At 44.4% G+C, this 72089-nt stretch overlaps 1 protein-coding gene across 1 annotated transcript; it reads left to right on the forward strand.

The window, feature by feature from the left end:
* Positions 1 to 14576: 14576 nt before the first annotated feature.
* Positions 14577 to 18514, forward strand: LOC311135533 (microfibrillar-associated protein 3-like). The gene is made up of 3 exons (XM_084169541.1): positions 14577 to 14624; positions 15285 to 15604; positions 15723 to 18514. The coding sequence occupies exons 2-3, from the start codon at positions 15325 to 15327 to the stop codon at positions 16484 to 16486; spliced, it is 1044 nt and encodes a 347-aa protein (XP_084025667.1). The 5' UTR covers positions 14577 to 14624; positions 15285 to 15324; the 3' UTR covers positions 16487 to 18514.
* Positions 18515 to 72089: the final 53575 nt, after the last annotated feature.

A 72089-nucleotide genomic window follows, 5' to 3' on the forward strand; every position in this document is an offset into this window, starting at 1 on the left:
ATGCTAACAATCAGGTAAATAACTATATTTACTATTGGCTGATAAAGATGTTGTTAGAAAGATGAATAGTTCACTTACAACAGTTTAAAAGCCTAAATGTGTCTGGTCATCAAAGTGAGTGATTATCATAGAGCCGTCACAATTATATTTGTTTTAGTATTTTAAAAGGAAAGAGAAGACACAATCAGACGTTGATAATAATGCAGGAAAGTACTACACAGTTTGTAATAATTATTCAGGTGTCCACCAGGTCAATTTCTAGAAGAGGCCTAGTTGTTATTGAAGATTAACTTTATTGCTAAGTGCACAGCAGAACAAAATGATGTTGCATCCCTCTCACAAATGTAATAGAAAAAGGCTTTAAAACGTAATAACATCAGTTAATTATGTACATCACAGGTTAAAAGCAGTTACTAGACATAGTTTGTGTGTATATACACACTATCTGTCTGTCTGTCTGTCTGTCTATATATATATATATATATATATATATATATATATATATATAAAAGTCACTGGTTGTGTGTTGAGGGGGAATTACAGTGAGTTAAGAAGTCTGATTGCAAGTTATCAAATTAAACTTTATTTTTTGGACCCAGGGCCTCAATTCCCTCTTTGTGTGGGGACAGCGCATCTGACGAGCAGCAACAGCCCATCAAGCGACGGAGGATGCTGGGACCAGGAGAACAACAGAGGTTGGCTATAGAGGTAAGTTGTGATGTAATTGTCAGTGTTTCCCCCTAGAACTATTTTCAGGCCTGGTAGTATGTAGCCAAAACCCTGAACAATCAGCACCTTGGTAATCATATACTTGAGTTGGACATAGGCATGTGTCAGTCAGGATCACTTGCATCAAAATAGCTTAATTGCAAATTAAAGCTGATGATGTATCTTTTACAGGTATGTGATACCATCCTGAGTCATGCCAAAGAGAGGTTCTCCTTCACCCAGCACCTCATCAGCGCAACACTATTGCACGGAGAGTTGTTCCCACAACACAGTGTGAAGTTCCCCGATACAGCGCTTGAAACAACCGTGGAGGCGTACCCCATGTTGAACAAGGCCAAGCTCAAAACCGAACTGTCCCTCATCTATGAGAACAGTGAGTTCAAGGCTTGTAGTGGTGCAGTGCCCCTGTACCAGTTCTTCATGGAGAACAACCTTCAGAGCACTTTCACAGAGACTGCCAGCCTCCTCAAGATCCTCATCACCACACCCATGACAACTGCTGAGTCAGAAAGGTGCTTCTCTACACTGAAAAGGATCAAGACCTTCCTGAGAAACAGCATGACACAGGATCGCCTGAACGCTCTGGCCATGCTCTCCATGGAGAAGAAACTTGTCAGGGACATTCCTGACTTTAATCAAAGGGTCATTGAGAGGTTTGCCACTCAGAAGGACAGACGGGCAAAATTCCTGTACAAATAAGATGACAGACACACACACACAGAGCAGCTCTGGCCGCATGTTTCTTTGTATATAGTTGACCTTAGCATAAAAAATCCAGTTATATATGGTACTCTAGAAAGTCTTAATAGTGTCTTTGCTAATATTACTGTATATATGTTGTTTGTATCAATTAATTGTTGCAGTTCTGGAGCACATTAACAATTAGTCACATTTAGTATGATCATAAAATACTGTATGCTATTCTTCCAGTCAAAGGTTTGAGTTCATCCACTTGATATCCATTTCTATATTATACATCCTTTTATACAGTGTAAGATTTCCTATAAACTTTATAATAATTTCATGTTATTGTCCACTTTCCACTCTGTTCTGACAGCATGCCTGTTGCGTTGCCTGTTTACTACCAATGGTGAAAAGTTCACTTTAAATGCAAATGAAAGGCTTGGGTTTGTGTAATATGTTTTTGTGTAAGAATGCCTCAACTTTTTAATATTGGCATTAAATAATTACTGAATGTTTCACTGAGCACTGCTGTCCTGCAGTTTGTGTTAAAATATATCGCGATGGTTACAGGAAAAAAAAAGTATGGCACAGCCCCACCGAGAATATTTTTCACCAGCCGCCACTGCTTATGGCTTGGGGGTAGAAGCTGTTATGAAGCCTTTTGGACCAAAACTTGGCGCTCCGGTTCCGCTTGCCATGCGGTAGAAGAGAGAACAGTCTATGACTAGGGTGACTGGAGTCTTTGGCAATTTTTAGGCCCTTCCTCTGACACCGCCTGATATAGAGGTCCTAGATGGCAGGAAGCTTGGCCCCAGTAATGTACTGGGCAGTACACACTACCCTCTGTAGCGCCTCTGTAGCACCTTGGGTTGGAGGCCGAGCAGTTGCCATACCAGGCGGTGGATCTGAGGACCCATGCCAAATCTTTTCAGTCTCCTGAGGGAGAATAGGCGTTGTCGTGCCCTCTTCACAACTGTCTTGGTGTGTTTGGACCATGATAGTTTGTTGGTGATGTGGACACCAATGAACTTGAAGTGCTCAACCTGCTTCACTACAGCCCCGTCGATGAGAAAGGGGTGTGCTCGGCCCTCCTTTTCCTGTAGTCCACAATCATCTCCTTTGTCTTGATCACGTTGAGGGTGAGGTTGTTGTCAGGTCTCTGACCTCCTCCCTATAGGCTGTGTCATCATTGTCGGTGATCAGGCCTACCACCATTGTGTCGTCAGCAAACTTAATGATGGTGTTGGAGTCATGCTTGGCCACACAGTCATGGGTGAACAGGGAGGACAGAAGGGGACTAAGCACGCACACCTGAGGGGCCCCTGTGTTGAGGATCAGCGTAGCAAATGTGTTGTTGCCTACCCTTACCACCTGGCCTGTCAGGAAGTCCAGGATCCAGTTGCAGAGAGAGGTGTTTAGTCCCAGGGTCCTTAGCTTAGTGATGAGCTTTGAGGGCACTATGGTGTTGAACGCTGAGCTGTAGTCAATGAACAGCATTCTCACGTAGGTGTTCCTTTTGTCCAGGTGGGAAAGGGCAGTGTGGAGTGCAATAGAGATTGCGTCATCTGTGGATCTGTTGGGGCGGTATGCAAATTGGAGTGGGTCTAGGATTTCTGGGATGATGGTGTTGATGTGAGCTATGACCAGCCTTTCAAAGCACTTCATGGCTATTGACGTGAGTGCTACGGGTCGGTAGTCATTTAGGCAGGTTACCTTGGTGTTCTTGGGCACAGGGACTATGGTGGTCTGCTTGAAACATGTAGGTATTACAGACTCGGCCAGGGACAGGTTGAAAATGTCAGTGCTCGGAGTACACGTCCTGGTAATCCGTCTGGCCCTGCGGCCTTGTGAATGTTGACCTGTTTAAAGGTCTTACTCACATCGGCTATGGCGAGTGTGATCACACAGACGTCCGGAACAGCTGATGCTCTCATGCATGCTTCAGTGTTGCTTGCCTCGAAGCGCGCATAGAAGTCGTTTAGCTCATCTGGTAGGCTTGTGTCACTGGGCAGCTCGCGGCTGGGCTTCCCTTTGTAATCCGTTATAGTTTGCAAGCCCTGCCACATCCGACGAACAATAGGTGTAGTAGGATTCAATCATTGTCCTGTATTTACGCTTTGCCTGTTTGATAGTTTGTCTGAGGGCATAGCGGGATTTCTTATAAGCGTCCGGGTTAGAGTCCCTCTCCTTGAAAGCGGCAGCTCTACCCTTTAGCTCAGTGCGGTTGTTGCATGTAATCCATGGCTTCTGGTTGGGGTATGTACGTACGGTCACTGTGGGGACAACGTCATCGATGCACTTATTGATGAAGCCGGTGACATCACTGTTGCGCCTTGATAGGATGCAAGCGAGGGCACTCAGGATGTGCGATGGTGCATTTAAAACTACACCGGTTGAGGCTTTACAAGTAGATACTGGGGAAAGGCCACTATCCCTTAGAAGAGTTAAGCTAGCCCTAGCATACTGGGCAAGACTGAAGGGTAGTAAGGTAGATCATCCTACACTGACAGTATTGGAAGACTGCTGGGAATATGAACAATATCAAAAGAGGGGTTTTGGCCCAGAGATTGGAAAAAGGGTTGATGAATATGGACTCAGAGATATTGTTATAGGGCCATTTGTGACAATAGGAAATGTGCCACCATGGTTTTATACAAGACCAGATGTTGATCTTAGCCTGATAGAAGAAAATAAACAGTGGTGTGAAGAATCTATGCAAGAGACTAACAAATGATTTATCTGTATATTCAACAGAAATGGTTGCGATAATTGTTGGATTGCAATGGATATAGGAGGTGCAACTAAGAAAAGTAGTAATGTGTTTAAGATCTGGAAAGTAAGATTGTAAGGATTTATGGTTAGAAATAATGATGCTGTTGTTGGGGTTACAAATAAATGGTATTGAAATTCAGTTCTGTTGGATTCTGGCTCATACAGGTGTTTATGGAAATTATATAATAGCAAAAAGAGCAGTGAAAAATATTATTGTGGATAATCAGGCGTAGTTGTGTAGAGGGGAAATTGAAACATTGATTTGGAAAAATTGTTTAGATTGCTGGCAGAGACAATGGGATGAAAGTAGTAAGGGCAGACATTTTTATAGTACAAGGAAATCTGTACGGGAGATAGTGTCATGTAATGGGAACAGAAGGGAGGAGGTTATGTTGTATAGGATGAGATTAGGGTATACAGGATTGAATTCATCTTTGAAATTGATAGGGAAACATGGTACTGGAATGTGTAATGGCTGTATGGTAGAGGAAACGGTTTAAATCTATTATTTTGTGAAATGTATGACGTAGAAAGAGAGAGGTTATTTGACAGAGTCAGAGAGGTTGGACGGGAATGGGGAGTGGGTGGTATTTTGGGTGGGGGTGATGGGAGTAGTGAGGTTTGTAGGGAATTATTTATTTAGGGTTATTTCATCTTAAATGTAATGGCAAAATGTAGATTTCTGCCTAAATAGACATACCCAAAAATAACTGCTATTCATGTGTAATTACATGATTCTGATATGCAAAAACTTGGTATATTTGGAAAGAAGACATCTGGGAGATTATGAGGAAATTATCAGAAGATAGATATGAGTTACATAGTTCAGAATAAACAAGATCAAGCACACACAAAATAACCGTTTTTTTGTTGTTATTTTCTTTATTTTGAAAGTCGTCTTTCATTGACAAGCTATAAGTTAATTATTGATGACTAGAGCTGGAAACACATCAGACAGCTTCCACAACATGTGAACAATATCTGTAAAAAAAATCAGATTGATAGACCTAACAACTAGAAATGGGCAGATGTTTTAGTAAGTGGTGTGAGGTGTGGTCACGGGACGTTTCCAAGTGTCTAAACCTAAACCTCTCCAAAGTGGCATATGTCTGTAAATAAGATCATTCCAGTGCTATTACATATTTGTAATCCCTAAATGCTATTTGTTCAGTATAAAAACAAAATTTCTACCATATCAACCTCACTCAAACATTGTGGTGGTGTTATGGGGTATCCAGGGTACATTCAAGTGTCCTTTCAACCTATCCAAAGTGTCTGAATGTGGTAATTGCACTGATTTTGCACACTGGATGTGCCTCTTGCTTTGTCCCACCCAGGTCAACTGCATGTCGCTGGAAAGCTTATCTCATTGGCTACCAGACTGTCAAGGTGCCATAGTAGCCAATCCCCTGTGTAATGAATGTCTACAGCGCGTAAGCAGGCAACATCATATTCTTGATGCGCAAAGATATAGTCACTCGGTGGACATTCGATGTTGCCATTAAGTCATACATTATCAGATAACATTGGCAATAGGCAAGATTTGTTCCTACCAACATAAGGATTAATTTGATATCACCATGTAGCTATAGCTCAAACACAGACCAAATTGAAGCTTACCTTGTTAGATGTAATCCCATGTAGCTCAGTTGGTAGAGCATGGCGCTTGCAACGCCAGGGTTGTGGGTTCGATTCCCACGGGGGACCAGTATGAAAATGTATGCACTCACTAACTGTAAGTTGTTCTGGATAAGAGTGTCTACTAAATTACGTAAATGTAATGTTTGGTGAACACATTGTGTAAAATAAACATTTTGACTCTCGGGGCTGGTGATCAATAACGGTAGGTCACAGGCAGACAAATAAGAAATCCTCATGATCTGTGGAGTCCCGGCTTTTGGTGTGTATCAACGTATTCCGTGTTTATTTTGTTTATGCTTCACAACACTAACCGGAATGTAGGTAGCAGCCACCTTGAAATGAGGTCATCTGCTCGGCCTGCCCTTATAAAGTCGTATGCCCATATATGGTAGTACGTCACACCGAAGATTTGAAGGCCCCGATCAATAGCCAAGATACTCAGCTTTCCGCAGACACCCTGCTTTAGCAGATAGAGGCTACCGTTCTCATACCAGACTGAATTAAATAAAATGAATCAAATAGGGTCCCCAAATATTTAAGAGTACAGTGCCTTTGGAAAGTATTCAGCCCCCTTGAATTTTTCCACATTTTGTTACATTACAGCCTTATTCTTAAATTGATTTAAAAAATTAACGATTATTCTCAGCAATCTAGACATAATACCCCATAATGACAAAGCGAAAACAGGTTTTTAGACATTTTTGCTGATTTATAAAAAAACATAAAAACAAAAATACCTTATTTACATAAGTATTCAGACCCTTTGCTATGAGACTCGAAATTGAGCTCAGGTGCATCCTGTTTCCATTGATCATCCTTGAGATGTTTCTACAACTTGATTGGAGTCCACCTGTGGTAAATTCAATTGATTGGACATGATTTGGAAAGGCACACACCTGTCTATATAAGGTCCCACAGTTGACAGTGCATGTCAGAGCAAAAACCAAGCCATTAGGTTGAAGGAATTGTCCGTAGAGTGTCAAGACAGGATTGTGTCAAGGCACATATCTGGGGAAGGGTACCAAAAAATGTCTGCGGCATAGAAGATCCCAAAGGACATAGTGGCCTCCATCATTCTTAAATGGAAGAAGTTTGGAACCACCAAGACTCTTCCAAGAGCTGGCCACCCGGCCAAACTGAGCAATCGGGGGAGAAAAGCCTTGGTCAGGGAGGTGACCAAGAACCCAATGGTCACTCTGACAGTGCGCTAGAGTTCCTCTGTGGAGATGGGAGAACCTTCCAGAAGGACAACCATCTCTGTAGCACTCCACCAATCAGGCATTTATGGTAGACTGGTCAGACGGAAGCCACTCCTCAGTAAAATACACATGACAGCCCGCTTTGAGTTTGCCAAAAGGCACCTAAAGACACTCAGACCATGAGAAACAAGATTCTCTGGTCTGATAATAATGACGCCGGAGGAGATGGCTGCTGTTTTACGGGCTCCTAACCAATTGTGCTATTATGTGTTTTTTTTTGCCTTATTTGTAACTTATTTTGTATATAATGTTTCTGCCACCGTCTCTGATGAACGAAAATAGCTTCTGGATATCAGGACAGCGATTACACATCTAGTACTGGACAACGTTTTTTCTTTAACGAGTTGGGCGCGAAGGATTTACTTCAGACACCCGACAAAGCCCAAATCCCCATCATTCGCAGGAGAAAGAGATGGAGATATTGGGGACGTTTGTCGGGGTGCCTTGTAAGGATCCGGCGGCGAGTGGGTAATTTTCCTTTACCATCAGTCCTATTAGCCAACGTAAAATCATTGGATAACTAAATAGACGAGCTACGATCACGAATATCCTACCAACGGGACATTAAAAACTGTAATATCTTATGTTTCACCGAGTCGTGGCTGAACGACGACATGGATAACTTACAGCTGGCGGGGTTTACGCTGCATCGGCAAGATAGAACAGCTGTCTCCATTAAGACAAGGGGTGCCGGTCTGTGTATATTTGTAAACAACAGGTGGTGCACGAAATCTAATATTAAGGAAGTCTCTAGGTTTTGCTCGCCTGAGGTAGAGTATCTCACGATAAGCTGTAGACCACACTATTTAGCAAAAGAGTTTTCATCCATATTTCTCGTAGCTGTCTATTTACCACCACAAACCGATGCTGGCACCAAGACTGCACTCAATTAGCTGTATAAGGCCGTAAGCAAACAGGAAAATGCTCATCCAGAGGCGGGGCTCCTAGTGGATGTGGACTTTAATGCAGCAAAACTTAAATCTGTTTTACCTAATTTCTACCAGCATGTTAAATGTGCAACTAGAGGAAAAAAAACTCTAGACCACATTTACTCCACACACAGAGATGCGTACAAAGCTCTCCCTCGCCCTCCATTTGGCAAAACTGACCATAATTATATCCTCCTGATTCCTGCTTACAAGCAAAAACTAAAGCAGGAAGCACCAGTGACTCGGTCAATAAAGAAGTGGTCAGATGACGCAGATGCTAAGCTACAGGACTGTTTTGCTAGCACAGACTGGAATATGTTCTGGGATTCTTCCGATGGCATTGAGGAGTACACCACATCAGTCACTGGTTTCATCAATAAGTGCATCGATGACGTCGTCCCCACAGTGACCGTACGTACAGTGGGGAAAAAAAGTATTTAGTCAGCCACCAATTGTGCAAGTTCTCCCACTTAAAAAGATGAGAGGCCTGTAATTTTCATCATAGGTACACGTCAACTATGACAGACAAAATGAGGGGGAAAAATCCTGAAAATCACATTGTAGGATTTTTAATGAATTTATTTGCAAATTATGGTGGAAAATAAGTATTTGGTCAATAACAAAAGTTTCTCAATACTTTGTTATATACCCTTTGTTGGCAATGACACAGGTCAAACGTTTTCTGTAAGTCTTCACAAGGTTTTCACACACTGTTGCTGGTATTTTGGCCCATTCCTCCATGCAGATCTCCTCTAGAGCAGTGATGTTTTGGGGCTGTCGCTGGGCAACATGGACTTTCAACTCCCTCCAAAGATTTTCTATGGGGTTGAGATCTAGAGACTGGCTAGGCCACTCCAGGACCTTGAAATGCTTCTTACGAAGCCACTCCTTCGTTGCACGGGCAGTGTGTTTGGGATCATTGTCATGCTGAAATACCCAGCCACGTTTCATCTTCAATGCCCTTGCTGATGGAAGGAGGTTTTCACTCAAAATCTCACGATACATGGCCCCATTCATTCTTTCCTTTACACGGATCAGTCGTCCTGGTCCCTTTGCAGAAAAACAGCCCCAAAACATGATGTTTCCACCCCCATGCTTCACAGTAGGTATGGTGTTCTTTGGATGCAACTCAGCATTCTTTGTCCTCCAAACACGACGAGTTGAGTTTTTACCAAAAAGTTCTATTTTGGTTTCATCTGACCATATGACATTCTCCCAATCCTCTTCTGGATCATCCAAATGCACTCTAGCAAACTTCAGACGGGCCTGGACATGTACAGGCTTAAGCAGGGGGACACGTCTGGCACTGCAGGATTTGAGTCCCTGGCGGCGTAGTGTGTTACTGATGGTAGGCTTTGTTACATTGGTCCCAGCTCTCTGCAGGTCATTCACTAGGTCCCCCCTTGTGGTTCTGGGATTTTTGCTCACCGTTCTTGTGATCATTTTGACCCCACGGGATGAGATCTTGCGTGGAGCCCCAGATCGAGGGAGATTATCAGTGGTCTTGTATGTCTTCCATTTCCTAATAATTGCTCCCACAGTTGATTTCTTCAAACCAAGCTGCTTACCTATTGCAGATTCAGTCTTCCCAGCCTGGTGCAGGTCTACAATTTTGTTTCTGGTGTCCTTTGACAGCTCTTTGGTCTTGGCCATAGTGGAGTTTGGAGTGTGACTGTTTGAGGTTGTGGACAGGTGTCTTTTATACTGATAACAAGTTCAAACAGGTGCCATTAATACAGGTAACGAGTGGAGGACAGAGGAGCCTCTTAAAGAAGAAGTTACAGGTCTGTGAGAGCCAGAAATCTTGCTTGTTTGTAGGTGACCAAATACTTATTTTCCACCATAATTTGCAAATAAATTCATAAAAAATCGTACAATGTGATTTTCTGGAGAAAAAAAATCTAAATTTGTCTGTCATAGTTGACGTGTACCTATGATGAAAATTACAGTCCTCTCTCATCTTTTTAAGTGGGAGAACTTGCACAATTGGTGGCTGACAAAATACTTTTTTCCCCACTGTACATACCCCAACCAGAAGCCATGGATTACAGGCAACATCCGCATTAAGCTAAAGGGTAGAGCTGCCGCATTCAAGGATAGGGACTCTAACCCGGACGCTTATAAGAAATCCCGCTATGCCCTCAGACAAACTACCAAACAGGCAAAGTGTCAAAACAAGACTAAGATTGAATCGTACTACACCGGCTCTGACGCTCGTCGGATGTGGCAGGGCCTGCAAACTATTACAGTCTACAAAGGGAAGCACAGCCACGAGCTGCCCAGTGACACGAGCCTACCAGACGAGCTAAATTACTTCTATGCTTGCTTCGAGGCAAGCAACACTGAAGCATGCATGAGAGCATCAGCTGTTCCGGACGACTGTGATCACGCTCTCCGTAGCCTATGTGAGTAAGACCTTTAAACAGGTCAACATTCACAAGGCCGCAGGGCCAGACGGATTACCAGGACGTGTACTCCGAGCATGCACTGACCAACTGGCAAGTGTCTTCACTGACATTTTCAACCTGTCCCTGACTGAGTCTGTAATACAAACATGTTTCAAGCAGACCACCATAGTCCCTGTGCCCAAGAACATAAGGTATCATGCCTAAATGCCTACCGACACATAGCACTCACGTCTGTAGCGATGAAGTGCTTTTAAAGGTTGGTCATGGCTCACATCAACACCATTATCCTATAAACCCTAGACCTACTCCAATTTGCCTACCGCCCCAACAGATCCACAGATGATGCAATCTATATTGCACTCCACACTGCCCTTTCCCACCTGGACAAAAGGAACATCTATGTGAGAATGCTATTCATTGACTACAGCTCAGCACTCAACACCATAGTGCCCTCAAAGCTCATCACTAAGCTAAGGACCCGGGGACTAAACACCTCCCTCTGCAACTGGTTCCTGGACTTCCTGACAGGCCGCCCCCGGGTGGTAAGGGTAGATAACAACACATCTGCCACACTGATCCTCAACACGGGTGCCCCTCAGGGGTGCGTGCTCAGTCCCTTCCTGTACTCCCTGTTCACCCATGACTGCATGGCCAGGCATGACTCCAACACCATCATTAAGTTTTCCGACGACACAAAAGTGGTAGGCCTGATCACCGACAACTATGAGACACCCTATAGGGAGGAGGTCAGAGACCTGGCAGTGTGGTGACAGGATAACAACCTCTCCCTCAACGTGATCAAGACAAAGGAGATGATTGTGGACTACAGGAAAAGGAGGACCGAGCACGCCCCCATTCTCATCGAGTGTAGTGGAGCAGGTTGAGAGCTTCCTTGGTGTCCACATCACCAAGAAACTATCATGGTCCAAACACACCGAGACAGTCGTGAAGAGGACAAAATAAATCAAATTCCCCCTCAGGAGACTGAAAAAATGTGGCATGGGTCCTCAGATCCTCAAAACGTTCTATAGCTGCACCATCAAGAGCATCCTGACTGGTTGCATCACTGCCTGGTAGGGCAACTGCTCGGCCTCCGACCGCAAGGCACTACACAGGGTAGTACGTACGGCCCAGTATATCACTGGGGCCAAGCTTACTGCCATCCAGGACCTCTGTACCAGGCGGTGTCAGAGGAAGGCCCTAAAAATTGTCAAAGACTCCAGCCACTCTAGTCATAGACTGTTCTCTCTGCTACCGTACGGCAAGCGGTACCGGAGCACCAAGCCTAGGTCAAAAAGGCTTCTTAACAGCTTCTACCCCCAAGACATAAGACTCCTGAACAGCTAATCAAATGACTACCCAGACTATTTGCATTGTCCCTCTTTTATGCTGCTGCTGCTCTCTGTTTATTATTTATGCATCATCACTTTAACTCTACCTACATGTACATATTACTTCAATTACCTCGACTAACCTATGCCCCCACACATTGACTCCGGGTTTGGCCGGTGTAGGCCGTCCTTGTAAATAAGAATTTGTTCTTAACTGACTTGCCTAGTTAAACAAAGGTCAAATTAATTTAAAAAATTGTTGGTTTAGGGCTTGTAAGTAAGCATTTCCCTGTAAGGTCTACACCTGTTGTATTCGGCACATGTGACAAATAACATTTGATTTGGTTTGATTAAACCAAGATTGAACTCTTTAGCCTGAATGCCAAGCATCACGTCTGGAGGAAACCTGGCACCATCCCTACGGTGAATCATGGTGGTGGCAGCATCATGCTGTGGGGATGTTTTTTAGCGACAGGGACTGGGAGACTAGTCAGGATCGAGGGAAAGATGAACAGAGCAAAGTACAGAGAGATCCTTGATGAAAACCTGCTCCAGAGCTCTCAGGACCTCAGACTGGGGCGAAGGTTCACTTTCCAACAGGATAATGACCCTAAGCACACAGCCAAGACAACGCAGGAGTGGCTTCGGGACAAGTCTCTGAATGTCCTTGAGTGGCCCAACCAGAGCCCGGACTTAAACCTGATCGAACATGTCTGGAGAGACCTGAAAATAGCTGTTCAGCAACGCTCCCCATCCAACCTGACAGAGCTTGAGAGGATCTGCAGAGAAGAATGGGAGAAACTCCCCAAATACAGGTGTGCCAAGCTTGTAGTGTCATACCCAAGAAGAATCAAGGCTGTAATCGCTGCCAAAGGTGCTTCAACAAAGTATCTCAAGGATGATCAATGTAAACTGGATGCACCTGAGCTCAACTTCGAGTCTCATAGCAAAGGGTCTGAATAATTATGTAAATGTAATATTTCAGTTTTTTATTTTAAATAAATTATCAAAAATTTCAAAAAAACTGTTTTTGCTTTGTCATTATGGGAACTTTTGTGTAGATTGATTAAGTAAAAAAACAATTTAATCAATTTTAGAATAAGGCTGTAAACTAACAGAATGTGGAAAAAGTCAAGGGGTCTGAATACTTTCCGAAGGCATAGGTCGCGACCGGCCTCACACTCCAGTACAGTAGGTGGCGGTGTATGCACCTGTCAGTTGGTTGCGATTCGCCAATAAAACTTAAAGAAGAAGAAGAAGATCACTGTTAGAGAGAGATACGGTGCTGATTGTACAGAGATTGTGACAGCCGGTTAAATGGCGTCATTTGAGGCAAGAACAAGATGTATGTCAGGAGAAGTGCAGTATTATCTTAAGGAGATGTATACTTGGAATACGGAGGAGGAATGGAGTGAAAAAGAGAGGCAGAGGATGTCTAAGAGAGAGAGGGGGGAAGAGGGTGAGCTTGAGTTGGTTAAAAATGGTGGCAAAAAAGGGAGATAGTTTGTTAAAGAAGAATGGTAGAAAGTGTCAGCAGAGTGAGCTGAAGACAGAAGGAGAAATGGAAGTGAATGAGGGCGAAGTATCGGCGGTGGTAGGTGTGGTGAAGTTCTCGGAGCCCGAGGTTTGCACCGAGGGTCAGGATGAAGATGAGTCTGTGACAGTAGAAGTGAAGTTTTTGGAGAAAGTGGACCCTTGCCTTTTGGCTGATCCGTTTGTGGTTTCAGGGTGAGTGAAAACAGTTAGGTGCTGTGGAATCGGTGAGGGTAACCAGAAGTGGTCTTGTGATAATTGTTTGTGTTTCTGCTGGTCAGAGGGAGCAGGCGCTCTGCGTTAAACGAATGGGGACAAGAGATTTGAATTATTTTGCTCTCAAGAAAAGGGCGCCATTGAAAGGAGTGATTACTGGGGTACCAGTAAATGTAAAAGTTGACCAACTGAAGGGGTGGCATGAGTGGTGAAACAGAAGAGTCGTTGTCTGTTCTTTTGTGTTTTGATGTTGAGTCTATGCCCGACAAAGTGATGTTAGAATATATAAGTTTTCCTGTATGAGCTTTTGTGCCGAATACATTACGTTGTTACAGGTGTCATGCTTATGGGCATGTGGCAGCAGTGTGTAGGAGGGAGGTTCCTAGGTGTGAGAAGTGTGCAGAAGGGCATGAGACAAAGGAATGTGTAGCATTGGGGAAAGTAGTGGTATGTGTTAATTGTGGGGGTGCCCATGGGGCTGGGGATCAGAAATGTCCGGTGCGAGAGAGGCAGGTTGAGGTTTCCAGGATTAGAGTAGCGCAGAAGTTGTCATATGCTGAGGCAATGAAGGAAGTAGAGGAATATGGGTAAATGGGGAGGGATCCTGAGAGGAGTGGTGTGAGTAGTAGATCTGTACCAGTACAGAGGGATAGGCCAAACAAGTGATATATGTTTAAGTAATTTGGGATTTTTTGCATTTATAGCAATGGTTATCAACTGTACTGCAGGGATGAAAGTAAGTCGCAGAAAATTGAGGTTGTGGTGGCAGCTGCAGTGAGGTATTTAGGTGTGCGAGACTTGACATCAGAAGAGTTACAGGTGTGTCCCATTCTTTCAGGTTGTTGGCCTGAGGTAGGACTAAATAGATTTAAATAGTGGAGTAGGGGGGTGTTATGTTTTTGTGAGTGTAGCATATTTGTTTATTTATTTGTTTTTTCAAGCAAAGTAAAAGGGAGTTGTATTCCAGTGAAGTAGGTGGCGGTAATGCAACATTTATTGGATGCCAACCGCCGTTAAATCTCATCAAAGAAGAAAAGAGAGCTACGTTGGTCTCTTCAGATTCTGACCACGCCCAGTGCTGAATGCGGAAGTCACCAGTTGCTGCTGTTTTTGTGGATGAAGGTAGATAAAGAACAAAACTAAGGCTATTATTCATTTTATTTTTGTTGGCTACTGTAGTTATGCCTTTTATTGTCGATTTTAAACAAAGATGTTTTGTGGCATCTAGGGTTCTATTATTATTCTCCATCGGGGCATTTTTGCTTACTAACTGAACAACAGATGTAGCTGACATTTGCTAGCTAGCTACCTTCTAACGTACCTTACTACCGGTATCATAGTTGTTGATTACTTTATGCATATTTTCTCCTTTGTTTTCTAATACTGTTTTTAAACATTTATGATCCATCATTGGTTATGATGTAGATCAACTACACTAAGTATACCAAACAAAGGCACTTAAATCTTTTGTCTTGCTCATTCACCTTCTGAATGGCACACATACACAATCCATTTCTTAATTGTCTCAAAGCTTAAAAATCATTCTTTAACCTCTCCTCCCCTCCATCTACACTGATTGAAGTGGATTTAACAAGTGACATCGATAAGGGATCATAGCTTTCACCTGGTCAGTCTATGTCATGGAAAGAGCAGGTGTTCTTAATGTTTTGTATACTCAGTGTATGTATAGATTTTTGGTTGGCTGTGATTGAAATGTTGACTAGCTGCAATAGCATTTACCTCGCCACCTGTTCACCCCTCCCCCCCACTCTTGTTCTACAGGTTTCCTTGATGTGAACTGAAGATAGTACTGCTCTCCAACATGTCACATACCCAAGCACACAGTTACACACTGATTACAAAGTGTGCGTGCACTGTCATCACACTACTCTTTGCCTCTGGACATGCAGAAGAGATCACTAAAGGTGGAACACAGAACCGTTCACTGGTATCCGTGCACCGCCTTGCCAGTTTACCTACTCTCCGGGATATTGTAGTGAAAGAGGGAGCCAGCACGCTGATTGAGTGCAATGTCACTGGAAAGCTAGACGATATTCAGTGGTACAATTCCAAAGGGCACATTCTGGATGAGGAAGAGGGAGGTAATACATACAGCCAACTCTATCAACTTCTAGTTACCTGAAACCTTTACAACGTCTGATGAATTGCTTTACACTGTATTATTAAAAGCACTTTAAACTTTTGATTTCTTTCCGAAAGGTGGGAAATGGCTGATTCAGGACAAGGGCGTTTTAAATATCACAACGGTCAGTTTTGAAGACCGAGGCCGGTACACCTGCATAGCCTCCAGCTCGTCAGGGACCTCCAACTACACCATCACCTTACGGGTGGCCTACACCCACAGCGGCCTGGGCCTGTACTACGTCATCGTGTGCCTCATAGCCTTCACCATCACCATGGTCCTCAATGTCACTCGCCTCTGCATGGTCAGCAGTCACCTGAAGAAGACTGAGAATGCCATCAATGAGTTCTTCTGCACCGAGGGAGCCGAGAAGCTCCAGAAGGCCTACGAGATCGCCAAGCGCATCCCCATCATCACCTCAGCCAAGACAATGGAGTGGGCCAAGGTCACCCAGCTCAAGACAATAGAGTTTGCCCGCCACATGGAGGAGCTGGCCCGCAGTGTGCCACTGCCCCAGACCATCCTCAGCTGCAGGGCCTTTGTGGAGGAGATTATGGAGACAGTGCACCCCTCGGTGGGGGCGACAAGCCTCCAGAAGGCTATAGAGCCAGCCAACACAGAGGGGAGAGGTAAAACCTGTGTGGTCCAGATGTCAGCGGAGCAGCAGGGCCCAGCAGCATACGGCAGAGAGGATGTTGATGGTGCCATTGAAAACATTGAGGTGTCCATCCACCCTATGTCCAAGTGTGAGGATGAGAAGGGTGCTGAAGGGGATGAGGTGTCTGTACCCATGCTGGGGCCGGGCTCCCGCGGGAGTGTGGCTTATGAAAGTAACATTTAGGTGTGCCAGTCTGGTCTTTACAACTAATATTTTCCAGTTAGATGAGAGGTCAAAACCATAGGGCTGCTCAGATGGCAACCACAGATGGTGGGAGTTGAGAGGTATTTTGTGTCTGGTATGCTACTGCCTCTATTTCATAGAGAAAATACACTGGATGAAACCTAAAGATGTTTCAGAGATGAGATAAGCCTTGTGGTTACTTCCCTACCTGATCGCAGTGGTATTTGGTAGCAGTGGTGGGAGGTGATGAGGGGATTGTGATCGATTTTTACATCTTTGTTTACTTCACCACTTGCCTCAGTTTAAAGGAAGATTTGGTTGTTTGCTTGTGTGGTTGTATCTTAACAAATGAGAAAAAAGAAGAAACTCGCACACTGCTCTTGCTGGTATCACTGGTCTTTATTAAGCTTTACGTATCGGCCTTCAAAAAGCTCTGACGAAGGCCTTAAGGCCGATACGTAAAGCTTATTAAAGAGCAGTGATACTAGCAAGAGCAGTGTGCGGGTTTCTTCTTTTTTCTCATCTTATTCAACTGTTACCATGCACCTGCAACGGAGATGGCTCAGATGTGCGAGTGCCTTTTTGAATTTTGTATCTTAACAAATAACATGTTGTAATCTCGGTTTAAAATCACTTGGAATATGGGTTGCACAAGGCAATCTAGCAAATGAAGTAGAATTTGACTTGGGGTAATTCTGCTATCTTTCCAGTTGGTGGGGGTGTTGCACAACTTTTACAGAGCCAACTGTTTGGTCTTTGAGGTGGGACAAAAACAATACTACTTTGTAAGTTTAAAGGTCATATTGGATAACTATAGGGCCAGTTGATACTAAGGTTAAAGAAACATCTCATTATTTCTGTTGAGTCACACCTAATGGCATGTGCTCTACATACATGATTCCTACTTGCCTACCTGTAAAATGGGTTTGTATTCTAGCAATGACTATACATTCTTAAAATAAAATTTGAATACAATTCAGGTTAAATGGCAGTCAGACTGTAACTTACTTTGCTTCAGTGAGGTAAACAGTAATCACTATGGGGACAAACTAGTACAGGGACAGACACCACAGTGTGATGCTCTTCCTACCTCTTCTTTCTTCGGTGTGTGTTTGAGGGCCGATTCATTGAATTTTACCAAAGATGGGTAATACACTAATGCTAATGACTTAATTCCTTCATCAGCCTCAAGTATAGAATAAATCTCAAGTATAGAACAAATTATGAGTTGGCTGAATGAATAGTGCTTCTCTGACATTCTTATCTTACTGAAGGACTTTGAACAAATGCACTTCAACAGCGGAAGATTAGCTCAATTTCTCACTGCTGTTGGTCCAAAGGTGTGTGCTTGTGTGTGTGGGGGTGTGTGATAGTGTGTGGAGGTGTGTGTTTGCGTGTTTACTTGCAGTGATTCATTGGCCCAGTCCAAAATAATTGATTATCGTATAGCTCAGGACTGCCGCATTGCCTTGAATTGCTCTCAGTGAAGGAGACTTGAATAGTTAGATGACATTTGACGGGCTCAGTATTCAGTTGTGAGATTGAAGTAGACAAGGTCTTATGAACTAAAATCTACAGCATGTAACTGAAATGTTTTAAAATGTTTTTTAAGTTTTTTTACTGGTTTACCTTGGCTTTATGAACACACAGCATTCCAAAGTTCATCGTTTTCAATATCCCTTGGAAATACTTTACAGTACTGTCTGTTTCATATCAATAATTTGGCTAAACTGGTTTTAGTTTAGTTCAAATGAAATTTGAAATGAAAAATCATTGTCATGTTCCTCAGATACAACGCCAGTGCCAAACATTGTTTACATGTGAGTTTATGAATATCTGCTTTAAAATTATGTTTTCTTGGACTATAGTGTCTTTGGTGCGTTGGTACTTTGGGCCTTCCTCAGGGTGAAAACATTGGGTGCCAACTCATTATAACCTGCTTTTTAATGTTTGGAATTGTAGACCTTGAAGTCTTACTTGTAGAGCTCACAAATGAAGTGTTTCAAAATAATAAAACAATTTCTGAGATTATTTACTTTCTTTGCAAATCACAGAAACTTCTGAGTAAAGATTAGCTGCCTACGAAGCATCATTGTAATGAACCCCAGCGGTACTTTACCCATGTGTTATTTATTCAGGCACAGAACAATGCAATAATATATAATCTAGTGATTATTCTGTGTACAGGTGGCAGGAATGGAATGAAAATCCTCTGACTTCAGCAGATGAAATGGATAAGAATCTCATATGTTGATATTAACTGCTTAAGTTTTGAGAAAGAGACATGAGTAGAAAAAGCCCTGAAGCAATTTCTTTCCTCCCAATGAACTCTGACATCTGAGCCTTGAACAGCTTCACCAAAACCTTTAAAACTGTTTGGCCTGGACTATTCCAGCTGTCAATCCATTTGAAACAGTCGGTTTTGTGTGTGGTGACTGACCTCACAGCCATTTCTAAAACATTATGCACTTTGCCTACACTACTTTCTGTCTGAAAATTGCTACCAATTCTCCGGATTATATGAGCTATGAACATCAGACAGCATGAAACTGAAATTAACCAAAAAAATGTAAATTGAATCCTGCCATGACTTTTAAAAAACTCTATTTTTTCCCTGCGATGGCTTTTATCTAACTCTTATCTGGAATATACTGTATTTGCAGAAATGGGTCACGATAAAGAGCAGCGTATTAGCACACGACTGAACCAGCCTAATAGAAGCATTATAGTCATATGTACCAGCCAAGAGATAAGACACAACTTGTTATCACACCGGCCTTGTAACTCAGAGTAAGACTAATAGAATGGAAGCCAATCCAGTATTCCAGTAGTTCTCCTCTGTATGGAACCAGAGGGTTGAGTTCCTCACACAATATCTGAAAAACAAAGCAAAATTGGATTTTGTCATCTTAGAGTTTTATCCTGCCTTTGTTCTGTGTGTAAGACAGAGGCAATTAGCAATGATACAATTATGTATTGTTTATTATAGGCTTACTGTTCACAATGTAGGCTACATTGTAAATTTTTTGTACATTGTACTTGAACATTTTTACATTTATTTAGGCTATTTGCCCTTTGTCCAACTGTTGATAGATAAGGGGTCTTATAAATAATATACTTAATATACATAAATAACCATTTGATTGATTATGTCAGCTATCACACCCCAGCCGTCTGGTTGGTTGACTGTACACCCCACCCACCCAGCTGTCTGGTTGGTCAACTAACTAAGCGGCTGGGGTGCATTCGTGCTTCCTTACAGATAACGTTAGCAAGCTACATCATTGAGAATTTATGTGACACAAATATATTTAGGCTGCTTTAATCAAAACACAGAGACCGTCTAGACATGCAAATTACCTGAAAGGTTTCTCGGCTCATCCTAAAATGAGCGAAAAAGGCAAAGTCGTTGTACCGAGGGACGACTTCCTCCTCCACATAACCCTTGAATCTCTTCCAATCGGCTGCTCACTTTTTATTTTCGATACACACATTAAAATCGGTAGTCACTCTGTGACATTAGTACCAGGATCTAAAAAGTCATAGATTATTGCAGAAGTTGCAGCTAAAATCAACATTTTACATGGTTTATCCATCGTTTTACCAGAAAGAGAAGCTAAAACTAATGGAATGGAATGTTCGTGTTAAAAGAAGATCAAAAAAATCTGTTGAAAAGAAACATAATTCGCTGCGAGCGTTCGCAAACGGAAGCCTTGTTGAACGCACCTCTGGTATGGTCACTGTGTTGATTTACTGTATTCAACATAGGGCATCATTTCTCCATGTCAATAGTAACTGCATACAAGAAAACAACAGGGCATAGTAACTAAGCAACCATATTCATCAAACTATCAAAGACATGCTTACAATCTTGTTGGTTGTAGTATAATTTTAATTTTAATTAAGTTACAGTGAGGGGAAAAAAGTATTTGATCCCCTGCTGATTTTGTACGTTTGCCCACTGACAAAGAAATGATCAGTCTATAATTTTAATGGTAGGTTTATTTGAACAGTGAGAGACAGAATAACAACAAAGAAATCCAGAAAAACGCATGTCAAAAATGTTATACATTTATTTGCATTTTTAATGAGGGAAATAAGTATTTGACCCCCTCTCAATCAGAAAGATTTCTGGCTCCCAGGTGTCATTTATACAGGTAACGAGCTGAGATTAGGAGCACACTCTTAAAGGGAGTGCTCCTAATCTCAGCTTGTTACCTGTATAAAAGACGCCCGTTCACAGAAGCAATCAATCAATCAGATTCCAAACTCTCCACCATGGCCAAGACCAAAGAGCTCTCCAAGGATGTCAGGGACAATATTGTAGACCTACACAAGGCTGGAATGGGCTACAAGACCATCGCCAAGCAGCTTGGTGAGAAGGTGACAACAGTTGGTGCGATTATTCGCAAATGGAAGAAACACAAAGAACTGTCAATCTCCCTCGGCCTGGGGCTCCATGCAAGATCTCACCTCGTGGAGTTGCAATGATCATGAGAACAGTGAGGAATCAGCCCAGAACTACACGGGAGGATCTTGTCAATGATCTCAAGGCAGCTGGGACCATAGTCACCAAGAAGTTTTGAGAAAGAGACATGAGTACAATTGCTAACACACTACGCCGTGAAGGACTGAAATCCTGCAGCGCCCGCAAGGTCCCCCTGCTCAAGAAAGCACATATACAGGGCCGTCTGAAGTTTGCCAATGAACATCTGAATGATTCAGAGGAGAACTGGGTGAAAGTGTTGTGGTCAGATGAGACCAAAATCGAGCTCTTTGGCATCAACTCAACTCGCCGTGTTTGGAGGAAAAGTAATGCTGCCAAGAACACCATCCCCGCCGTCAAACATGGAGGTGGAAACATTATGCTTTGGGGGTGTTTTTCTGCTAAGGGGACAGGACAACTTCACCGCATTAAAGGGACGATGGACGGGGCCATGTACCGTCAAATCTTGGGTGAGAACCTCCTTCCCTCAGCCAGGGCATTGAAAATGGGTCGTGGATGGGTATTCCAGCATGAAAATGACCCAAAACACACGGCCAAGGCAACAAAGGAGTGGCTCAAGAAGAAGCACATTAAGGTCTTGGAGTGGCCTAGCCAGTCTCCAGACCTTAATCCCATAGAAAATCTGTGGAGGGAGCTGAAGGTTCGAGTTGCCAAACGTCAGCCTCGAAACCTTAATGACTTGGAGAAGATCTGCAAAGAGGAGTGGAACAAAATCCCTCCTGAGATGTGTGCAAACCTGGTGGCCAACTACAAGAAATGTCTGACCTCTGTGATTGCCAACAAGGGTTTTGCCACCAAGTACGAAGTCATGTTTTGCAGAGGGGTCAAATACTTATTTCCCTCATTAAAATGCAAATAAATTCATAACATTTTTGACATGCGTTTTTTTGGATTTTTTTGTTGTTATTCTGTCTCTCACTGTTCAAATAAACCTACCATTAAAATTATAGACTGATCATGTCTTTGTCAGTGGGCAAACGTACAAAATCAGCAGGGGATCAAATACTTTTTTCCCTCACTGTATAAGGCAAGTGCCTTATGGAAGTGTGTTTCACTAACTATTCTCTGTGATTTATCATAGCCCAATTTGCACAGTTAATTCACTGATATTCTTGTGCCGTTATCTATGTTCCTGTTGTTCCATCTTCTAATAGCTTTAAAAGGGAATTTCACACAACAATAGATAAGATAAGATTCTACTGGTGTTATGATTTTGCTCATAGTAATAACTGGGCTCTCTTAGTTGCAATACGACAATATGCTAGATGAGTTGGTCTGAATGCACTGCTCCACTTTTTAGCTCTGAACTTCAAAGATGAATTGTGCTGTCTTTGTTGATTTATAGAGTGACAGGCTCCCTATGAAATATGCAGTAATGAAACTCATGAAACATTTATTGAACAGTTGCTTCCTCCATCTTGTTGTCGGAGACAGGTAGAAGATGTTCAGTCTGTTATGTGAAAGAGTGACACGTTTCTTAGCCAGTTATAACATTAGCAGTACAGTTCAGTGTTCACTAGTCCCACTTCAAATATATTATATTTCTGCATGCCCCATTTAGGGCACAAATTCAACAACAATAGCACTTAAGGAGTCCACTGTATATCAGAATCGTTTTTAGGTTAGCCAAAGTGTCTGTTTCCCAAAGTCGCGTGGTAATTGCATTATTTGGTTCCATGCCATGCCAAATGACATGCCTAAAAATTCACCCTGTTTGGCCAAAAGCCCAATATATCCACTAACTAAACTGCAAGTCTCTTTCATTCTCTGTATCTGTGAGATTTCCAAGATTTGGTTTTGGTGCTATTGAATTGGGTCTTGGAGTGGCCCCTCCTCTGTTGCATCATGCGCAGTATGTGCGTAGAATGTCTAAGTTATTTCCATCCTCTAACAGTATTTGGAAGCACAGGGCCCTGTTATCCCATCTGCAGTCGCAGTCAATAGCCCATGTCATGCCAAGGAGAATGAGAGGGCTCAGTGTAGCGATTCAGTAAGAAAACTGAAAGCATCTGCTAGGCAACGGAGCATCAAAGCCTTTTCCCATTCCTCTCTACTGCAGCATAATACACAGGAAGAGGACAAAACAAATAAGTCAACAAAAACTCATTCGTTTATGCACCGAACCTTAAGTATTTGTGACTGCACAGAGCAGGAGAGACAGAGAGGAAAACAGAGCAAGATCAAAAGACAACAGCCAGGGAGAATACAGATACAGATCTCTCTCTCTCTCTCTCTCTCTCTCTCTCTCTCTCTCTCTCTCTCTCTCTCTCTCTCTCTCTCTCTCTCTCTCTCTCTCTCTCTCTCTCTCTCTCTCTCTCTCTCTCTCTCTCTCTCTCTCTCTCTCTCTCTCTCTCTCTCTCTCTCTCTCTCTCTCTCTCTCTCTCTCTCTCTCTCTCTCTCTCTCTCTCTCTCTCTCTCTCTCTCTCTCTCTCTGTGTGTGCATGAGTGCACGCGTGCACATGTGCTATGTGCACACGTGAGCGCTCGTGTGTGTTTGTGTGTGAAAATGCAATCACGTACGTGTGCATACATGCACGTAGGAGTGTGTTTATTATGTGAAATAGAGAAAAACACTGTTGCACTTGATCAGTGACTTGAAATGCACTCAGCAGCACCACAGCTGAAGCGTCAGTAGAAGTGGGCAGCACTCCACAACAAGGCAGCAAAGTGAGCCTTCACAGGACTCACACAGAGAAGATGGAGATGAGCGGAACATGAAGACAGGGTTTGAAAATTAAAGAGGCCAGAGAGCAAACAGAAAGCGTGCTTCCTCAAAATCCTTTATGCACATAATTTGAGTTCCTCATTCCTCAAGAGTCCATGTGTAAGTGTACTTGAGTGTGGCAGTGTTCTCTGTCCCTAGAGTGGTACACACTTATGTATGAAGCTGACTGTTAATGTGATGACTTATTGCATGTCTCTTGGTGTCAAGTGTGCATGGTGGGATGCACTTTCTCTGTTGCTTGATGTCAAAACAAGAAGAAAGACTAGGATAATTACATTTTTGTGGAAAATCTCCAAAACTCCACTCAACGTATAGAAACACCAGTCCATCTGTAGCAGATTACTTAGTGGGTTGGCTGATGTCCTTTTACAAAAGGCATTCTCTTTACAAAAGGCACCAATTACCCCCAAATAAGAGTGAGTGGAGAATCAATCGTGGAAATCAAATGGATCTTGGCAAGGATGAGTCCACCATTTCATCTGCCATAACGCTTTGTTTTATCGTTTAGTCCTGGAATTGGATTCAGCTGCAGACAAACACGAGAGTTCAGCAGTACATTCGTCGAGAACGCCTCTGTGCAATGGGTTTTCAGAAAGCACGTCCTCCAGGCTTTTATCCAAGGAAAATCTCCACAAGGAATATCGGCTTGTGTAAACAAAGGCCCCCCTACTTGCCTCGCCTTTAACAACTGTCTAACCCTCATCTGCAAGGAACTCTTTGATGTCTGCTCACTGCAGGTTAAGACAGTAACAACACAGTCTGTGAGCTGTAAACCAATTAGATTTTAGAACAGCTAGGCCAACCCATGATTTGAGATTTGATTAATGGAAAACGTTGGATGAAAACGGATCTTCAAGTTCTTCAAGCAATAGAGTATTATTCAACATTTCAGCTACCATAAGGTTTGAATTGGCGGTTTACCCACCAAAACACAAGTGTGATTTTGCACTTTCTCAGTTAGCATCAAGCCAAATACCACCACCTGTTGCTTTTGGGCAAGGAAATATCACTTTAAACTTTTTATCTTTCAATTGTAATAGATACTTTTGCCATTGCCACACACTGTAGCTCTTCTATTCCTTCCCTTGGTCTGGATCAGCTCTACATCACATCACCCATACGCTAGCACCCTGCCTCATGTGACAACACTTCAACCATCCCACCATGTCTGTGGACACTCACTGACCTGGGAGTTAATGACATGGAACTAATACCAAGTCATTCTCAACATCCTGCAATTTCATTCATCCCATACAGTCCCTATCAGCATGGATGTCCTGGCTATCCGTCCGTGCCTCAGTGGGAAACTGTAATAGTATCAGTGAGTCGGTCACATCCTATTTCCTGTCTCTCTCACTTATCCCTCAGTAGTGTTACTGTGCTTTTGGGTGCAATGTTGAACATGACATTGAAACAGGATGATGAAGGTATTTACATTGCCTTCAGAAAGTATTCATACTTATTCCGTTTATTCCACATTTTGTTTTGTTACAGCCTGAATTCAAAATGGATTAAATAGATGACAAAGTGAAAACATGTTTTTAGAAATTTTAGTAAATGTATTGAAAATTAAATACATAAATATCTCATTTACATAAGTATTCACACCCCTGAGTCAATACTTTGTAGAAGCACCTTTGGCAGCGATTACAGCTGTGAGCCTTTCTGGGTAAGTCTCTAAGAGCTTTTCACACCTGGATTGTCCAACATTTGCCCATTATTATTTTCAAAATTCTTCAAGCGCTGTGAAATTGGTTGTTGATTATTGGTAGACAACCATTTTCAGGCCTTGCCATAGATCAGGTCTTGCCATTTTCAAGTAGATTTAATTCAAAACTGTAACTCGGCCACTCAGGAACGTTCACTGTCTTATTAGTAAGCAACTCCAGTGTAGATTTTTCCTTGTGTTTTAGGTTATTGTCCTGCTGAAAGTTGAATTTATCTCCCAGTGTCTGGTGGAAAGCAGACTGAACCAGGTTTTCCTCTAGGATTTTGCTATTCTGTTAATTTTTTATCCTGAAAACCTCCCCAGTCCTTAACGATTACAAGCATACCCATAACATGATGCAGCCACCACTATGCTTGAAAATATGGAGAGTGGTACTCAGTAATGTGTTGTAATGGATTTGCCACAAACATAACACTTTGTATTCAGAACAAAAATGAACTGCTTTGCCACATGTTTTAGCAGTATGAAAATGTATGCACTCACTAACTGTAAGTCGCTGTGGATAAGAGCGTCTGCTAAATGACTAAAATGTAAAAATGTAAATGTATTACTTTAGTGCCTTGTTGCAAACAAGATTCATGTTTTGGAATATTTGTATTCTGTACAGGCTTCCTTCTTTTCACTCTGTCAATTAGGTTAGCATTGTGGAGAAACTGCAATGTTGTTGATCCATCCTCAGTTTTCTCCTATCGTAGCCATTAAACTCTGTAACCGTTTTAAAGTCACCATTGGCCTCATGGTGATATCCCTGAATGGTTTCCTTCCTCTCCGGCAACATAGTTAGGAAGGACGCCTGTATCTTTGTACTGATTGGGTGTATTGATACACCATCCAAAGTGTAATTAATAACTTCACCATGCTCAAAGGGATATTCAATGTGTGCTTTTTTCGTTTATACCCATTTACCAATAGGTGCCCTTCTTTGTGAGGCATTGGAAAACCTCCCTGGTCTTTGTGGTTGAATCTGTGTTTGAAATTCACTGCTCGACTGAGGGACCTTACAGATAATTGTATGTGTGGGGTACAGAGATGAGGTAGTCATTAAAAAATCATGTTAAACACTATTATTGCGCACAGATTGAGTCCATGCAACTTATTTTGTGACTTGTTAAGCACATTTTTACTCTTGAACTTAATTAGGCTTGACATAACAAAATAGGTTGAATGCTTATTGACTCAAGACATTTCAGATGTTCATTGTTTAATTAATTTGTACACATTTTGAAAAACATAATTCCACTTTTACATTATTGGGTATTGTGTGTAGGCCAGTGACAAAAACATATAAATGTAATCCATTTTAAATTCAGGCTGTAACACAGCAACATGTGGAAAAAGTCAAGGGGTGGGAATACTTTCTGAAGGCACTGTATAATATGCTTTATCAAAACCTTTATGATGTGTTATGTGATATCATTCACCAGCCATGAGTGAGGAGGTTCAGCTTCGTTACATCTCATCTACTGATGTATGAATCACACATTTCAGACAAACATTTGCATTTGGCTTCGTTTGATGTGTTTTGTGAGGAATATGTAAGTGTATCAAAACACATTAGTATCATTATAGCTATGGCAGTGCCACTTCTACCATCATGTTAGACTGTTTACATCTTTAGAGACAGACATTTATACAAAGTCGATGAGATTTCAAAGTTGACCTGCGTAGTGCACCGTTTTTATGTAAATTCCTGTCATGATCTGTTTGCCAGACATCATTGCTTTCTGATCTGCCCTTGTCTCTGAAAGTCACTGGTTTCAACCACCATCACCATCACCACTACCACCAGCACCCTCTCCTCATGAATACCCTCTCCTCATGACTTTAATCATTGTCTATGAGTTAGAAATGACAGGAGATTTCAAGCTGTCCTTGGTGGTACAGGAAGTAGAAGTGATGAAGAGAGAAGGGAGCAGGAAGGGTTGGCACTCTCTAGGCTATACCCCGAGGGGAGCCCTGGGATAGGAAGCAGTGGGTTTCGGATGAGGTGGAAATTCAGCCACCACCCTCTCCATGGGTTTGTGACTGATGTGTCTCAAGTGTGTCAGGGTATACAAGTATTTGAATTTGCTGACTGAGTGATATGTGGCTGAGATTACGAACCTACTATCCCGTGTGTAGTTTATGTGTCACGACTTTGTCCGAAGCTGCCTCCTCTCCTTGTTCGGGCAGGCTTCGGCGTTCGTCGTCACCGGCCTTCTAGCCACTGCCACTCCTCATCTCATCATTCCATTTGTTTCGTCTTGTTTTACACACACCTGGTTCATATCCCCTCATCAGTCCTTGTATAAGTATTCCCTCTGCCCCCCATGTCTTTGTGTGTGATTGTTTCATGTGGGGGTGTCGATAGCTCGGTGGAGCTTCATGTACTGTATCGCCGGGATTTCACCCGTGTGTTTTGTTTTTCTCCAGTGCGGCGTTATACCGCACTGTAGTTGTTTTATGCATTGCTGCGATACCGTGTATTGGCCGAATAAACCATTTATTCTGTGATTTAACCCTCCTGCGCCTGACTCCGTCCAAATCACCCGCTACATTATGTAATGCCACTCATGCCATTCTCTGGTCTGATTAGAAATGTTTGTGATGCAAATACAAGAAATGGGCCTCCTCCCCTGCCAATTAAATATAGTAATGCAGCTGCATTCACTGGTTATACTGTTAAAGCTGCTTTTATGGATGCTGTCCGTCATTGTGTTTTTACAAGTATTTAACAATATAAATGTGATTATGCATCGAAATCAAGTGCATAACTTTCATACTGTATAATGCCCACATCAAACAATGTAAACTCTGCAATGAATCCTCCCACAGTTCGGATTATGGATTATTTGTTTGTAGCATTAGCAATGGTAAAAATCCTTATTGATTTGGGGATTCGGAATGGCACTATTGGGTAATTTGTTTAGAACAAGCAAAGGTTTTATTTGATTTCTTGGAATGGTTTGGGAATACTTATCCCTCAGCTTTAGAGAACCAAGTCAACAGAGTGAAAAGTAAGAAGGAAAATATCAAATAGTATAATTACATAAATACACAAGATATCCATGCCTGTGGAAACACGTGGGAATGTATAGGGCCCAAATTATAATTATATGATTGGATTATTATTTTGTCTCTTGCTTCCGCATTGGGTTTACTTTAGTGTGAAATTGTTGGGATGTAACGCTGTAACGATGTGTCTGATATGGTCTGATGCAACTACAATTCAACAGGATAAATACTTCTGGACAACTGCATGGCTAGAGCTCACTTATCCAGCACTCACACTCAACTGTATACACAAAACACTTCTCATACTTAGTATGCCTATATGCCCTGCTTCCATTCAATTCAATGTGCCAACACCATCCAACTTGTCGGAGTAATTTTCTTCACCTAAACTAGCGCTTCCGTTAAATACATGTTTTATTTGGGTATTACAAGCCCAGTTAAGGCCTGAAGCCTTGCCCCCTAAGCCCCTCTGACTTATGGAAATCCATCCTCCAGATATACTGAAGTTATATGCAAATGAATCCTAATCTCCCGGGAATTGGATGCAGACATTCATTTGTTATTACCCAGAGTGTTCCAATCCTCCAAAGGTGAAAATGGAATTTGACAGTTTGTCTCTAACCATTGACATCAGCTTGATAGAGATGGTAGGACCTAATGGCCACCATAGCATAGCCAGATAAGACAAGGTTATTCCACTTGACAATAATCGTGGAGTCCCTATCAGTTGATAACTGCATTTACAACGAATGCCTTCTCCAAAGATTGGGCAATTTTCTCGGTTGCAGCTACTTCAATAATGAAATCTATTTTCTTGTGGAGAGGAGAATCTGCTGTTGAAACGTGCATTTCCCAAGAGGGCAAGGACATAATGTATTGTATTGCAAAAAAGATTGCTTTGACAAAAACTACAGGTATTCTGTGTGCAATGATCACAAGAAAAGGCATGCACAAATTGATAGGGTGGATATGTCAAATCTGCGATATTGTCACGGTTCAGACAGACGACCAGAGGACCACAATTGCGTCACACCAGAAAGTTTATTAAACTTAAGGGAAAAGGGAAGTAGGGAGTGAATGAAGGCTCCAGGGGTAACAGGGATCCTGTCCAATGCGCTGGGTCTGTGCCCCCCCCAGTGGCAGCGATGCGTCCTATGAAGCCGGTGGTGGGTGGTCCAGAAGTCCTGGGGGGGGGAGACACAGACACAACAGGGCGGAATGAAACCAGGCAGCAGTACAGTTCAAGGGAAATCCAAAATACGTAGTAGCAAGGCAGAAGGCTGGTCAGAGTTACCGGGATTGAAGAGTAGTCAGGAGTCGTAATGGCAGAAGCAGGTCTGGATCTCCTGAGGCAGAAGAGTATCCAAAAAACAGGCAGGTCCGGGGTCACAAAACCAGGGTGAGCCAGAAGCGCGAGCAAACAGGTTCCGGGTGTGAGCTTTGCAGACGATCTGACACCGGAGAGCTGAAAGACAGGGCCTTAAATACTGGGAGAGGTAGTGGGTAATGCAGCGCAGCTGGCAGAGTAATTAGAGCAGAGCAGAGCAGGGACAGGTGGAGCTAGTTAGGCTGAGTAGAGAGAGTGGTGAGCAGAGTGGAAGAAAATAAAGGTGGTAACCCGGTGGAGTGAGAGGCCCATGACAGAACCCCCCCCCCAAGGGACGGCCCCAGAAGTCCCAAGAGCAACACCACGCTGGGCGGGAGGAGGGGAGCCGGAGGAGGGCTAGAACTCCTCCGAACGGTCCGAGTGAACGTCCTCATCCTCGGAGGAAGCCGGAGGGCCGTGGTCGGGAGATGGGACGGGTCCCGAGACAGGATCAGGCACAGGACAGGAAGCCGAGCGGGCCGGACGGTTAGGGACCCCTCTGGGGCGGCCCCTACGGATTGCAGGTTGATCAGGATGCCGTTGGTGGAAAGCGGTGATGAGAGTCCTATCCACAATCCGACTAGCTGGCACCCAGGTCCTTTCCTCAGGTCCATAGCCCTCCCAGTCAATGAGGTACTGGAGACCCCTACCCCTCCGTCTGGACCGAAGCAGGCGGCGGACGGTGTAAACCAGACCACCATCGACGAGCCGTGGAGGAGGAGGACCAGGCGCAGCAGGGACCAGCGGACTCTCATGGATGGGCTTAATCTTAGACACATGGAAAGTGGGGTGCACCCTCAGGGAATTAGGCAGTTGGAGCCGGACAGCAGTTGGGCTAATCACTCTTATGATAGGGAATGGGCCAATGAACCGAGGTGCCAGCTTCTGCGACTCCACCCTGAGTGGCAGGTTCTTCGATGACAACCACACCCTTTGACCAACATGGTAGGTGGGAGCAGGAATTCTCCGACGGTTGGCCCCGGTAGTGTAGCTGGCAACGGATCTGAGGAGTGTGGCTCGGGCTTGTGACCAGGTGCGGCGACATCGACGGGCAAAAGCAAGTGCAGATGGGCAAGTAACCTCCTCTTCCTGGCTGGCAAATAGAGGAGGCTGGTATCCATAAACACATTGGAAAGGGGACATACCGATGGCAGAGCAGGTCAGAGAATTGTGTGCGTACTCCACCCATGTCAATTGCTGCGACCAGGAGTGGGGGTTGCGTGAAGTCATGCATCGCAGTGCCTTCTCGAGCTCCTGATTAGCCCGCTCTGACTGCCCATTGGATTGGGGATGGAATCCGGAAGTCAGACTGACTGTGGCTCCCAGCAGGTGACAGAACTCCTTCCAAAAAGCGGAGGAGAATTGTGGACCACGGTCAGAAACTACATCCTTTGGCAGTCCGTGGATCCGGAAGACGTGTTCCAGGACCACCTGGGCGGTCTCCTTGGCGGTTGGGAGCTTGGGGAGGGGAATGAAGTGTGCCATCTTGCTGAAACGGTCAACGATGGTGAGAATGACGGTCATGCCACTTGAAGGGGGCAGCCCCGTGACAAAGTCAAGGGCGATGTGAGACCAGGGACGTCTGGGCACAGGCAGGGGCTGCAGCAATCCGGCTGGGGGCTGGCAGGACGACTTGTGTTGGTTGCAGATGGGGCAGGCTTGGACGAATTCCCGTACATCCTTCCTCAGAGAGGGCCACCAGAACCTCTGGGCGAGCAGGTTGTAAGTGCGGGTGGAGCCAGGGTGACAAGCTAGGCGGGAGTCATGTCCCCACTGAACGACCTGGGACCTCAGGTCTTCGGGGACAAAAAGGCGGTCAGCTGGGCAAGTGCTGGGACCTGGCTGGTTACGGAGAGCCTCCAGCACCTGTTCCTCAACAGCCCAGGTCAGAGCTGCAACGATGCAGGGACTTGGCAGAATCGACACAGGGTCCTTGGAGGGGGTGTCATCCTTCTGGAATTGACGGGAGAGGGCGTCTGGCTTGGTGTTGCGTGATCCAGGCCGGTATGACAGAGTGAAATTAAACCTGGTGAAGAACAGGGCCCAGCGGGACTGCCTGGAGTTCAACCGTTTGGCCGTGCGGATGTACTCCAAGTTCTTATGATCGGTCCAAACGAGAAATGGAATGGTGGACCCCTCCAGCCAGTGACGCCACTCCTCCAAGGCAAGCTTCACAGCCAGCAGCTCACGGTTCCCTATGTCGTAATTGCACTCAGAGGGGGACAACCGACGTGAGAAAAAGGCACAGGGATGGAGCTTCCTATCCTCCGCAGCCCACTGAGAAATCACAGCACCAACTCCCACGTCCGAGGCGTCCACCTCCACAATGAATTGCCGGTCCACATCAGGCATCTGGAGGATGGGAGCGGAGGTGAACCTCACCTTGAGGGTACTGAAGGCTTTGTCGGCTGCTGGGGTCCAGGTGAAGGGTTGCTTGGTGCTGGTTAGAGCAGTGAGAGGGGCAGCAACGGTACTGTAGTTCCGGATAAACTTCCTATAGAAGTTAGCAAACCCCAGAAACTGTTGCAGCTTCTTTCTGTTCTCCGGAACTGGCCATGAAGTGACTGCTGATACTTTGGCAGGATCCATTTGGATACTTCCCTCTGCCACTATGTACCCCAGGAAGGCCACTGTCTTGACGTGAAACTCACATTTCTCTGCCTTGGCGTAGAGGGAATTCTCCAGAAGACGATGAAGGACTTGCTGGACATGGCGGGTGTGTTCAGACAGGTTTCTGGAGTAGATTAAGATGTCATCCAGGTAAACGAAGACAAACTTGTTTAACATGTCCCGCAGTACATCATTCACTAGAGCCTGGAACACAGCAGGAGCATTGGTGAGGCCAAAAGGCATAACCAGATACTCGTAGTGGCCTGTTGGTGTATTGAATGCGGTTTTCCATTCATCTCCCTCCCGGATCCGCACTAGGTGGTAAGCGTTTCTGAGATCCAACTTGGTAAAAACAGTGGCTCCCTGGAGCAACTCAAAAGCAGAGGTGAGCAGAGGCAGAGGGTAACGGTTTTTCACTGTGATGTCGTTGAGTCCCCTGTAGTCGATGCAGGGGCGAAGAGATCCGTCCTTCTTCCCCACAAAGAAGAAGCCAGCACCAGCAGGAGATGAAGATGAACGGATTAATCCTGCGGACAGAGAGCCATTGATGTAGTCCTCCATGGACTTTCTTTCAGGAGCAGACAACGAATAAAGACGACCCTTTGGAGGAGCTGTTCCAGGGAGGAGGTCGATGGCACAGTCGTACGGTCGGTGAGGGGGCAGAGATGTGGCTCTTGCTTTGTTAAACACCTCTCTGAGACCATGGTAGCATTCTGGGACATTGGAGAGGTCAGGAGCGGAGTTAGTAGGTACTGGCCGAGGGGGTAGTGCGGCAGCAAGCAGGCAGGTTCGGTGGCAGTCCTCTCCCCACTCCCTGATCACCCCGGTCACCCAGTCGAGCTGAGGGTTGTGCCGGCGGAGCCATGGGTAACCCAGGATGAGGGGTTGGCCTGGAGAGGGGAGCAGGTGAAACTGGATAGTTTCTTGATGGTTTCCGGACAGACCCATCGAGACCGGGGCCGTGACATGAGTGACCGATCCGAGTAAGTGTCCGTCCAGTGCCCGGGCAGGAATAGGAGGTGTCAAACGGAGGTTCTCCAGTCCCAGTTGGCGTGCCAGCTTGATGTCCATTATGTTGGCTTCGGCGCCAGAATCCACCAGAGCAGCCAGGGTGTGAGTTGAGTCAGAGAGGCGGAGGTGAACTTGCAGCAGGGGTTTGCGGTCGGAGGACTGGATGGTCATTGAACTCAACCGGACTCCCCCTATGCCCGGTGAGCTTCGGCCCTTTAAAGGGCAGGTTACCACACGATGTCCATCACCTCCACAATAGAGGCAGAGGTTTGAGGTGAAGCGGCGCTGGCGCTCTGCAGGAGTGAGGGAGGCTCGCCCAATCTCCATAGGCTCAGACTGATCAAGCTGACCTGGGTGAGTGGCAGTAGATGACAGGAGCCCAGTCGGATCTCTCCGAATGCCGGTAGTAGGTGGACCTTGGCGCCCCCTCTCACGACGACGGGTCTGTATCCTTCTGTCGATCCTGACAGTCAGTGCGATGGCTTCATCAAGAGTGGAAGGCAGTTCATGGGAGACCAACTCGTCCTTGATATAGTCAGCCAAACTATGGAAGAACGCGTCCACCAACGATGGTGTGTTCCAAGAACTTCGTCTAGCCAGGGTTCGGAAGTCGATGGAATGGTCTGCGACTGTACGTCTGCCTTGTCGAATACTGAACAGTTCACGAGACGCCTCTGCGGTGGGTGAATCCAGGTCAAACACCTTCAGCATCTCCTCAGCAAACAGGTCGAAGGTTGCACATGCGGGGGTTTGACGTTCGAACTCTGCTGTTCCCCAGAGTCGAGCTCGGCCCGTCAGGTGAGTGATGGCATACCCAACTTTAGCCCCCTCCGTGGCGAAGGTCCTTGGCTGCAAGGAGAACTGAAGTCGGCAGCTAGTCAGGAATGGCCGGACCTGGGTTGAATCGCCGTTGAACCGCTCGGGGTTTCCAATCTTGGGTTCCGGAGCAGCGGCTGCAATGACCGGGGCAGGTAACTCGGGGGCTGGGCTGGTGGGCAGACTGGCTGGGGTAAGGTTGGTGAGGAGTTGAATGATCATGGCGAGTTGTTGTTGCTGCTGCTGGAACTGCTGCTCATGCTCATCGGTTTCCATGTCGGGGAAAGTGTGCGCTGAGTCCATAATGGTCAGATCGTACTGTCACGGTTCAGACAGACGACCAGAGGACCACAATTGCGTCACACCAGAAAGTTTATTAAACTTAAGGGAAAAGGGAAGTAGGGAGTGAATGAAGGCTCCAGGGGTAACAGGGATCCTGTCCAATGCGCTGGGTCTGTGCCCCCCCCAGTGGCAGCGATGCGTCCTATGAAGCCGGTGGTGGGTGGTCCAGAAGTCCTGGGGGGGGGAGACACAGACACAACAGGGCGGAATGAAACCAGGCAGCAGTACAGTTCAAGGGAAATCCAAAATACGTAGTAGCAAGGCAGAAGGCTGGTCAGAGTTACCGGGATTGAAGAGTAGTCAGGAGTCGTAATGGCAGAAGCAGGTCTGGATCTCCTGAGGCAGAAGAGTATCCAAAAAACAGGCAGGTCCGGGGTCACAAAACCAGGGTGAGCCAGAAGCGCGAGCAAACAGGTTCCGGGTGTGAGCTTTGCAGACGATCTGACACCGGAGAGCTGAAAGACAGGGCCTTAAATACTGGGAGAGGTAGTGGGTAATGCAGCGCAGCTGGCAGAGTAATTAGAGCAGAGCAGAGCAGGGACAGGTGGAGCTAGTTAGGCTGAGTAGAGAGAGTGGTGAGCAGAGTGGAAGAAAATAAAGGTGGTAACCCGGTGGAGTGAGAGGCCCATGACAGATATGCTTTCAATGGTCTGTGACATTCAGAGGATTTCCTGTGCAAATAGCTTTTTTACTTTACAAATCTGTGAGCAATGCAGGCACACAGTTTCTTTCCAGCCCTGAAATATTAAAGCTGTTTTAGAATGATGCGGTGGTGTTAATTATTTGACAACTATCCTGTCACTATTCCCTATGAATCAAGCATGAGCAGAATAAAGTCTGTCACAAACAATGTTTTTCAAAACGATGTCACTGTTCCCTGATGATGAAAAGACTGCATGTCTGTGTGACGGTTTTTCATTGATAGAATCAAAGTGTGTCGGGTCTACTTTGATCTATCCGCCTGGCTCTTTCCCCCATAGCCAGAGATTCAGATTAACTAGTTATCGAACACTGCTAAACAGAATTCAGAGAGAGCAAAAATGTAGATGTATATTCTGATTTTACAAATAGCTCTTTTGACAGAGAGGTCCATCCCATAATATGCATTGCTCTATAAAATTCCCCTTGATTCCTCTACAGGTACACTGTTAAAATTAAGTGCTTTGTAAAACTAGTGGCAACTGAGCTGCCACCACCTTAAAGGACACAAAACCTTAACTTTGAAACACGTGGTTGTGAGAGTATTGGGACACATTAAAGGTGTCCTGAAACATTCATCCTGAGATGTTCTGAAACATGACATGGTGTGTTGTAACACCACATAATCAAGAGTTGTGCAACACCTTGCCAGAGACTGGGAGCACTAATCCGGAAAAGGTTGAAAACACTATTATAGTGTTTTGAGTCATGTGTAGTGCATAATTGGATCCCTTCTCTTGTGGTGTTGTTTCATCTTTAAAGCGTCTAAACACTATGATGGTGTTTCTAATTCTGTCTAGTGCAGAATTAGATAACTTCTGGAGTTTCCAAATACTGTAAATGGGAGTCCCTCCTCATATTCTATATTCCCTGCTCTTACATGGTGTGTTTATAAACTCCTCATTGGTAATTCCAAAAGGTCAAATGTATAGTACTATCCTCAAACAAAGGACATGAGAAAATATAGTTTTGTGAAAATACAAATGAATAAGTTTGTCCAGGATAATAATGAATGAGTACAAAATTACAAAGACATGATTTTGAGCTTCAAATGTTTTATCTTTTCTTTGCAAATGATCAAATGACATTAACAGTTCGTTCAGATTTTTATATTGATAAAGTAAGACGTTCAAAGATCTGTAAGGTATTTATCATATTAATATTATTCAAAATCAGTGAAAATAAGGCATTATATTTCATATTCATGGTAAACAAATACTGCCAATAACTGCTAATGTTATACAAATCTTAATTCAGCCAAGGGCTCAGTGCGATCCACCAGTTATCCACTATTGTCAAGGGGTGCTGAAGGTGGGTGTGGTGCATGAATCAAGCGCAGGACGCAGAAGCTCAGTCCAAAAGACTTTAGTGCAATATTCACGTAGAAAATAGGCACAATAAGCCCGAAGGCGAAATAACGGCGCACACAGGCGTCAAACAAACGGCGCACTAACATGTGCGAAAAACCTCTCCAAAACACTGGAGGGAAGTACGTAGCTCCAACACGAAACAGAAGAGCAATCACACACAAAGACAAACACACACAACGAGAACTAAATAGGACACTAACGAGGACTAACAAGACACAGGTGTACAACATCAAGACAAAACCAAACGAACATGAAACATAGATCGGTGGCAGCTAGTACTCCGGGGACGACGACCGCCGAAGCCTGCCCGAACCAGGAGGAGGAGCAGCCTCGGCCGAAACCGTGACAACTATGCTAATGCAGGGGTTCCCAAACTTTTTTAGTCCATGACCTATATTGATATCAGAAAATTCTCGCGACTCCAACCATGTGAAAAAAAGCATGTAATTAACAGCCTATGTTTACTTTTTTATTTGGGGCTATGGCAGTCAATTGCAAAGCATTATAACAGAATTTCTGATTATCTTCTCAACTCACGATCACATACTTTTAATGTGGGGCTATGACAGTCAATTGCAAATTTGTCTGACATAATGTCTTAGCACACCACCACATGAGACGGGTGTGCTTGATGCATGTTGATGCATGTCGCGTCGGATATTCTAAAAGTCAGGGGGCGTGGTCAACATTGCGCACCTCAAGGCTGCTGTCACGTCCAACCTGGATCGATATTTGGTTTTAATGCAGAAGAGAGCACTGCTGAATCCAGCTTCACACAGATATGAGCTGGTGAAGGGTACCATGAGTTTTAATGCTCTGAGGGAGACGGTAGGGTATTTATTCCCTTTTAGTCAGGAACCAAAACTCCTCCATAATGACCCGAGAACGTTTTGTCTGCAGTATTCGGTCCCATGACAGGTCGAAAGGCCGCAATTGACTGTTGCACTTGAATCATTCTTATTCAAGTGTTACAGTCAAGTGCACTTTTCCCCATGATCAAAGGGCACTGGTTGAATTTTATATTTTATATTTCAGTCATTTTCATTTAGATTTTTAAGGTTAACCACATTACAATGATTTTGAGATACAAAGACGATATATATTTTTTAACCCCTAGTTTGGTATATTTTTTAACCGCTAGTTTGGGAACCGCTGTCATAATGTATCTGACCGGAGTCTTTATATTCAGATGATGGTACATGGCATGGAAATGTGTTTAGATTAATTGAATCACAGTACAGTCCAGTTAGAAAATATGATTGACAGTTGACAGTTTAGTTGACATTAGTCTGTGAATATTGTCTTGATTGTCTTTGGTTATGATTGGCCAGCAGGTGGGTAACATAATATGTATGTTTTTCAGACAGAGAAATAGCAAATAATAACAAGCAATACTGATAGTACATAAATGCATAATTATGTTATCAAACTCTAAAATATTAATACATTGCAATATGAATATACAATTATTAAACATATCAATAGCAACATATATGTGTGATTAATCTATGCATATATAGCTACAAGATAACAATATGAATGTCAAAAGTAGGATGCAATAACTTGTGGTGTGGTAGACCAAAGCTAACAATGACGTGTCTACATGTGCTACATATGAGGACACTGGGATCCGGACCGAAGTCCGGTCCCCTCACTGTTGAGAGTTAGATTAGTAGAATACACAAGGTGCAATTTCAAAACTTGGTTGTGCAGCAGCAGTTTTCCTCATGTTATATGTAACTCACTGACAGTCACTCAATTAGCCCATGTCAGTTATGATTTTTTACATTGGTAAATTAGTCTATTTAGTCTAGCCAGCTATCTAAACTTGTAGTAATCATGTCTGAATTACCGACCGACCCTGACCTCAAGGGGGCTCACATTGATTTTGTTAGTCATTCTCACTCAGATATCCAACAAGCTCTCTCAGTCTCACTCCAAACGTCAAATTTAGAAGGTTAAGGTTTCGGATAGGGTTAAAACAAAACAAATACAAAACGAATGTCCACCACTGGAATCGAACACGTAACCTTCTCATCCAGAGAAATGGGATTACCCAACCCTACCCTTCTTGATGGTAATAGCGTTCACTGTTTCCCCAGTAGCCGGTTTTGATGGCATTTCCCGACATCCTCAAGACATGGATATACGTACAATTTCATAGTCACTCTTTAGCGATCTGCCTGTATCATATTAACATGGCATAAGTCATGGTAAAATGTGTAGAATTGCAGGAAATTAGCTTTTAAAACTGCAAACATTTCTCCCACCCCATGGCAAAATATGTAGAATTGCAGGAAATTAGCTGTGAACTGCAACATAATAAAAAAGGTATGTAAAGCAAATGTATTTGTTTACCTTTTGTTAATAAAATAATTTTAACGTGAGTTAATGTGGAGCGCTAATTGTATAGCTAATAGGCTGTGTTTGTAAATCGTCTGAGGTGAATGAAGCTACAGCAACCATAGCCTCTTTTAGAATTCGAGAGTGAAAAACTTACACTCTTGTCTCTAACATGTAGGCTCAGCATTCCCGAACAGTCCCATTACAAGTCAGAATGTTGAACAAACTTCATTTCAACTTACTTTACATGTTGTCCGCAGATTTTGTCCCTATGTCGGAGGTAATCTGAGATAAAATATCCACAGGGAAGTGTTATCAACCCGACCTTCAGTACGTTGGTCTGTATATCGGTTTGTATTTCCGGTTTTCTATTTTCAATACTGGTGCAATTGACAAACACTTGCAAATATGGCCGAGCCTAACCGAACCACAGACTGAACGTTGTCCCACGCAATCAGCTGTCAAATTTCACAAACAATTCGGCTGTTGTTTACATATTTCGCATTACATGCAATGCGTCAGGAGATTGAAAATATAAGCGACAGAACATACCGGCACCGCAAAAAGTCGGGTAAACAATACTTTCCTGTGGATACCCTATCTCCACCTCCTATAGTCAAAAGGACCAACAGCACGGACAACCAGTAAAGTAAGTGTACATTTTATTCAACGTTCTGGCTTGTAGAGACTCTTGCGTCTTCTTTTAGGCAGACTTCTTTCACACTGAATATCCATGGGGTAACCATGGTAACAGTCTGATGTTTAGGCAACAGCAACCAATGTGATAATGGCTGGGGCCATTTTTGCTTGTTTTTGCTGTCAATTAACAACTACGTGTACCATCAAGAAAACTGATCAATTAATCAAAATTGCTATTTGACTTGGACTATTAGCATTAGCAGCTGAAATGCTACACAAAACACATGTTCTATTGAGTGAATTCCTTTTCTGTTTCATTCTTCAATGTGATACCTTGCAACTAACCCTACACTCATAAAAAAAACACCACCCCATTCCACTACTTTGACCCTTTCTGATCCTACACCAGGCCGATGGCCTGGGAGGACGGGACACTATCTTTTAACACACCCTGTAACTCTTCTGCAGTAAAATCTCATAAATCCTAGTACTTCTCTGCAGCTGCCACCACAACACCTATTTTCTGTGATTTACATTCCATTTCTGTGGTACAGTTGATAACCATGGCAAGGAACGCTAAAAAGCCAACCTTACTGAACGGTGGAGGCTGCTGAGGGGAGGACAGCTCATAATAATGGCTGGAATGAAGTATATTGGCTGGAATTGAGTGAATGGAATGGTATCAAACCATGTGTTTGATACCATTCCATTAACTCCATTCCGGCCATTATTATGAGCCCTCCTCCCCTCAGCAGCTTCCACTGTTACTGAAGCACATTTCATTTGTAGGCCTCTCACTCTGTACTGGCAAAGGTTTACTACTCACCAGGAGCCTCTTAGGATCCCTCACCATAGACCCATCTTCCTCTACTTTCTTCACTGCCTCAGCATAGACGGGTTGGCTGACAATGTCACAAAAATGTGTCCGGAAGTTGTGCGTTGTTAGGATTCTGAACGGTCAGATAGCTAGCAACAATGACAAGAAACTGCCATGTGGGGAATCATAGGTGGCTCGTTTCAGCTCATTGTATTTTGTCATTGATACCATGTCTTGTTTTTAGGTGTTTTGACTGATGTCATATCTATGCTAATATGGCAAAAATTTGCTAGCTAGCCCTGCCCTCCTGCACACTTCTCACATATAGGAATTTCCCTCCTACACACTGCTACAACATGACCATAAACTTGACACCTAAAACATCGTAGTGGGTTCGGCACAAAAGCTTTTACGGGATAACTGATATATCCTAACATTACTTTGTCAGGTCAAAACTCAAAAGGACAGACAGTGACTCTTCTGTTTCAACATGCTCGCCACCTAGTCTGCGTCGCACCAAACGGCGTGCGTTACAGACACCAGGAATCTTCAACTTTAGTTGATCCACCTCCACCCTTACCGCTACCCCATTAATCACTCCTTTCAATGGTGCCCTGTTCCTGTGAGCAAAGCAAGTAACAGGTTTTGTCCCCAGTCACGTGGCGTGCCCGTTCCCTCTGGGCGGAAGAAACACGAAAAAATTATCACAAGTCCACTTTGGGTTACCTTCACCGATTCAACAGGACCCAACTCCTTTTTCATCCAACCTGAAACAACATATGGGTCAGCCGAAATATGGGTCAGCCGAAAGGCAGGGGTCCACTTTCTCCAAACATTTCACTCCTACTGTACCAGAATAATCTCTATCATGACCATCGGTGCGAGGCTCGGGCACAGAGATCTAAACCACACCTGCCTCCTCAGGCTGGGGAGGCGAACGCAAACTTGCCTGTTTTTATACTTGACCGTAGAGTTTGCTAGAGGACACACCTGCCACACCTCCATGCCTCAGACTGGGGGAATTCTGAACAGTACGGCAGCACAATGTTTGAAGTTCACATTTTGCCTGGGTGGTTCAGCACAAGAGTTTAGTCCTGAAGACTGACTTAGTGGACTAAGGCAGTGTTTTGACAAGCAGAAGACCTGGGTTCACATTCATCTTCTCACATGAATACCAGTGATGAAGGCCCACTTTACACATGTTACCTCATGTTACCTATGCTATAACTTACATAGCCCTAAACATTTTGATTGTAACATTATTTATAATCTCACTATGGGCCTGGCAACTGTATTCTATAATTAGTGCCAAAGTCTACCCTAGGAAAATGTTAAAACAAATATTGACTGAAAATCATCATCAATCAATATTTATTCTATAAACCATTTGCCAGACACAGTCTGTCGAAACATTATTTTTGTGTTTTGATGCTGCCTATTACATGCATTGAATCCCCAAAAACTTGATCACATTTGATATGAGCTCATTCAGGGTGACAGAACATCAGAAGAGAGCGGTCTTCCATACAGAGACGGATGGCAGGTAGATGGGTCATTATAAACCACTGGAAAAGAGAGATGTCAACATGTTGCCATGGCAACATACTGTATATTGTCATTGCTTGTTCAGCCATTATAATATGATGTGCACCTGGAGATTATGTTATTTTATTGGAAATTGTCATGCTGGGCTTGAGATAATGTAATTTATTTGAGTTATGATTGGAAACATGATTAGGTGCACCTGTCCTCAACTGGGGGAGGTTGTCAATGTGGTTGATCTATTTCACGTACCTACCTCAATTCAATTGACTTAATTGAATAGGAGTGGCATTAACCACCCCACATTCTAGAATCAATTTGCAATGAGATACATTTGATGGCAAATACATAACATTATTTTCCCTGTGTTTGGTTAATTGAAAAATGAATGGGGGAAATTAAACTGAGAGAAACTGAAGTCGAGAGTGGAGCTGTCCACGGTTACCTAGTCCTAGACTAAATTATTGCTCCTTGGGTACTCTTTCACAACCTGCAATCGACTGCCTTTCACGAAGGCTGGAAATTAAATATATCCATCTGAACAAATAGAACTGGCATTTCATTAATTAAATTGTTGGCATAATTCATTAAGTCCTAAGCTCATTAAAACTCAGGCGCCTCGGTGGATTAATTGCTGTTGGACTTGAGAATTCCTTTTTAAGCACGGGGGCTTACAATAGCACGGAATCAATGCTCCTGACAAAACAGAAGGCTTTATAGTTTGGCTTCCTGTTTTCCCTCAATTGCTAGTTAGAGGAATGGGAAGGAACAAGGTTGTCATTTAACTTGTGACAAATTAGTGGCTACCATGGTGGCTACCATGGTAATGATACATGCCGTCTGCATCTGAATGAGTCACTATCAGAATCAGAAATTACCAAGTACTTAGGTTTCTGCAGGATAATAGGCTCTATTCACTTTAAAATAAGGGTCCTAAAAGTATACTATCATAGGCCGGGCAGAAGTCTTATTTATCTAACCTATATTCTACCAGGTAAGACAGCTGCATGAGAACACATTGTCATTACAACAATGACTTGCGGTAGCAGCCTGGTCTCATAGACTAGATGTAACATAGTAAATATAAATCCGGGACACTCAAATTAGTATGATATCTTACATTTGGTATGGTTACATAAGACAGATGGTTTCTTAAGGCAAAAATGAAAGTAGGGTGGTTGGTCAGGCGTAGAAGACGAATGTCTAGCAGCCCAAAGGTTGCGAGTTTGAATTTCATCAATGACAACTTGAGCATTTTAGCTAATTAGGAACCTTTCACCTACTTACTACTTTTTAGCTACTTTGCAACTATATAGCATGTTAGCTAACCCGTCCCCGTCCCCTAACCCTAATCTTAAACCTTTTAGCTAACCCTTCCCCTAACCCTACCCTTAACCCTTTAACTTAACCCTAACCTTAACCCTAACCCCAACCCCTAGCCTAGCTAACGTTAGCCACCTAGTTAGAATTCGTAAAATATCATACGTTTTGCAAATTAGTAACATATTGTACGTTTTGCGAATACGAAACATATAATACGAAATGTAATTCGTCATGTATCATACGAAATGGGTAATGGACATCACAAATTAATACATATCATACTAAATGTAACATATACTAAATGGAGTGTCTCGGATTTACGTTAAGAATAATACGAAATGCTATGAGACCAGGTTGGGGGTAGAGTTGCAGGGCAAAGGAGAGGTGTTGAATGAGCCAATTGGAAGCGCTGTACATCATTCTTGTTCTATGTGTGCAGAACAGTGTCCATCTGGTGTGTAAACAGACCATAGACGCTTAGTGAACCCAAGCGATGAGTCAGCGTGATGGTAGGTCAGCACTGCTCAGGGCAAGGTCACCTGGTGGACTGACCTGCACAGTGGGTTGGACTGACTGGCAGACCTCTTCAACAACACAGACAGATGGACAGTCATATCCTCCAGCCAGGAGACCATGGATTATTTATAGTCATGCAATACAATGTTTGAATATTGTATGCAGCATATTACTATTCTTTCATTAGTATAGTCATTCTATTTTAAGGTTTTTGAAATGGTACACAATAGTACTATAGATCAAAAGCTTGATTGAATGATCAGCTCACAATGACTCCCTACGGTGCTATTCCAACAAGTCTATTTTAATGTACCATCCTTAAAGACTTAGAAAGTCTCACGCATTTTCAATGAGAGCGGACCAAAATGTTGGCACGGTTCCTTCCGCATTAATAAGTCACGGTGCCTGAGCTCTTCTGAGGGAGCGTGAGGAGGATCTGGGGAGATTTGCGAAGACACATGCGGCCATTTCTGCCCATTAAAAGCAGCCTTTCGTTGCTAATCTACTAGCTACCTCACGCTTGCTCCAGAGGACCACAGGATTTCACAGAGTGGGTAGGAGTGTGGGCAGAGCTGATACTGAATAACAATGCACTTTCAGTATTAAATATCCAATACAGGATTAGTGTTTTAAGCTTTTGTTCTCATTTGCAAAACAAATTAATTAGAAATTAATTAGCACCTGTTATTTAAAAGAACTTAGCTCCATGGTAACGAGATACTTGGGGGTACATTTTATTAGTTTCTCAGTATTCGTCAATGGATTTACTTGGCATTGACCCAAGCACTATAAAGGCTGAGAAGCAGCAGAGAAGGTGCTTGGTTAGTGGAAGGTTGCAGGGATGTATTGAACGGTGTTAAATGTGCCATCTCAGGAGGTAAATCTTTTTATATTTTTGCCATTTAGCAGATGCTCTTATCCAGAGAGACTTACAGTTAGTGAGTGCATATATTATTTTTATTTTTCATACTGGCCCCCCGTGGGAATCGAACCCACAACCCTGGTGATGCAAACGCCATGCTCTACCAACTGAGCTACATCCGTGCCTGCACTAGCTAACCTGAGATGATGTATAGCCTCATTGCATTTAGTCCAGCAGTAGCCAGAATGACTGAAAACCTTTCAAAATCTTAGTGACATTGAAGCAGGTAAACAATGCTACCTTTTCTTCAAACATTCATCATAGTTACAAGTATTCAAGTACAATGGGTCTGGTCCTACCTTAAAGCACTTATTGCAATGCATTGGATTTTTTACAAGACAGGATAGCACTCAGTCTGTCATGCTGCACTTCAAAACTGTGTACCCAATAAAAGCAGTCATATACTGTTCTGTACAAACAGCTCAATCTTTGCAGGGGAGATATGACTGTCTCAATGCATTTCCCCTCACACATGTTGAATACGCGCCAGTCGAAATAAAGGTCCACATCAATTATAGCCCATAACCCACAGGACAGGCTTCTCCTCCAAGCTCAAAAATGTGGATGGTACAACAATTGCACAAAACTCAAGAGAGTCGTTGCAGGAGTTAGTCAGGGAACAGCGATGTACAGAAATGTTTTTTGATGAATCAAGAGAAGGCTATGTGCGGTCACCTCTCTCCCATCATCCCCCTGCCTCATGCCTGAGTCAGGCCTGATTGTCACTTCAGCTCATCCTGGATGTTTTGTAATTTCTGTCTCTGTCTGTCAGCTTGGTCTGTCACTGTGGAAGAGCTGGGGAGATGACAATGGAGCCTTATTGACACAGAGCAGTGTAAGGGTTGGTGTGAGGTGTGACCCAGGTGCGGTGCAGGATAGACAGTAGGCAGTAGGCAGAGATGGTGAAACAAGGATCTTTACTGGTGGTCCCAAAACCAGGATACAAAATAATGGACTTGTCACGATAAAATAAAGGAGGAGCAAATTGGTCTCCTAAAACAGGCTGACAGCAAAAATACAAAATACTAACTACGACTGAAACAACAATGAAACAGGGAGAACACTTCTCAAGTACCTGTACATACGTCTCGCGATCAGACACTGATTCGTACTGCTTGGCATCGAGAAACTAGCAGAGAAAACTGAGCAAGGGAACACAGGGAAGTGAGGGCAAAAATACACAGGTGAACAGGTAGACACAGGTGACACCAATAGGATCATGATTAGTCCAGACAGTGAGTGAGGAGGTGGCTAAGGTTGTCGGAGGAGGAGGACACCTAGTGGGTCACTCCGGAACTGCGACCCCCTCCTGTAACAGTGCCCCCCCCCCCCCCCCCCCCTATAAGTTTAGATTTTTAATACATTGTAAGGCTGCATAATGCTATCCATCACGTGACCGGGTCTTTCTCACAGGCTACAAGTGAAGACAGACACATCGGGGATGCAACTGTGCGCGTCCTTATCCAATTCCGAGGTGCATATTGAAGACATTGGAAGAACTGTCCACATTTACTTTTCGTCAGCCAACAAGATGAGTATGCCTAACGAACAGCAAAAGCACTAGCCTATGTCAATCTACTATCCCCCATAGTACCTATTCTATTCTGTGTGAGAAATAAATATTCCAAACATAGTCTGGGACAGGATGCGATAGATCCCAAATTAATACAACCACTAGCATCAAAAAACCTTTATTGCACAATGAGGCTGATGCAACAGATCAGAACGTTTAGCTTAAAATGTTGATAAACTATTAGGCTATTTCTTCACATTATAAGCGCAGCAATGTGCACACAGCAGTAGGCTATAAGCGCAAATGTTCCATTAGCGGGAAAACACCATTATCAAAAGTGACCGCAAATGCGATTATGCATGTAATGCTTTTCTTATAAAAGGTGCATTTTTATGGTGAAAATTACCTTCCCCAAACTTGAAACTCACGTGCTGCTTATGTATGCCAGTTAGGCGGATTAATGTCCTTAATTTTAAGAAGTTATTTGGCCACTTTAGTTGTGGTACAAGCCTTATCAAAACATATAGGCCTATGGGCTAGACTACACTACACGTGTGCGACGATGATTAGAAAAAGTCGCAAAAAAAAGGCTTTGTTTCTTGCCTTACGCTGGGCATCATTCACAAGTGATAATATATAATTCACAAGTGATAGGCTAATATTGTCACCCATCAGACCATTTAAAAAATATATGTAAATATATATTTTTTACCCCCAATTTCAATCTTGTCTCATCGCTGCAACTCCCCAACGGGCTCGGGAGGCAAAGGTCGAGTCATGCGACCTCCGAAACATGAACCTCCAAACCACGCTTCTTAACACCCACCCGCACCAATGTGTCGGAGGAAACACCATTCACCTGACGACCGGGGTCAGCCTGCAGGCACCCGGCCCGCCACAAGGAGTCGCTAGAGCGCGATGAGCAAAGTAAAGCCCCCCCAGCCAAACCCTCCCCTAACCCGGATGACGCTGGGCCAATTGTGCACCGCTCTATGGAACTCCCGATCACGGCCGGTTGGGATACAGCCCGGGATTGAACCCGGGTCTGTAGTGAAGCCTCTAGCACTGCGATGCAGTACCTTAGACCGCTGCGCTACTCGGGAGGCCCCATCAGACTATTCTTGATTTAATCTTGTCTTTACATATACTAAATAATATATGTGTGAAATTATAAAGAGATCACAGATCTATTAAATGAGGGAGACACCTAAAATGTTTTGGAGTTTTTGGAGCAATAAAACTCCCATTTCAAATACTTATTGATCAGTAGTGTAGAACATTCATACTTCTTTTGGGTATAAACTCTGATATTTATCTTCAAGTGACACAGTCTCACAATGCTTCCTCTTGATTTTTCCATCAAGAGGAAATGCACTTTATTACTTATGAGAGAGGCATAACATGAAAGGTACATTCTCTGTCATTGCCATAGAACATATCACTAATCATCACCAAAAAAGTCATACAGTTTGCTCTTGTACTTAGAGAAAACCATGGCTTCTTTCTCCTCTCCTCTCACTCTCATCTCCCCTATCTGTCAGACGTGGCTGAGCCTGAGGCTTTGCTTCCTGGGCTGGGCCTTCTCTGTTAATAGGCTGTGGACCTGAGGGCCAGGGAGCACCAGGATAGGCCCCTGATTAGGGATGCAGGTGAGGCCAGAAGATAGGATCTGTCCCACGGGGTCCAGGGTGAGAGGGCCAGAGCTCTTAATTCGTCCTGAGCTCTGGAGAAGAATGCACAGGCTGGTAATAAAACATGTCACATTCAATCACCTCACCTGCAACCCAACTGGAGCAGACCTTGTTTTACTTTACCACCTTCTATTGGGTTATCGATTCGCTGCCGCTAATTAACCTGCAGATTTACCCATGCTAAAATGGAAAAGCTGAGAGATCCGTACTACTCCAGAACACTCTGGATCGACATCGTCTGTCCGTATCTGTCACCAGAGGAAGAAGAGAGGGAGAGAGGATAAGGAGTATGGACTAAAGCATATAAAACTTTCAACCTTCATTTAAAGACAAAACATTATATTCTCACGCTTTTGTGACACTGTACCTCACTGAGAAACAAACAAGAATATGAACCCTACCTATAGCGACAGAAATACATTTACTTGATGCATACATCTGACTGTACATCAGATGAAATCTTGCGACTTGTGACGGCCGGCCGCCCAACAACCTGCCCGCTTGACCCTATCCCCTCCTCTCTTCTCCAGACCATTTCCGGAGACCTTCTCACTTACCTCACCTCGCTCATCAACTCATCCTTGACCGCTGGCCATGTCCCTTCCGTCTTCAAGAGAGTGAGAGTTGCACCCCTCCTCAAAAAACCTACACTCGATCCCTCCGATGTCAACAACTACAGACCAGTATCCCTTCTTTCTTTTCTCTCCAAAACTATTGAGCGTGCCGTCTCTAGCCAACTCTCCTGCTATCTCTCTCAGAATGACCTTCTTAATCCAAACCAGTCAGGTTTCAAGACTGGTCATTCAACTGTGACTGCTCTTCTCTGTGTCACGGAGGCTCTCTGCACTGCTAAAGCTAACTCTCTCTCCTCTGCTCTTATCCTTCTAGACCTATCTGCTGCCTTTGATACTGTGAACCATCAGATCCTCCTCTCCACCCTCTCCGAGTTGGGCATCTCCGGCGCTGCTCACTCTTGGATTGCGTCCTACCTGACAGGTCGCTTCTACCAGGTGGCGTGGCGAGAATCTGTCTCCGCACCACGTGCTCTCACCACTGGTGTCCCCCAGGGCTCAGTTCTAGGCCCTCTCCTATTCTCTCTATACACCAAGTCACTTGGCTCTGTCATATCCTCACATGGTCTCTCCTATCATTGCTACGCAGACGACATACAATTAATTTTCTCCTTTCCCCCTTCTGATAACCAGGTGGCGAATCACATCTCTGAATGTCTGGCAGACATATCAGTGTGGATGTCGGATCACCACCTCAAGCTGAACCTCGACAAGACGGAGCTGCTCTTCCTCCCGGGGAAGGACTGCCCGTTCCATGATCTCGCCATCACGGTTGACAACTCCGTTGTGTCCTCCTCCCAGAGTGCGAAGAGCCTTGGCGTGACCCTGGACAACACCCTGTCGTTCTCCGCTAACATCAAAGCGTTGACCCGATCCTGCAGGTTCATGCTCTACAACATTCGCAGAGTACGACCCTACCTTACACAGAAAACGGCACAGGTCCTAATCCAGGCAATTGTCATCTCCCGTCTGGATTACTGCAACTCGCTGTTGGCTAAGCTCCCTGCCTGTGCCATTAAACCCCTTCAACTTATCCAGAACGCTGCAGCCCGTCTGGTGTTCAACCTTCCCAAGTTCTCTCATGTCACCCCGCTCCTCCGCACACTCCACTGGCTTCCAGTTGAGGCTCGCATCTACTACAAGACCATGGTGCTTGCCTACAGAGCTGTGAGGGGAACGGCACCTCCTTACCTTCAGGCTCTGATCAGACCCTACACCCAAACGAGGGCACTACGTTCATCCACCTCTGGCCTGCTAGCCCCCCTACCTCTACGGAAGCACAGTTCCCGCTCAGCCCAGTCAAAGCTATTCGCTGCTCTGGCACCCCAATGGTGGAACAAGCTCCCCCACGACGCTAGGACAGCGGAGTCACTGACCACCTTCCGGAGACACTTGAAACCCTACCTCTTTAAGGAATACCTGGAATAGTATAAAAGTAATCATTCTACCCCACCCCTCCCCCACCCCCCCATAAAAAAAAGAAGGAAATAAAGGGAGTGGTTGTCCCACTGGCTATCCTAAGTTGAATGCACCAATTTGTAAGTCGCTCTGGATAAGAGCGTCTGCTAAATGACGTAAATGTAAATGACGTAAATATGTAATGCACATCACACTCTCTAGTGTAAATGCAGCAGTGTTTCAGTATGAGCATTCATGCCTGCACTGCGTATATACATTCCCATTGGTATTAACTATTCAGAGCGTACTCCAAAAGCATCTTTAAAGGCTGCCTGTGTGAGGGGGGAGTCTCCTGAGTTGCTCCACCTTTACACTGTTGTGTTTCTCTGGGCTCAGCGCATCTCTACATAGGCCTGCCTCCACACACACACACACACACACACACAACCACATTTGATGTGTTTCCCACAACCACTTCCACTCCAATAAAAGGAGGGGCGTGATGATAGAACAGTCATCTATTACAACAACAGGCTCTCGGTTGTAAAGTTATTACATTCATGTTTTTACCTGGCTGTTTTACATTCTACCAACATATTGGGATAGGCAAAATCCCTTGAAAACATAGACCTCAAATGTATCCTTATTTTTTTCACCTGTAGAGAGATACCTAGCAATCTAAAACTACATCTGCAGGATCTGTTGAACAGCATGAACACATAAATAAGAGTTCACTCAGCAACAAGACATTGTGTGAATGAATGAGTGGGAAAGTTGTCCCCCAGCAGCGGTGCACTGGAGTGATTATCTTTGCCTCACTGCCGTTGCAACCCATTAAATAGCATATGCCTTGATGATCCCATTTAAATGATTGATTTTGGGCATCTCATCCAGCCCAGCTTTGCATTTGTGATGAATTGTAGCTTAATGAAAATGTGTATTTTGTGAAAGCCAAGAGCAATCAGATGGATCTGTATTTAATGAGCAACACCTGGGTTTTAGCAGTGGACTATTAGGCCAAACAGAGAAGGTTTGGGTGTAAATCAACGTCACACTCAAAGACCACTTATTACAGTAAATTACTTCAGTGTTACTTTAGGTAAAATCAAAGGCGTTACCATCTGGCCATGAATGAACCGCTCATGTAGCCTACTTGCAGGTCAGTTTAGCTTGGCCAAGCCAGACTCTTCTGAGTAAAACAGGGAAATACATACAATATCTAGAAAAATGTATTTGGACAATAGTCAGTCATTGCTATCAGTGTTTAACACCGATAGCAATGATTGAGTATTGTCACTGTGAATGGCGTTTGCTTGGTCTCGGTGGGGCAGCTTTTATTTGAAATGTACAGTTGACATATCTTGGGCATTTTTACGCATGGAGGGCCAACATCATTGTATGAAATGTTGTTTACAAGCGAAGGACGAAAGAATCCTACGTCTAAGAATTACCCATCCTCATCCAAATCTCCATTACTCCTTGAGGCAGAAGGACATTTGTCTGTCTTTAACAATTTTTATAAAGTCTGCCAGCCAATAGCAGTGACATCAGCACAGACTGCCTGAGTGACAATTTGCCATTAATTCCGCCAGCACGCAACAGCATCCTGGGATCAGTCTACCCTTTCCCTGCTATTCATCACAATATGGCACCCCTATTGTACATTAATAATCATTCTCTGGTCCCAAATTGCGCTGTGCAGACAGTGAGACAATGAGACAGGCCGCTCCTCTCTCTCCTCTCTCTCCCGTGTTGTGGGCGAGTCAAGGTTGCCCACTGCTTGCCCGCCTGGGCCCTGGTGGATTAGTTAATTTCCCGTTGTCGTCTGGAAGCCATCTATTATGGAGATGGACAGGGCGCAGCATGGAGCACGGAGGTAGCCTATCCCAGGGTGCCGCAGGGGCGGTCCCCCGCCAGGCGCCTCCACCGGGCCAACAGAAGTGACCTCATGTTAGGCTCAGAGGGGTTCAGGGATCGCGGCCGGGAGTGGCTCGGCACATTTAGTTCTGATTAATCCACAGGAATATAGGAATCAGACCTGCTACTCCTGGGGCTCCGGGTGCTCCCTCTACGAAGGCCTAGTCATTATGCTGACGACACACACAGTCATTTATATCCCTGTTATAAATGTCTATTCATTGTTTAGTTATCCTCTAAGATAGTATTGTGGTTTATTTTCTACTTCATTTATATTCTAAAGGCCCTGAAATCTCCCCACCCAAGTGTGATATATTACAAAGTTATATATGTTTTTAGAAAATGAAATATGCTAATGCTAACCTAACAACACCAACGTTAGCCTATCAAGCCTATATGGGTTACTATTAGCTAGCTGGCTCAGTATTGAGAAAGCTGTGCTGGTTTATATATATTTTTTATACAAGTCAATGTATTAGGACTATTTTAAATACAGAGGATGTATTATTTTGCTGCACTTACAGTACTTTCTGAGTTTCTAAAGGGAAAACAGACAAGTTGAATTTATTTAATTGTGGTTTCTCATATATGTGAATTTGTATTAGACTATTGTCATACTTGAGTAAAAGTAATGATACCTTAATAGAAAATGACTCAAATAAAAGTGAAAGTCACCCAGTAAAATACTACTTAAGTAAAAGTCTAAAAGTATTTGGTTTTAAATATACTTAAGTATCAAAAGTAAAAGTAAAAGTATAAATCATTTCAAATTGCTTATATTAAGCAAACCAGACAGCATCATTTTCTTTTTTTCTTTTTATTTACGGATAGGCAGGGGCACACTCCAACACTCAGACATAATTTACAAACGAAGCATTTGTGTTTAGTGAGTCCTCCAGATCAGAGGCAGTAGGGATGGACAGGGATGGTCTCTTGACAAGTGCGTGAATTGTAGTACTTTTGGGTGTCAGGGAAAATGTATGGAGTAAAAAGTACATTACTTTCTTTAGGAATGTAGTGAAGTAAAAGTAAAAGTTGTGAAAAATATAAATAGTAAAGTAAAGTACAGATACCCAAAAAAACTACTTAAGTAGTACTTTAAAGTATTTTTACTTAAGTGTTTTACACCACTGGATACTGATTTGTACACATGATCTTTTTGAACTCTTTGAACTTTACATAGTAAAGAAAACATGATTGAGTGCTTTATCAAATGAAAAGAGAATAAACACTATAATAAATAAGCACACTTTAACCGTTTCCTCCTGTCTCCCTTTTAAGTCTGTGTACCTTTTACTGAGGAGTGGCTTCCGTCTGGCCACTCTACCATAAAGGCCTGATTGGTGAAGTGCTGCGGAGATGGTTGTCCTTCTGGAAGGTTCTCCCATCTCCACAGAGGAGCTCTGGAGCTCTGTCAGAGTGACCATCGGGTTCTTGGTCACCTCCCTGACCAAGGCCCTTCTCCCCTTATTGCTCAGTTTGGCCGGTTGGCCAGCTCTAGGATGAGTCTTGGTGGTTCCAAACTTCTTCCATTTAACAATGATGGAGGCCACTGTGTTCATGGGGATCTTCAATGCTGCAGACATTTTTTGGTATCCTTCCCCAGATCTGTGCTTCGACACAATCCTGTCTCGGCGCTCTACGGACAATTGCTTCGACCTCATGGCTTGGTTTTTGCTCTGACATGCACTGTCAACAGTGGGACCTTATATAGACAGGTGTGTGCCTTTCCAAATCATGTCCAATCAATTGAATTTACCACAGGTTGTTTCCAATCAAGTTGTAAAAATATCTCAAGGATGATCAATTTGAAACAGGATGCACCCGAGCTCAATTTCGAGTCTCATAGCAAAGGGTCCCCTTCCAACAGGACAACAACCCTAAGCACACAACCAAGACAACACAGGAGTGGCTTCGGGACAAGTCTCTGAATGTCCTTGAGCGGCCCAGCCAGAGCCCAGACTTGAGCGCGATCGAACATCTCTGGAGAGACCTGAAAATAGCTGTGCAGCGACGCTCCCCATCCAACCTGACAGAGCTTGAGAGGATCTGCAGAAATTAATTGGAGAAACTCCCCAAATACAGGTGTGCCAAGCTTGTAGCACCATACCCAAGAAGACTCTAGGCTGTAATCGTTGTCAAAGGTGCTTCAACAAAGGACTGAGTAAAGGGTCTGAATACTTACAGTACCAGTCAAAAGTTTCGACTCACCTACTCATTCAAGGGTTTTTCTTTATTTTGACTATTTTCTACATTGTAGAATAATAGTGAAGACATCAAAACTATGAAATAACACATATGGAATCATGTAGTAACCAAAAAAGTGTTAAACAAATCAAAATATATTTTATATTTGAGATTCTTCAAATAGCCACCGTTGATGACAGCTTTGCACACTCTTGGCATTCTCTCAACCAGCTTCACCTGGAATGCTTTTCCAACAGTCTTGAAGGAGTTCCCACATATGCTGAGCACTTGTTGGCTGCTTTTTTTTCACTCTCCCTTCCGACTCATCCCAAACCATCTCAATTGGGCCAGGTCATCTGATGCAGCACTCCATCACTCTCCTTCTTGGTAAAATAGCCCTTACACGACCTGGAGGTGTGTTGGGTCATTGTCCTGTTGAAAAACAAATGACAGTCCAACTAAGCCCAAACCAGATGGGATGGCGTATGGCTGCAGATTGCTGTGGTAGCAATGCTGGTTAAGTGTGCCCTGAATTCTAAATAAATCACAGACAGTGTCACCAGCAAAGCACCCCCACACCATAACACCTCCTCCTCCATGCTTTACGGTGGTTACTACACATGTGAAGATCATCCGTTCACCCACACCGCGTCTCACAAAGACACGGCGGTTGGAACCAAAAATCTAAAATTTGGACTCCAGACCAAAGGACCTATTTCCACTGGTTTAATGTTTCTTGGCCCAAGCAGGTCTCTTCTTATTATTGGTGTCCTTTAGTAATGGTTTCTTTGCAGCAATTCGACCATGAAGGCCTGATTCACACAGTCCCCTCTGAACAGTTGATGTTGAGATGTGTCTGTGACTTGAACTCAGTGAAGCATTTATTTGGGCTGCAATTTCTGAGGCTGGTAACTCTAATGAACTTATTCTCTGCAGCAGAGGTAACTCTGGGTCTTCCATTCCTGTGGCGGTCCTCATGAGAGCCAGTTTCATCATAGCATTTTATGGTTTTTGCAACTGCACTTGAAGAAACTTTCAAAGTTCTTGAAATGTTCCGTATTGACTGACCATCATGTCTTAAGTAATGATGGACTGTCGTTTCTCTTTGCTTATTTGAGCTGTTCTTGCCATAATATGGACTTGGTCTTTTACCAAATAGGGCTATCTTCTGTATACCCCCCTACCACAACTGATTGGCTTAAACGTATAAAGAAGGAAAGAAATTCCACAAATTAACTTTTAAGAAGGCACACCTGTTAATTGAAATGCATTCCAGGTGACTACCTCATTGTCACGCCCTGACGTATAGAACTCTTGTTAGTTGAGTCAGGGTGTGGAAGTTCTATGCTATTATTTCTATGTTTACATTCTAGGTATTGTATTTCTATGTTTGGCCGGGTGTGATTCCCAATCAGAGACAGCTGTCGCTCGTTGTCTCTGATTGGGGATCATACTTAAGTAGCCTGTTTGCCTACCTTAGTTGTGGGATCTTGTTCCGTGTGTAGGCTTGTATTTGTATAGCCTGAGGACTTCACGTTACGTTGTTTTGTTGTTTTTGTATGTTTATTCTATAAAATAAACATGTTCGCATACCACGCTGCACCTTGGTCTGACCCGTCTCTCAACAATCGTGACAGAAGATCCCACCAAAAACGAGCAGCAGACACCCTGGACACAGGTGGGGAAGAGTTTTTGGACATGGGAGGAGATTCTGGCAGGTAAAGGACCCTGGGCGAAGGAGGAGGCCCAGGCAGGAGAGGAACACAGAAGGCATCGGCCGAGGAGGAAGCCCGAGAGACAGCCCCAATAAATTTTTTGGGAGGGGCTAAAAGGGTGGTCGGGGATCGATAGAGAAGAGCCCCGACCACTGCACTCGTGGGGGCTCAAGGAGGAGTCCTCACTGGAGGAGGACTGGACGCGGAGAGTAAAGGACTGGTACAGTCGTAGACCTCCAGCGCCGGTTCCTAGTCCGGTACGCCTCAAACCTGCTCCTCGCACCAAACCAGTGGTGCGTGTCGCCAGCCCGGTACGCCCCGTACCTGCTCCCCGCACCAGGCCAGTGGTGCGTGTTCCCAGTCCGGCCCGGCCCGTTCCTGCTCCATGCACCAAGCCAGTGGTGCGTGTTCCCAGTCCAGTACGGCCCGTCCCTGCTCCTCGCACCAAATCAGTGGTGCGTGTCGCCAGCCCGGTACGCCCCGTACCTGCTCCCCGCACCAAGCCAGTGGTGCGTGTTCCCAGTCCAGTACGGCCCATCCCTGCTCCTCGCAACAAACTAGTGGTGCGTGTCGCCAGCCCGGTACGCCCCGTACCTGCTCCCCACACCAGGCCAGTGGTGCGTGTCTCCAGTCCGGCCTGTGCCTGCTCCTCGCACCAGACCAGTGGTGCGTGTCGCCAGCCCGGTACGCCCCGTACCTGCTCCCCGCACCAGGCCAGTGGTGCGTGTCCCCAGTCCGGTCCGGCCCTTTCCTGCTCCTCGCACCAGACCTGTGGTGCGTGTCTCCAGTCCGGCCTGGCCCGTTCCTGCTCCTCACACCAGACCAGTGGTGCGTGTTCCCAGTCCGGCCCGGCCCGTGCCTGCTCCTCGCACCAGACCAGTGGTGCGTGTTCCCAGTCTGGCCCGGCCCATGCCTGCTCCTCGCACCAAGACAGTGGTGCGTGTTCCCCATCCGGCACGGCCCATGCCCGTTCCACCGGTGCCTGGTTCAGCACCGGTCAGCTGCTCCACTCCGGTGCCAGAGCAGTCCTCTCCACCAAGGTCCAGTTCAGCTCCGATCAGCGGCTCCACTCCAGACCCAGAAGTCAGCCCCTCTCCAGGTTCGGGGCCTCCCACACCAGGGTCCAGACAGGGCTTGGTGCATCGCGGGATGATTGCCGATCCAGGCCCAGACGTCAGCCCCTCTCCAGGTTTGGGGTCTCCCACACCAGGGTCCAGACAGGGCTTGGTGCATCGTGGGAGGAAGGAGAGGGGAAGCATCACGCCGAGGTCCAGACCAGACCAGGGGCGCAACGGGGAGGCAGAGAGGAAGAGGTCGTCACGCCCGGAGCCGGATCCGCCTCCGAGGCTGAAAGCCCACCCGGACCCTCCCCTAATGAGTCAGGTTGGTCCGGCCGGAGTACGCACCTTTGGGGGGGGGGGTACTGTCACGCCCTGGCCTTGAGAGGCCGGTTGTTTTTAGTTGGTTTGGTCAGGGCAGAGATTCTATGCTGGAAATTCTATGTTTGTGATCTAGGTATTGTATTTCTATGTTTGGCCGGGTGTGATTCCCAATCAGAGACAGCTGTCGCTCGTTGACTCTGATTGGGGATCATACTTAAGTAGCCTGTTTGCCTACCTTAGTTGTGGGATCTTGTTCTGTGTTAGGCTTGTACGTGTATAGCCTGAGGACTTCACGTTACGTTGTTTCTTGTTTTGTTTATGTTTATTGAGTAAATAAACATGTTCGCATACCACGCTGCACCTTGGTCTGACCCGTCTCTCAACGATCGTGACACTCATGAAGCTGGTTGAGAGAATGCCAAGAGTGTGCAAAGCTGTCATCAAGGCAAAGGGTGGCTATTTGAAGAATCTCAAATATAAAATATACTTTGATTTGTTTAACACTTTTTTTGGTTACTACATGATTCCATATGTGTTATTTCATAGTTTTGATGTCTTCACTATTATTGTACAATGTAAAAATAAAGGAAACCCTTGAATGAGTAGGTGTCCAAACTTTTGACTGGTAGTTTATGTAAATGTCATATTTCTGTTTTTTATTTTTAATACATTTGCAGAAATTTAAAAAAAAAAACTGTATTTGCTTCGTCATTATGGGGTATTGTGTGTAGATTGAGGGGAAAAAACAATTTCATCCATTTTAGAATAAGACTGTAACGTAACAAAATGTGGAAAAGGTCAAGGTGTCTGAATAATTTCCGAATGGACTGTATATATATATATATATCTTTATAAAAAATATATTTTTTCCTTTATTGTTTTCCCCTGACCCTACCATCTCTCCCCTAATTGGAGTAACCTAATGGACAACACTTACGCTTCTACTTCCAGCTACTGTATACTATATTCATTTTACGGACACAGAGTATTTTACAATATTATGTTTTGTTTGTTTTTAATCCCATCCTTCAGCTACCCTCAACCCCTTCCATCTATCGCTGAAGACCATCCAGTGTTGATTTCTATTTGCCATATATTTTTAACTGTGAAGTTTCACAAAAGTTCTGAACCTTTCTATTCTCATAGTTTCTACAGATTGTAAATTAAAGAAACATTTTTGCTAAAAGTATTATAATATTATTGATCGGTTGACTGTGACTTTTCAAATCACTCAGCAGTGCTATTTGCAGAGTTAGCCCCTGGTAAATGTCGCAGTTCTTCAGCCATTCCTGAACCTGTGATCAAAAATGAGCTACATATGGACAGTACCAAAGCAAATTATCTAATGATTCTGTCTCTTCGCAGCAAAATCTTCAGAGCTGGGATGGTTGTGTCCCCCATGTATATAACATTCTATTGTTTGCAAGAATGTTGTATAATAATTTACTGACGTTGAGGGAGAGGTTGATGTCCTGGCACCACACTGCTAAGTCTCTGACCTCCTCCCTGTAGGCTGACTCATTGACGTCTGTGATCAGGCCTACCACCACCTACATCGTGTCGTCAGCAAACTTGATGATGGTGTTGGAGTCGTGCGTGGCCATGCAGTCGTGAGTGAACAGGGAGTACAGGAGGGGACTAAGCACATACCCCTGAGGGGCCCATGTGTTGAGGGTAGTGTAGCAGAGGTGTTGTTGCCTACCCTCAACACCTGGGGCCGGTCCATCAGGAAGTCCAGGATCCAGTTGCAGAGAGGGGTTCAGTCAAAGGGTTCCTAGCTTGGTGATGAGCTTGGAGGGGACTATGGTGTTGAACGCTGAGCTGTAGTCTATGAACAGCATTCTCACATAGTTATTTCCCCTCTTGTCCAGGTGTGAGAGGGCAGTGTAAAGTGCAATTGAGATTGCGTCATCTGTGGATCTGTTGGGGCGGTATGCGAATTGGATTGGGCCTAGGTTGTCTGGGATGATGGTGTTGATGTGTGTCTGTCATGAGAATTTCTATCTCTAATTCAACCTAAGCTTGAATCATTACCAGGGGTTGTAAGGCTCTGGTTTTAATCATAAATGATTCAAGGTCCACAACCAGCAAGAATGATCTGTATTTTTAATCATGGAGAGCTCTGGCGCCAAAAAACATACATACAGCTTTTATATCCCTTGACACACAAAGGCACTTTGCTCCGCCCACCTTTTCACGGCTTCTCAGTCCCCTTCACCCTGGAATGCTTTCTCAGCAGTTTCTAACTCCTCCCCCTCTGTTAGTGGGTTGACACTACATTATAACTCTTAACACCGTTCACACATTTATACTGTATTTGGGGTGAAATCCTTTAGTCATTATTCTTAAAATACAAATTAATCTACCAATCCACCCCTTTGACTAAATGTTTTCACATTCAGGATAAATGTATTTTACAAGCATGATTAATCTCAGAGATTACGTCAGAACTAATAAACATTTCATCCAATTGCGGTCTTTCAGGGTCCAAATCCTCGTCATCCACCAAGCCTGGAGGATAGTTTTTCACATTCCCCTGGTCAGAGTCCAGAGTCAGTCCATCTCTCATCATTGTTGAGATACTGCATTTCACCAACGCCTGACTCACCAATCCTCGGACACAGGGAACAAGACAACAACCACATAATACAAGACTACCCATACAAACACTGACCGCTCCTAAGATGGTGGCTGCTATGGTTTTCCATTTACCAAACATTTCATCAAACCACCCTATCCACAATGTACTAACTTCTGAGTTCTCAGTTCATTCTTCACTTAGTGCAGTTCATTCTGCAAGAGCTCTGGTGACTGTCCCATCCAGTGTGGTGTTGTTAGGGATAAATGTGCAACAATGGCTTATCATTCTATAGACACCGGCCCTTTCTGCCTGATCTAGAACCAACCTCTACTAAGTCATGAGTGGGATGGCGGATAATTGCTCGGAGATCCCCTTTACTGCATCTCTAGTCTGGTTAATAAATCGTTGTTGGTTGTAATAGATATAGTTTATCCAATCCACATTGTTGTTTATTGTCACCCACCAGAAAAATTTTGTGGTATAACCCTCCCATATTTGATTCATAGCTTTGTATTCGTCTGGAACACCCCTGGGGATGCCTATACCATCTATCCAAATTGGGCTATTTCCTTCCTGACCTATATTTCTTCTCCTCCTGATTATTCTTCCTGTCACTAGTCTTTGATGACTAATTCTTACAGGTTTGGACCAACAATACTGGTGCACAAGTACCCACCCATCCTTCTGGTAATGTCTGTCGAATGCTCCCTTTGTTAGTACATGCCCACCACACATCAGTCAGAGGGATGGTAAGGTTCCTAATTTTTCCCCTCCCTTCCTTATCTAAATCAGTCACATTAATTACAGCCATCAAAATCACCCAAGTTACGGGTGCCATTTCTATGTCTGTAACACTGGTATTCGCCAGGAGTTAAAGTGAATCTAGGTGGGCTGGCCGAGTAAGTCAACTTTGCCAGCCCAATCCCTGTGCAATTGGGCTCTTTTTGATTGGACCCCAGGTCTAATACACAGGGAAACATTGCCTTTGGCATTGGGGCGGTCAACATTGTCGGTCGCCCAATGGAGCATGCATAACAATTGGTCTCCCCCAAGGCCCTAGCGGTGTACTTCATCCACTTTAACCAGAGATTTTCATCAGGGACCCCCTCTACTTCCCCTTGGTTCCATTCTTGGAGGAGAAAATCTTTCATGGTGGACGGGTTAGTCGAATTGACTCCGTCATCCCTTGACTGATCTACTCGGTCTATTGCTATTAATGGATTAATGACAGTACCTGTGCCCTCCATATCTTTCGACTCCATCAAATGTAATCATAGACAAGTATCCCGTCCGTATTCGTCCGCGCAAGCCCAGTAAGTTCTTTTCATGTCCTCTTTAGTGACATTTACTATTGTTACTACCATCTCCGTGGGGATGTCGTTATAACTTCTTATCCTCCATCTGGACGTCCAGCCCCCCCCGTCCCCCCCCCGTCCCCCTGTCCCCGTCGTCTCATATCTCCGTCCCCCAGTATGTCTAATTACCTGAGCCCAGGAACAATCCGCCGAGGAAGCTGAACATAAATACAATGGGATTTTATAATCCCACGTTGCTTGCTTATCCGCCCTGATAAGATCCCTAATCCTAATTTTGAATCTTACTCCCCACCCTTCTCTGACTCCTATTTTGTAGATCACTCGTCCTTGACGGTCAGTATGTCGGGTTGCTTCCCTTTTATTTCTTAATAATGGTAAGGCCATAGCGTAATTGGTGCGTGGTGGTGGTGGATCTTGACATACCAAGACTATTGCCGAGACTATGATGCAGCTCAGGGTCACTCATATTCCCCAAAACCGCCAACCCTCTCCTGCCTTTAGTCCTTCTGCTTGGTACCACCCCATACTCAAACCCTAAGAACACACTACAGTGATGATAGGTCGGGTTAGGAGATCTTCGTTAACAGAGGTGATCCCTGGACCCTATTGGTACAGTTCTTCACTCCAACTCTGCGTGTGTTCAGTGGTGCTTGTATGTGGTCTTACCTTCTTGCAGTGGGTAACATGGATCCAGGTTGCTCTTTCTGCTATTCTAATGGCAAAGGCAGTGACCAATATAACCTGATAGGGCCCTTCCCAACAGGCCTGCTTCCAGTTTTTCTTCTTTAGGGACTGGATGCTCACCAGTCACCTGGTTAGATAGAGTGGGTCACCTTCTCCTTTAGTTCACCTGTGGGGCACAAAACCTCTGAAATACGGGTGTGGTTAATAAACTATCTTCACACATGTTCAGCTCTCAATTTCTGACTGCATTCTCTTTCTAGACTGTATCTAAAAAAAATTGTTTTTTTAAAAAGTATTTTGTCCTCTCCTTCGTATATTATTTAATCCTATCATTAGCCTCTTCCCCCCTCTTGACACATAGTTCTGCTCATGTGTCAATATTACCACCTACCTAAACAATCACTTTGGTAATTTATCATCCAATTGCCATGCCTTATCAATTTTTGAGACTGTCCCTTGCTTCTTTATTGCACCTCCCACTTCCTTTGTCTTTTATGGCTGCTAAATTCAACTTTCATTCAGTTCAGCATCAATTAGTAATCCAATCAATCAATCTCTTATCTTGTAAAAACACACATGTTTAGTTCAAATTCTGTTCTACCCCGGCTCTCCCGGGCTTGACCTGAAGACTGATGGTTGGACATGACAGGTCCATATTTAAATCTTTCAAACCTAACACAACCCCCCTTCATGCTGTAATCAATCAAGAAGATAGCAAAGGAGAGACAGGTTTTAGCCTGAACTCTGCTTAATCCTGGTGCTGCTCCCTTCACAATGTTTGAAGAGAGACAAAATACAGCCATGCATTGAAGTAAGAGCAAGCACTTCGACCCTAGGTCACCTAAGTCTTCTGCCTAGCAACAAAGAATAAAAACTCTATGTTCGTGATTAACCCAGTTATATCTAATAGCCCACCAAAAAAAAAAAAAACATCACCATCATTAAATCACGACCAATGTCATATCCCTCTTTACTCTCTACCATTTGGGTAAAATCCCTGATATATGTAGGAAAAGCTAAGACTGTTTGGGAAGTGAGCAACAACATAAACTGTTCTTCCTCCTCAGAGTTCCAAATGATTTTACCATGGGCTGCCATTGCCTTCCCGTAGATAAGATCACTTAATTTACCAGTATGCAGTACATAATGGTGTACCCAAGCTTTACAGCAGTCTATCATTCCCAAAAAGCTCATCATCTATTTCTGGACAGCTAGTCCCTATCTTCCTGATCTTATTACTAAATCAATGATCTAGGCAATAGCTGTTTCGCATTAGATTGTGCCTTCCTCTGATTACTGCAGCTCATTGCATTAATTTAGTTTCAAATACCAACTTGTTGTTTATTAAAGCCTAATAAAAATGAAATGTACATGACAACATTTGATAATATCTCAACTTACTTCTATCCCGTAAAAGTAATCCAAGATTAGTACAATTGACTAGCAACAGGTATCTTTCATTCAGGGAAAGCTCTCTCCCTCTTCTGTTATTTTAATGTTTCAAATATCACCCAACAAACCGTTCCATCCCACAGCATAGTAAACACCACCTATGAACTGTTGAAAATCCCCTAAATTCAACATAACAACCCTTTATAAACATCATGCTGGGTGCGTTGTTTTTTATTTGAAAAACCCAATTGAAAAACAACAATCAAAGATAGCCAGGCTCAACTTAATTTGGTAGCTCACTTTTATGATCTAAATACTGCCTAACTTCACTACTGCTCCCCCTCGCCTTGAGCAACATTCCAATGATATAAGCTAATCTCTTTCTCCTGGTTATACATTTTGTTAACCTTCAATTACCATCAGTAATCTAAAGATGGTAGTTCACACAAAACATGATACAGATATCCCCAGTCCTAACCCATCAATAATGTTTGTATCAATCTAATTCCTCATAACTAATCCATAAAACCACTCAAAATTCCTTGAATGATTATTTAATTGATTACCCTAAATCTGCTACATGTGATCTCATCTCAAATGATCCATTATCAATTATTTGATCAACCCCCTAGGAAAATCTGTCTCCCCTTCTATTGTTCCTGTTGAAGTGCTAAGTCAATAGTAGCCAATTCAAACACCTCACAATTTGGATCAAAGGGTTCTACTCTCTCTCCCTCAAGGACTAGTCACGCCTCTTCCTCACACTCAAAGCTGGGAAATAGACATCTGTTAGGCTTCTCTCTCTTTTCTTTCTTCCCTGGCTCTGTCCTGTCTGTTATTCTGCTCATGATGGATTGCATGTCTCTCTGAGGCTTTTACACAATTCAGTTATTTTCCCAACATACTCTCCGTGATCGGCCCATGGCAAAAGTGTCCTCTGGGCATCCCCTGAAACCCATTGCCCTCTAACGGCAGCCCAAACCTTACTATTCCTGTTTTGGGGTGGGTCATTCCTTCTACCGCTCTGGCCACGTCCTCTGTGTTCATGGCCTGTCTGCTAAATGGCATATTATTATTATTACTGTATATTCCCAATTTACTATTACTTTAATCATTGCAACCTGTTGCATTGATGTTTTTAAAATATAAACCTATTGTTTAATAACTTCATATTTATAACCAATGTTTATTCAATCCATCATCCTAATAGTAAAAACGATATCCCATTGTTTACGTAACGAAACCAATTTTTTTTTTTTTTATCCACCACTTATTTTCATACACCACTGGTGTTACTCAACCTATACAATAAAGTAATAACCATTTGAATTCATCAAAGCACTTCCTTCCAGTAAAGTCTTTAGACCTCTACTTGAAATGTTCCAGCTCAATCTAACTCGCTCGACTGTCTCTATTTTTTCCCGCTAACCAGAGCCATAAATTATTCTCCTTTGTCCTCAACTCAATTTTCACAGCTCTATCGCCATTTCAGTTCGCTATTCAATTTCTTTAACTGTTCTCTCTGATTCGGCCCTAATTAATAAAACAAATACTTAATATCGTTGATAAGCATACATTTAATGATATTCCTATCATCTGAACTATGTACTGTCTCTCACCCCCCCAAATCCCCCCGTTTAGTAATAATTCAATACAGAATTATTTTCCTGGGACTTATTATTAGGTGCGACTCTTGAGCCAATGTTTATGATCTGCTTTTGTAATTAACCATTTAAATTAACCCAGTTTAAATCCCCCCGTTTAGTAATAATTCAATCCAGAATTATTTTCCTGGGACTTATTATTAGGTGCGACTCTTATTATTAGGTGCGGACCCCCCTTCCTTCCTTTAATAATTATTATTTCCTTTGAGATTTTGGTAACTATTCTCTGCTCTTCACAATAATTACTATTCTTATACAAGTTCAAATAATTACACCAAAATCCATGAAAAAAAATTACTGACCTTCTCCTTGCAGTTTGGATTTAAATGATTTTTCAATCTCGTTAACGTCTTTATCGTTCATAAGATTAATCACCGGCCTGTTTATAACCTTAACGTCAAAGGCCAGGACTATTCTCCACGGATGCAATCATCCGCCCGTGCACGGTTTTGGGTCCTTAGAACGACAAAGACGTATTTTTAAGCTCCGCTCGAAGGACCAGTTGTCATGAGAATTTCTATCTCTAATTCAACCTAAGCTTGAATCATTACCAGGGGTTGTAAGGCTCTGGTTTTAATCATAAATGATTCAAGGTCCACAACCAGCAAGAATGATCTGTATTTTTAATCATGGAGAGCTCTGGCGCCAAAAAACATACATACAGCTTTTATATCCCTTGACACACAAAGGCACTTTGCTCCGCCCACCTTTTCACAGCTTCTCAGTCCCCTTCACCCTGGAATGCTTTCTCAGCAGTTTCTAACTCCTCCCCCTCTGTTAGTGGGTTGACACTACATTATAACTCTTAACACCGTTCACACATTTATACTGTATTTGGGGTGAAATCCTTTAGTCATTATTCTTAAAATACAAATTAATCTAACAGTGTCATGACCAGCTTTTCAAAGCACTTCATAATTACAGATGTGAGTGCTACAGGGTGATAGTCATTTCGGCAGATTACCTTGGTCAGCTTGAAACATGTTGGGATTACAGACTGGGACAAGGAGAAATTGGAAATGTCTGTGAAGACAACGGCCATGGAGAGCAAGATCACACAGTCATCCTATCACGTTTCAGGAGAAGACCCAGATGAAGACAGTGGTGAAGTAACAAAAGTTTATTACAAAAACAGGGGGCAGGCAAACAACAGGTCAAGGGCAGGCAGAGGTCAGTAATCCAGATCAGAGTCCAAAAGGTACAGAACAGCAGGCAGTCTCAGGGTCAGGGCAGGCAGAGGTCAATAATCCAGGGTGGTGTGACAAGGTACAGGAGACAAAGGGCTGTGATACATAGGTTTGATCCTTGACACATGAGTGGGATGTATACGGAGGGTACGGGGCAACAGAAGACGAACAGCAGAGGGGCTAATGATCTTGGAGATGGTGAAAGGCCCGATAAACCAGGGTGAAAAGTTTGCGGGACTCCACCCGGAGGAGCAGATCTCAGGTGGACAGCCATACCTTCTGCCCGAGACGATACTGGGGAGCCAGGGTCCGGTGGCGGTCCGCTTGTCGTTGATACCTGGAGTTGGTCTTGAGAAGAGCCGACCGGGCTCTCCTCCAGGTACGACGACAGCGGCGGACAAACATCTGGGGCGAGGCTATGCCGATCTCTTCCTCTTGCTCCAGGAAGAGTGGGGGCTTATATCCCAGGGAACACTCGTCGAGGTAGACGAAGACGAACCGGTTCAACATGTCGCAGAGAACATCATTAACCAGGGCCTGGAACACAGCTGGAGCATTTGTAAGGCCAAATGGCATGACCAGATACTCGTAGTTACCATTGGCCGTGTTGAAGGCAGTCTTCCACTCGTCCCCATCCTGTATCCGCACCAGGTGGTAGGTATTCTGTAGGTCCAGCTTGGAGAAAACGTTGGCCCCGTGGAGCTGCTCGAAGGCCAAGGAGATGAGTGGTAGCCGGTAGCGGTTCTTCACCGTGATGTTGTTGAGGTCCCGGTAGTCGATGCACGGGCGCAGGGTTTTGTCCTTCTTCTCCACAAAGAAGAACCCTGCGCCGGCAGGGGAGGCAGAAAAATGTATGAACCCGGCAGCTAGGGAATCCTCAATGTAGGTCTCCATAGCCTTGGTCTCCGGACCCAACAGCGAGTACAGTCGTCCTTGGGGCGGAGTGGTGCCTGGGAGAAGGTTGATTCCGCAGACATAGGGTCGGTGTGGCGGAAGCGAAGTGGCCTGTGCCTTACTGAACACCTCCCGGAGGTCCTGGTACTCCGCGGGAATGGCGGAGAGGTCCGTTGCAACTTCCAAGCCCCCAGGAAGACGTCCCAGGGAAGGCTGCGCTGACTTCAGGCAATGAGCGTGGAACAACGGGCTCCAGCCCATGATGGCACCAGCAGATCAGTCAATAAAGGGGTTGTGTCGCTGGAGCCAAGAGAAACCCAATACCATGGGAACCTGAGGAGACTTAATTAGAAGGAATTGGATCGTCTTGCTGTGGTTCCCTGATACTCGTAGGTTGATGGGGGTGGTAGTGTGGGTGACCCGGCCTATAGAGCGCCCGTCCAGCGCTCTAATGTCCATGGGAATGGAGAGGGGCTGAGTGGGGATGCCCAACTCGGACGCCAGGGTATTGTCCATAAAGCTCTCATTGGCCTGAGAGTCGATGAGTACCCGGAGAGATTTCGACAGGTTCCCCCACAGCAAGATGGCATGAAAAGGGGAGCGAGTAAGAGGAGAGGAAAAGTTATCCGTATGGCCCACCAGAGTACTCGCTCCTACCGGTAAGTCTGGTCTTTTAGTGGACAGGTGGACACAAAATGACCAGTAGTCCCACAATACAGGCAACTCTTAGAATGAAGCCTGTATTGCCATTCGGCTGGAGACATCATAGCTTTGCCTAGTTGCATCGGCTCGGGAAGAGGTGAATCGGCAGGCTTCAGAGACTCTCGGGGGAACTCGGGTAGCCTCGGGTTCTCTCGGCAATGGAGCCATCGGGGACTTCCAGGATGCCTCGGAGGCGAGGTGGAACCGGACTTCCTCTCCTTCCTTCATTCCCGTAGTTGCCCATCAAGGCGATGAGCAAGTCGAGATCCGTCGGTAGTTCCCGGGCTGCAAGCTCGTCCTTTACTTCCTCCGATACTCCATGCAGGAACGTGCCCTCCTGGACATCAGCGTGATGAGGTACGCTATCTTAGAGCCGTCCGAGGGGAAGGAGGAGGGCTGCAGCTTGATGATGATGAGCGAACACTGAGCGAGAAATGCCAGACAGGTTCCCGACTCTCCAGCGAAGCATTCCGGGGGAGGTAAGCGGGTTGCTCGGGAAACCGGGGTGGCCGGGGAGGCCTTGCTGCTAACAGCCGGGTTACTTAGGGACTGGGAGGTTACCATCATGGTAGGCTGCCTAACAGACAACCCGCGGAATTGCTCCAGCAATGTGTTAAACGCTTGGTCATGGTGTTTGGCCAAGATCTGGAACCTTCCATGAGACCACAAAGCAACTCCTCGTGCATTCCAATGATGGCTTGTTGGGAGGAGATGGCATTGCGTAGCTGGTCCGAGTCTGCTGGGTCAGTCATGGCCTGTTCGTACTATCACGTTTCAGGAGAAGACCCAGATGAAGACGGTGTTGAAGTAACAAAAGTATATTACAAAAACAGGGGGCAGGCAAACGACAGGTCAAGTGCAGGCAGAGGTCAGTAATCCAGATCAGAGTCCAAAAGGTACAGAACGGCAGGCAGTCTCAGGGTCGGGGCAGGCAGAGGTCAAAACCGGGAAAACTAGAAAACAGGAACTTGACAAAGACAGGAGCAAGGGGAAAACAAAACGAACTGACAACAGACAAACAGAGAACACAGGTATAAATACACTGGGGATAATGGGGAAGATGGGCGACACCTGGAGGGGGAGTGGAGACAATCACAAAGACAGGTGTAACAGATCAGGGTGGGACACATCCATAAAAAAAAGGGCTTTCATGCAAGGCACAGTGTTATATTCCTTGAAGCGAGCATACAATACATTTAGCATGTTTGGGAGTTTTGCAACACTGGGCAACTCTGGGTTTCTCTTTGTAATCCGTTATCGTCTGCAGCCCTGCCATATACGACAATCAATCAATCAATCAAATTTATTTATAAAGCCCTTTTTATTTCAGCAGGTGTCACAAAGTGCTATACAGAAACCCAGCCTAAAACCCCAAACAGCAAGCAATGCAGATGTAGAAGCATGGTGGCTATGAAAAACTCCCCAGAAATGCAGGAACCTAGGAAGAAACCTAGAGAAGAACCAGGCTCTGAGGTCTGGCCTTTCCTCTTCTGGCTGTGCCGGGTGGAGATTATAAGAGTACATGGCCATTAAGGCCAGATTGTTGTTCAATATGTTCAAACATTCATAGATGACCAGCAGGGTTGTAGAGGGTGCAACAGGTCAGTACCTCAGGAGTAAATGTCAGCTGGCTTTTCATAGCCAAGCATTCAGAAGTCAAGACAGCAGGTGCGGTAGAGAGAGAGCGAGAGAGAGAAAGCGAGAGAGAGAGAGAGAGAGAGAGAGTCGAAAACAGCAGGTCCGGGACAAGGTAGCACGTCCGGTGAACAGGTCAGGGTTCCATAGCTGCAGGCAGAACAGTTGAAACTGGAGCAGCATCACGACCAGGTGGACTGGGGACAGCCAGGAGTCATCAGGCCAGGTAGTCCTGAGGCATATTCCTAGGGCTCAGGTCCTCCGGGAGGGGAGGGAGCGAGGGAGAGAGAGAGAATTAGTGGGAGAATACTTAAATTCACGCATGACACCAGATAAGACAGGAGAATTACACCAGATATAACAGACTGACCATAGCCCCCCGGCACATAGACTATTGCAGCATAGATACAGGGGGGGTCAGGGGGCACTGTGGCTCCGTCTGACGATACCCCCGGACAGGGTCAACCAGGCAGGATATAACACCACCCACTTTGCCAAAGCACAGCTCCCACACCACTAGAGGGATAAACAAACCACCAACTTACTACCCTGAGACAAGGCCCACGAAGATCTCCTCCACCGCACGAGCCCGAGGGGGTGCAAAACCAGACAGGAAGATCACGTCTGTGACTCAACCCACTCAAGTGATGCACCCCTCTAGGGATGGCATGGAAGAGCACTAGTAAGCCAGTGACTAACCCCCCTAATAGGGTCAGAGGCAGAGAATCACAGTGGAGAGAGGGGAGCCGGCCAGGCAGAGAAAGCAAGGGTGGTTAGTCGCTCCAGTGCCTTGCCGTTCACCTTCGCACCCCAGGGCCAGACTACACTCAATCATAGGACCTACTGAAGAGATGAATCTTCAGTAAAGACTTAAAGGGCGAGACCGAGTCTGCGTTTCTCACATGGATAGGCAGACCATTCCATAAAAATTTAGCTCTATAGGAGAAAGCCTGTTTGCTTAGAGATTCTAGGGACAATAAGGAGGCCTGCGTCTTGTGACCGTAGCGTACGTGTAGGTATGTACGGCAGGATCAAATCGGAGAGATAGGTAGGAGCAAGCCCATGTAATGCTTTGTAGGTTAGCAGTAAAACCTTGCAATGTTACGAAGATGGAAAAAAGCTGTTCTTGAAATATTCTTGATATGTTCGTCAAAAGAGAGATCAGGGTCCAGAACAAAGCTGAGGTCCTGCACAGTTTTATTTGAGATGACTGTACAACCATCAAGATGAATTGTCAGATCCAACAGCAGATCTCTTTGTTTCTTGGGACCTAGAACAGGCATCTCTGTTTTGTCCGAGTTTAAAAGTTAAACATTTGCCGATATCCACTTCCTTATGTCTGAAACACAGGCTTCCAGGGTAGGCAATTTTGGGGCTTCACCATGTTTCATCGAAATGTACAGCTGTGTGTCGTCCGCATAGCGGTGAAAGTTGACATTGTCTTTCCGAATGACATCACCAAGAGGTAGAATATATAGTGAAAACTATAGTGGTCCTAAAACGGAACCTTGAGGAACGCCAAAACGTACAATTGATTTGTCAGAGGACAAACCATCCACAGAGACAAACTGATATCTTTCCGACAGATAAGATCTAAACCAGGCAAGAACTTGTCCGTGTAGACCAATTAGAGTTTCCAATCTCCCCAAAATAATGTGGTGATCGATGGTGTCAAAAGCAGCACTAAGGTCTAGGAGCACGAGGACAGATGTAGAGCCTTGGTCTGATGTCATTAGAAGGTAATTTACTAACTTCACGAGTGCAGTCTCAGGGCTATGATGCGGTTTAAAACCAGCCTCAAGTGTTTCATATACATTATTTGTCTTCGGGAAGGCAGTGAGTTGCTGCGCAACAGCTTTTTCTAAAAGGTTTAAGAGGAATGGGAGATTCGATATAGGCCGGTAGTTTTTTACATTTTCCTGGTCAAGGTTTGGCTTTTTCAAGAGAGGCTTTATTACTGCCACTTTTAATGAGTTTGGTACACATCTGATGGATAGGTAGCCATTTATTATGTTCAACATAGGAGGGCCAAGCACAGGAAGTAGCTCTTTCAGTAGTTTAGTTGGAATAGGGTCCAGTATGCAGCTTGAAGGTTTAGAGGCCATGACTATTTTCATGAATGTGTCAAGAGATACAGGTTTAAAAAACTTGAGTGTCTCCATTGATCCTAGATCCTGGCAGTTCTGTGCAGACTCAGTACAACTGAGCTTTGGAGAAAATACGCAGATTCAAAGAGTAGTCCGTAATTTGCTTTCTAATGATCATGATCTTTTCATCGAAGAAGTTCATGAATTCATCACTGCTGAAGTGAAAGCCATATTCTTTTGGGGAATGCTGCTATTTAGTTAGCTTTGCGACAGTATCCCGTTTTTGGGGGGGATTGTTCTTATTGTCCTCAATTAGGTTGGAAAAATAGGATGATCGAGCAGCAGCGAGGGCTCTTCGATATTGCACGATACTGTCTTTCCAAGCTAGTCGGAAGATTTCCAGTTTGGTGGAGCTCCATTTCCGTTCCAATTTTCTGGAAGCTTGCTTCAGGGCTCGGGTATTTTCTGTTTACCAGGGAGCAAATTTCTTGTGGCAAATGTTTTTTGTTTTTAGGGGTGAACAGCATCTAGGGTATTACGCCAGGTTACATTTAGATCCTCAGTTAGGTGGTTAACCAATTTTTGTACTCCGTTGTCCTTGGGTAGGTGGAAAGGGAACCTGGAAGGGCATCTAGGAATCTTTGAGTTGTTCGAGATTTTATAGCCCGGCTTTTGATGATCCTTGGTTGGGGTCTGAGCAGATTATTTGTTGCGATTGCAAACGTAATAAGATGGTGGTCCGATAGTCCAGGATTACAAGGAAAAACATTTAGATCCACAATATTTATTCCATGGGACAAAACTAGATCCAGGGT

Source organism: Coregonus lavaretus, assembly GCF_964263955.1.
Source record: "Coregonus lavaretus genome assembly, chromosome: 10".
Lineage (NCBI taxonomy): Eukaryota > Metazoa > Chordata > Actinopteri > Salmoniformes > Salmonidae > Coregonus > Coregonus lavaretus.

What these genes read in the sequence shown, in the direction of transcription:
- LOC311135533 (XM_084169541.1), top strand. Translation starts at nt 15,325, where the DNA reads ATGTCACATACCCAAGCACACAGTTACACACTGATTACAAAGTGTGCG. An exon ending in TCTGGATGAGGAAGAGGGAG is followed by an intron (nt 15,605 to 15,722) that starts GTAATACATACA and finishes TCTTTCCGAAAG; the next exon opens with GTGGGAAATGGCTGATTCAG.